At 54.2% G+C, this 61,713-nt stretch overlaps 3 protein-coding genes across 3 annotated transcripts; 1 reads left to right on the top strand and 2 right to left on the bottom strand.

Moving 5' to 3' along the window:
- The first annotated feature begins 14,178 nt into the window (after positions 1-14,178).
- On the top strand, positions 14,179-35,986 carry TCOF1 (treacle ribosome biogenesis factor 1). The gene is made up of 17 exons (XM_059825277.1): positions 14,179-14,289; positions 14,817-14,872; positions 17,981-18,123; positions 18,851-18,957; positions 19,237-19,585; positions 20,425-20,519; positions 20,981-21,205; positions 21,839-22,108; positions 26,299-26,473; positions 26,633-26,769; positions 29,355-29,604; positions 29,847-29,929; positions 30,669-30,897; positions 32,005-32,571; positions 34,259-34,359; positions 34,917-34,953; positions 35,415-35,986. Exons 1-16 carry the CDS (start codon positions 14,179-14,181, stop codon positions 34,947-34,949), a joined length of 2,931 nt encoding a protein of 976 aa, XP_059681260.1. The 3' UTR covers positions 34,950-34,953; positions 35,415-35,986.
- A 1,104-nt stretch (positions 35,987-37,090) lies between these two features.
- CD74 (CD74 molecule) lies at positions 37,091-41,446 on the bottom strand. The gene is made up of 9 exons (XM_059825150.1): positions 41,352-41,446; positions 39,711-39,886; positions 39,493-39,584; positions 39,336-39,389; positions 39,006-39,101; positions 38,681-38,771; positions 38,127-38,315; positions 37,691-37,780; positions 37,091-37,512 (listed from the first exon to the last, which is right to left on the bottom strand). Exons 1-9 carry the CDS (start codon positions 41,420-41,422, stop codon positions 37,502-37,504), a joined length of 870 nt encoding a protein of 289 aa, XP_059681133.1. The 5' UTR covers positions 41,423-41,446; the 3' UTR covers positions 37,091-37,501.
- A 5,104-nt stretch (positions 41,447-46,550) lies between these two features.
- On the bottom strand, positions 46,551-50,137 carry RPS14 (ribosomal protein S14). The gene is made up of 5 exons (XM_059825432.1): positions 50,089-50,137; positions 48,526-48,676; positions 48,047-48,208; positions 47,471-47,547; positions 46,551-46,663 (listed from the first exon to the last, which is right to left on the bottom strand). The coding sequence occupies exons 2-5, from the start codon at positions 48,672-48,674 to the stop codon at positions 46,596-46,598; spliced, it is 456 nt and encodes a 151-aa protein (XP_059681415.1). The 5' UTR covers positions 48,675-48,676; positions 50,089-50,137; the 3' UTR covers positions 46,551-46,595.
- Between the last annotated feature and the right edge of the window lie 11,576 nt (positions 50,138-61,713).

Here is a 61,713-nt window from a genome sequence, read left to right on the forward strand (position 1 = left end):
GGGGAAGCAACTTGAGTCTGGCTTTGCAGGCAGGATGGGCTGGAGGCAGGGAACCTGCCTGAGTGCAGCGGCGTTTGATGGAAAGCTAGAGAGCATGGGGGGGCAGGTGGGTTTGTGCCCAGTCCCATCAGGCTCTCACGGTTCAAGCTCCTGGGGTGAACGCTGCTCTGCCCCTAACACACACACACCCCATCCAGAAGGACTGATCTTTGCTAAAAAAAAATATATAAAAAAACGAGTCAGCGGTTCCCTGGCCTCCAAGGGCTCTCTTTGAAGCAGAGAAGGTCCCAAGGCGGCGGAAGGAAGGATTTAAGCATTTAGCATACCTGGTTTCTGGCAGCGCTGTCGTGTGACCCTGACATTGGTTTCCCCAGCCTATTGATTTTGGACTCCCCCACCTTCATTCCTAACACGATTTATCATGGGATACACAGAAACTCCTCAATCCTCAAAGTATGCAAGATGCTGGCATCACTTCCAGCCTCACCCGGGCTGGGGAAGAAAGAGCAATTCTTCCCAGCACCCGCCTGGCAAACGTTCCTCCATCCCATAGCCAGACCGTGCTGCACCCCAGTGCCTTCGGTAGAGCCCCCGGACAGGTGAGGGCTGCTCCCCCCTCGCCACGGGACACGCGCCATGGCTGCCCCCAGGAAGGTTGCTCTCCTCCTGGAAGCAGCCGTGGCAGGCAGGTACCCGGGGACTCGGCACCCCCCTGGGTCCATGGGAGCAGCCCCAGCCCCTCCAGCTCCTCCTAACACCCTGCCAGGGTCCCATCTCCCCTCCCAACCCACAGCACAGTGGGGGGACCGTCTATCCGCTCCCCAGGGCTGGGCAGCCTCCTGGCTCCTGTCTGCCCTTAGCTTCCATCTCCCCTTTCAGGTGCAACCTCTTCAAAGGCAGCTGGTGGGTTTTGGCTGGCAGGAGATGCGACGGCCGGTGGGCAGGTTGCCTGCCCGGAGCTCTGCCCGCCGCCCCGAGCCAAGGCATGGAGGAGGAGGAGGAGGATGAAGCCCGGCACTCCCCGGCTTGGCTCAGGTGCCTGCCCCAGACAAGGAGCCCTTTCTCGCCGGGGGAGCTCACAGCAGGGCAGGGCAGGATGGCCTGAGCGCCCTGCTTGTTTATAACCCCGCTTCAGCACAAGGAAAACACACCTGCCCACGCCAGCCGGGCTCACACCTGTAACCCATTAGGGCAAACTGTTTACCCAGGACGTGTTTCCTTAGCACCCCGGGGGACTGGCGCGGAGGGGCTGCTTCTCCCCCAGCACCAAGGGTTGTTTTCCATCCTGGCAGGAGAGGAGGGTGGAAAGCTCAGGAGGGGCATTTCAAAGGGTTTTGCAGGAAGGTTGGCCACAACCAAGCTGCTGGAGCAGGAAGAGGGCAGGGAGTGCGGCCGGTCAGACCCCGGGTGCCCACGGCTCTCCCCTGCCCACCCCGTCTCCACAGGCAGCGGTGAGCCTTGGGCACGGGTGCTGGCAGCACCCACGCCCGCCGTCTCAAAAGGTCTCTGTTCTGCTGAGCGCTGGCTGGGGAGCAGTTCAGAACAGGCAAAGAGCCCAATTAGACATTGCATTACCTAATACAAAAGGTATCAATAATCCAGCAGGAGAGATGAGAGAGCTCTTTCTCGCCGAGGATGCCAAGAGCACAAATTGCCTTCTTGTAAGAGAAAGGCTTAATTTCCATAGAACATGACAGATTAAAGCACGAGTGGGTTGGTCCACTCTATTATTCATCAGCCTTCACTGCTAACAGGAGAGGGTGTGCTGCCGCCTTTGAAGTTTCTTCGAAGGCCCAGGGTGCCCACAGCTATTTTACCAGGGTGGAAAGCAAGAAACGAAGGGATGGAGCTTCGAACACGCAGCGCTTGCGTTCCCCTCTGCCCTGGGTCTGTAACACACCAGCCTTGTTGCTGCTATTGCTCCTCAAGATGAGTCAAACCAGAAAGTCCTTGTTTAAACCCAGAGACCTGTCTGACTTCTGGACCTAAACCAGAAGAGGAGATGTCCAGGATGACCATGCTGCTGCATCAGTTGTGCCCAAAGCCTGCCAGAGCTTCCATTCCTAGCTGTGCAATGAGCTCAATCTGCAGAGAAATCTAGGATTAAACTTTGGAACTTGGATTCTTCCCTCCTGATGGGAAACAGAGTGAAATAATAAAAAGAAAAATAGTTTCCATCAGCTGAATTTACTGGGGAGCACACCAAAGTATTTCACTCAAATGGAAAACTCCAGGAGTAATTCTTCAGGGGCAGCACATTGCATTTGCAGCTAAATTCTGCAGGATGAGATTGATACGTGGAAATAACTTCATTTCAAAGCAGAGGGGCCTGGAGCAGCCTGCTCCTGGAACCGTGGGTCAGGGCGAGGTGTATTTACTCCAGCGCAGGCAGCTGCTCACCAGGCACCAGTAAAACCACCAGATCAAGGAAAGAAACACGGTTACCCAAACAGAAGGCACCAAACCCAGCACTGGGGGACCCTGCAAGAAAACGTGGGCACCAAGCGGGAAAAATGTGGGGAAGGGGTTGGAAGGGGCTGGAAGCAAAATCCAGCGATGGTGTTGGGAGTTGAAGCTGAGCCACGGCATGTGCACCAGGACTCCTGTCGCATGCAAGGACAGTAGATAAATGTGCTCCGCAGACACCAGATCTGGAGCGCCGTCCCGGTATTTCAAGCCCACCCGTTACCATCGAGGGTTTTCTGCTCTCAGTCGCAGGCATAACTTACAGGGTGGTTGTTGGGAGGCTTAAAGTACCTATATCAATACTGCAGAGGGTGATTCATGATTATCTGCAGTAATCCAGAAGCTATACAAAATTGCTAATAATAGGTCTTCAAAACCGACATTTTAGTCAAGATAAAAAATGACTGGAACAAAATCCAATCATGCTTTGCTAAAACTATAAATGGAAAGGTATAACCCATATTTGGGTCCCCTAAACACCAAGCTAAACGAAAGCAGGGGATGTAGATCAGCCCCAAGATCCAAGTCAAAGCGGGGTTGGGATCCCGCCCCAGGAGAAGCTGATTCTGAAACAGGCTGAAAGCGGCTCCCAATGCACCGGGTGCCACGGGACTGGCGTAAATCCAGGATGACGGGGGGGATTTGGGAAGGGGGAAGTATGTACATGGATTACGTAGCTGCCCTGGTGGCACATGACGGGCTGCAGGCTGGCAACCACGGAGCTGCCAGAGCCGAGCCTCCAGCTGCAGGGATGCGGATGAGGGGCCCAGCAGGGTTCACGGTCCTGCCGAACACCATTTATTTAATACTGCCGTGCGATCCGATGCACAGTTGCTAGGTGACCGGAGCCCAGAGCTGCAAGGATAACGTGGGAACGGCTGCGCAGGTCAGCCCTGGTCCAGCTCCTCAGCATCACGTCTCTGGGATGCATCAGGACGTGGCTCCATGCCCAGGGAGCAGCATGAGGAACGGGGCAAATATGGAGCTTGTCCAGGGGGATGTCGGGCACAGCTGGAGACCCCAGCCAGGTCCACATGCTCCTGCCCTGCAGCCCGGGATCTCTGTGGGCAGGGAGAGTGCAGAGCCTTCCCCATCCCCAGGTCCCAAAACTTCTTCTTCCTTGCAGTTCCCACACTCCTCCTGCCTCCAAATGCCTGCTTACCCTGTTGGGAAATCTCTTCTCACCCCGCCTGACTTGCACTGTTTCATCTGCCTACGGATCGGATAAGCTGATAAAATGTGCTGAACGCACCAAACGGAGCCTGTTGCCTCCATCCGCTCTGTGCCGCCGGCTCATCCAAACCAGCACCACCTCGTCCAAGGCCTCGAAAATCTCTTTTGCCATTAACACTGCAACACAGCGCAGCGTTCACACGGCCAAAGTCAACAGGAAATTTGCAAAGATTTTTGTGGTATTGAGGGCAACTTAATGACTGAAGCCCGAAGCAGATTTACTGTCACAATTTTCACCGAGGACTGTAAAATTCAGGGTGTTGCAAGCCAGTCGTTAACATTGGGTTTAGGCTTTCACAGTTCTGGCTTGGGAAACAGCAGCAAACGTTTCTGTGTGTTGCTGTGGGACTTCAGGTAAGCGTGGGATCTGCTGTTCCCCACCGAACCCCATGGCTCCCTTGGTTTTGGCATAACCAGCCCCTCTTCCACCTTCACCGCCTTTCCTGAGGGAGGTGATGTTTTCTGTCCCCTCCCTCGGGGAGGTCTTCACAACAAGCCCCAGGTGGGTGAGGAAAGGTGGGGTTTAACCCCATGGCAACTCCTGGGAGCCTGAGAGAGAAGGATTCTTTCTTCCTTTTTTCCTACCAAATCATGAGGCATTTCATACTGACCACTTAAATGAAACCAGACTGTTTAGTCCAAGTGATTGCTCATAAGCAGCATCTAATTACTTCTAATACTTAAAGAGAAAATAGAAGAATCTCCTTGGAGTATAAACTCAGTGAAGAAGCTGCAGCTGCAAGAAGAGAGCCCGTGTTACCCGGACTCACACCCTCCTTCACATCATGCTGCACGGCCGCACCCCAGCGCCCCATGTCCCTGGCCCACGGGCACCCCCCGAAGCACCCAGGGATGCAATTGCCCCTTTTTTCCCTCGTCCATCTATCAATAACAGCATAAGAAACAAATGGGTGTGAGGGGATTTGCAAATATACATCCCAATATACCACATCCATACATGCACTGGTGAATGCACACGGTCCTGCAACAGAACGAGGGGGAAAATGAAGCCACGCTCCGTGGGAAAACAGCGCCCGGCTCTCCGGCCAGGCATCCTGTCCTTCCCAGGGAGGCTCGGCCAGCTCCCAGCCCGACAGCCATTCTCACCAGCAGATAAGATCAGAGGTTGGCAAAGCCACCCTCCTGTCTGGTGCGCTGCAGGCTCTTCCCATCCCAGCAACAGATGAAGTTACAAGGGAGCTGGCTGGAGCTCGTGGCCAGAGATGCTGTCAAGCCCACACCCGCTGCACCAGCCTCCTGGGATGGGGGGAGGATGAGACTCTGGCTTGGAAACCTCCCAGAGCACTTTAATCTTCTGCCTTGGACAGTGCCTCGGGCGGCTGTTCAGAAACACAGGTTGTCCCTCTAGAAGCAGAATTGCAGAGATCGTTTTGCAAGAAGCCCCGTGCTCCCTGCCCACGTAGTGCCGTGGAGGGGATCCTGCAGCCTGGGAGGCAGGCAGGAGAGGGAAGAGGCAGCGGGGACCACTGCTTTTCCCCAGGGAAGGCCACAGGGGTTGGAATCTGCAACAGATACCCTGTGGAGCTGAAAGACAACCAGCAGCCCAAGCGCATGGACATGGAGGAGGCTGCAGCCTGCGTGGTGGGACATGCCCAGGGTCACCACCCGCCGGCACCCTGGGGACGCCCCAGGCAGCTGAAGCATGGCTCAAGCAGGAGCAGGAGCATCTTCCCTGCTCAGTACCACTCCTGGGAGGCACGGATGCTTCTGGAGCATCCTTGGCAGTGGCCCTTCAGCCTTCTCTGAGTTTGGGGGGCTCCTTCACCAACCTGTGTCCCCAAGCCCCGGCACCTTTGGAGCACCAGGAGGTGCAGGGCCAGCTTGCTGTGCAGCTCCCTGGTGAGCACAAAGGACAGTTATGGAGCAGCTCTCCATTTTTCCAAAATTACTGTAAAACGTGGGTTTCGCATTAGACCACCAACGGGGAGCAACAGCGAGGTTTCTTTCCCTGCCTGCTACAGCAATTTTGGGGAGTTCCTCCCTCTTTTGGCAACAGAAACAGTTTGTTGATGCCAGCACTGATGCTAACTAAAGCTGGGCAGAAAAAAAAGTCTCCAGCTACTCAATACCAGGATCCCATTTCCAGCAAGTGCTCTCTCCCATCTAGGACTTCAGCAAGGGCTTTCCAAGAGCCTCTGGCTGCCCAGCCCAGCTTAACCTCCAAGGGGGACTGCTGTCCTCTGCTAGTGGTGGACATCTCTGGGTTTGTCCAGGGCCACCGCAGCACAGGATGGGACTTTGTCACCCTCTTGTGGCTTACAAGGGCTGGCAGGCTTGCTGTGGCTTTGAGGTGGCCACGTCCAGGACCCCTGCTCCAGGGAAGGCCAGGGAGTGCCCTCAGCCTGCTCCTTGCTCCAGCATCCCTGCTTTGGCCTTTTACTCCCAGGGGCTTGGGGAGGCTCTTCACCCCCGGAGGATCAGCTCTCCTGGCTCTCCTGCCCTATGAGTGACGCATCTCAATAGCAACTTCTTGCCCATCTCGTTCAACCCCAGCCAAGGAAGAGCTTTCCTCGATTGGGACGCCCCTGCTCGCCCCACGCTCCCGGCAATCCATGGAAAGCATCTGCAAGTCATTCAGATTGGGTTGCTTTAAGGCACTCCCTCCTTCCCAGTTTAGGTTGCTGGAAATCTCCTACCCAACTCCCAACCCACCCAAATCTCAGCTCGGAAATCAGGCCACAGCAGCCTCTAAGACAGGGAGATTCATTCAGCTTTATCTGAAAGCCATTTCAAGTATGTCCAGATTCCTAATGAAACTTGGATAAAACCCCAGAGATTAATAACAGTGCAGGGCTTTTTTGGATGCTGGGGTTTCTTCTGTTTCCAAGAGAAACACATATATGTGCTTTGGTGGAATCTCTGTGTACATTTTTTGGCAGAAAAGCCAAAATAAATCCCTTTACTGCAATAACCCTCAAGCAAGATAAGGCAAGAATCTGTTTGCAATTCCCGTATATTGTTGTCATACGCAGATAAACGGGCATCACTGGCCATGATGTCCCCTTGGCAAGGCAGGGAGGACAAGGACTAACATTGCTGCAGGAGCCCATCTCTGCTGTCAGCATCGGCACGGGTCCAAGCCTGGTCCTCTCCCATGTTACTTCTATGCCAGTACGTGTGCATGTGTTGCTCCTCCATGAAATCTGAGCTTTTCTGGTATGTCAAAGTCACATCAATCTGGAGAATATGGCTGGAGCCAGCGTGGGGCTGTGTCCCACCCAAGCAGAGAAAGAGCGCTCCACAGCCCACCCGGGAAGCCCAGGAGGTGACAGGTTTGGGTACCAGGAGCACAAGCTCTCCATCCTGCCCACTCCTATGTCTGGCAGGGAGTCGGCAGAGTGGTCAGATAATGGTGCAAGGGTGGTTCAACAGATGTCCACGCAGAGAAGGACCTCCTTGTGCTGGGAGGAGTGGAACATCACCCACTGCTCTGCTTGAGCGGGCTCCCACAAGGCACCTGGAAAATCAACGCACGTGTTGTATCACCTCACAGCAAAATCCCCCATCACGAGAGGGAAAGTCACCTCGAAACGCACCCAGAGGGAGGGATGTCACTGCAGGCACGAGCAGGCATCTGCCTGCACTGGGTGAATCACCTCCCGCTGTGGCTGCCTGTCCCGGGCAGGGCCAGGGCGTTCGGTCTGCAGCCAGCCAGGCTGGCTCAGCACTCACATCACCATAAACCGAGGATGAAGATGCTGTAAGCAGGACCATTGCCCCGGCCTCGTCTGCTCATGCTGTGAGGATCAGGAAGGGCTGGCACCGACATGGCACGAGGCAAGGCTCACACTGGATGTGCTCGTGCAAGTTTCCCCCGCCTTCAGACTGAGCCTTGCCAAAAGACGGTAGATCCTTGAGGGGTCTCATATCCCTTGTGGGGTCTGCCCTCAACCCACAGCCACTTGGTCAAGGGGTGCAGGTCACGGGGAAGCCGTGCTCTTCAGAACCCTCCTCCTTCTGAGGCAAAGCACCCAACCAACGGGCCCTCCGTGACTGCCCAGAGCACTAATGCATCTGGCATCTGTCCACTCCTTTCCCTTAACCACTGCGGCTTTTTCCATCTTCATAAGCAGGGAAAGCAATCACTGTAACGAACGTCTCTAAAGCTCTCACCACGGCACTCAGAATTTGCTAAATGAAATAAACACACATCAAGAGCCCATTAATGGCACTCTCCTCGTGCCCAGCAGCCATGGTCAGGTACGAGGGGGACCAGGAAGGGACACTAATGTACAAAGCAGAAACCCTCGGAAAGGGAGGGCTGAGTTCTTACCTTTTTTTTCCCCTCTTTTTTTCCCCTGTTTTCACATCACTGCGTCTCCACCACCGGCACACAGCTGTGCCCATGACAGGACAGTGCTGGCAGGGGAGGGCAGTGAGACACGCTGCCGCACAGTGATGATCCTCGCGGTGTACCCTCCTCTGGGTGACCCATTCTGCCCAGCCATCCCACCCCAGCAAGGTTTCCTCTCTTTCCCACCCTCCCAGACACAATGCATGGGGGGATTTTGGAGCGAACCAGCTGGCCATGGGTGGTGGTTATGCTCAGGGACTGTGGGGCAGAGACCCCAGGGCTGGGGGGCAAATGCTCCTGGTTTGCATGGGAGCATGAGCATGAGCTGACTGTCCTAGGGCAAAGTTATAGGATACAGCCATGCTAGCGGGGCAGCTCACCGCTGAAAAACAAGGGGCTGTTCCTCCTCTTTCAGGCTCATATTGGGCCACTTAACCAGGAGTAAGAGTTTTGCTCCGGTCAGAATTGAGCTGAGAAAGCTCAGGATGCTGGAAAGGTGCAAGCCATGGTCGTCTGCAGCACGACCCTGGCACGAGCACCCTCTGCCTCTTCCTGCTCCCTCCATCCCCTCCTTTTCCTGCCACACAGCTTTTGACTTAAGTTAAAGCAGCAAAGGACACCCAACGGGGAAAAAATAATACCCCAGACCTCTGGCTTCAGGAATGCAAGCAGACCCCCCTTCCCCTCTCTTCCCAGGTAGAGCTGCTGAAATCTAGATAAACACAGTGGAGCTGTTGTGGCTGTTGGTGTTGGCCGTGCTGCGCCGCGAGGCTGCCAGGCCTTTTAATGGGGATACGCTTACAAACAAGAGCAAGAGCCTGGGGGAAAGCAGGGCTGGGATGGGGGTTGATTAATAATAACAGCCCTTCTGCTCGCTGCATCGACGTTTATTAGATCTACTACCAAAAAAAATGAGAAATTAAATGGCTTAATGCTACTAGCTCTTCAGTGCCAGCGCTGAATAACTGCCACGCCAGAAGACACACAGGCAGTTAGACATAGCAAGAGATACATCTCCAACCTAGATTGTTAAAATTAAGCATATTGCAACCAAATTTTAATGTCACGTCTTCTACTCGTTGGAGTTCTCAAATCTGTTCTTTCAGCTACTGAAATTAAAAGACTGCTTTATATCCTGCAGGCTTAGAGGTGACTTTTTTCCCCACAATTAATTAGTTTGAAACTAACAGGGCTGGGTCGCTACGAGTTTCAGTGATGGAGCTGTTGGGATATGTGTGTATATATATGTTTTGGGATTTTTTCACTTCTGAGCTGCTCCTTCTCATCTGGCAGCAGGCTGCCAGCAACTGAGTCAATATTATTTGATGCCTGCCTGATAGCTTACATGAAATGATCCGATCACCCCAAACAAAACCCCAGCAGCAAGTGGCCACATCACAAAAACCCCCCTCAGCCTTGGCTCTGTGGATTTGTCCCAGCCGTGGGGCCGTGGGGCCAAGGAAGAGGGAGGTGTGGGGACACAGCCTGCCTTTCCAGAGGGGCCAAGGGCTAAGCTGGAGGTGGCAGGGAGGGCTGTGCTGCGCCTGGTCAGGTTCTCTCGATTCCGTTCTTGCACCTTGTGCGGAAATCCTATAAATGTAACATGGGAATTGAGTGTAATTTATAACCCCCATGTCCCCAAAGGCATGCAGACCAGATGTTTCAAAGGTAGCTGCTGGTTTCGCCACTGGTAAAGCACTGCGGGCTCCGTTTTGCCTCAACAAATGCGGCTGATTAATTAATTAATGTGACTTGAACACCCAGGTCCCGGAGGGCACCTGCCACTGAGCTGGCGTGGATGCCTAAACGACCTTAAGTGTATTTGCAAAATTGTAGGCAGAAAGCTGCCCAAGCGAGGCCAAGCCGAGCCGCAGCGGGCCCTGTTCACAAAACAATGCCATGATTCATCCGAGATTGCCATAACCCATCTCGTTTCATCAGGATGCTGTGGCATTTAAAATGGCATTTCCTCCCATCTGCTGTGCATTAGCAGACAAAGAAAAAGGAGGAGGGGGAAAAGAACAGCAAAACAAAGCAGGGAGAAAAAATCGGGATTCCTGAGTCAGACTGTTCCCAAAGCAGCTCCCTGTCCTTGCAAAGCCTGAGCCCACCCCGCCGGGCAGAGGGCAATGAAACTGGTTGTGGACAATTTTGCCTCCAGCGCCGCCCAGGGCCTGGCTGCAGCCCAGGACACGCTCCCCAGGCGTGTGGTGAGAGATGCTGGTATCGGCGGTGACTCAAAGCCCCACAGAGCAGCACCTGGCAACCATCCCTCCACACACCCAGAGCTAAGGACTGCCAAACCAGGGGCACGAGCGAACAGATCCCCCTACCTAACCACTGTTGTGGCTTTATTTTTCCTTGGCCTTTGCCTTGGCCGTTTCCTCCTCTTCTCCATCTCTCCTTTGATCTTCTATTGCCCCCTCCCTTCCCTGCCTTATCTTCCCTTGGAAATGAGAACCCCTACCTACATCCCTACTTATCCCTTCACCACTCCCCCCCTCCTCTCTCTGCTTGTGCTCCCACCTCCTCCTCTCACTGTCCCTTAATGCTTCACCATCCTCCTTCTTTCACCTCCATCTATCTCTTGCACCCCCCCTACCCTGACCCATCCCTACTTCCTCCATACTCTCTCCTCCTCTCAGCCCAGGTGGCACCCCCAGGGTTCTTTCCAGGAGGGAAAGAGCTCGAAGCCCTCTTGGCAGGGCACTCAGAGCAGGGAAATTCAGCTCAGCTTCTGAACTGGGCCATGAGGATTATCCTCCTAAACCTGACTTGCACTTTCAGCCAACAGTCTGACTCATGAAACACATCAGAGTAACCTGCTGGGGGTAACAAGGGTCCTGTCCCTGGCCCCCATCCCGCCCCTTGGCTGCGGGAGCCTGCTCTGAAGCTGAGACAGAAGGAGCAATGTGCCTGCAACTCACATTCTGGCTGGTACCAGCAGCCATGAAATGGGTCAGGTGAGGAGCTGCACCAGCTGGGAAACAGGCAGAGCACCTCTTCTGCTGTCTCTGCGCCACCACCATGGTGTAAAGACCAGCAGCTGGAGGCAGAAACTTCCTTCGGCAAACAGCCTGGGATCATCCCATACCTATACCCCACAGGTGCTATGTACCACCCTGGCATCCCTATGGATCACAAAGTCCCTTCATTCTGCAAACCCACCACAGCCATAAGTGACCCCACATGCACCAAGCAAAAAGGTTGGACCATGATGGGAGATGTGTCCCCCGCTGCTACAACAGACTATATGCCAGAAACTGGACAAATAGATTAAATTGAAGCTTGCAGAGCAGCAAAGTGTCCCTGCCAGCCTAAGGGTCCAGCAGACATGCCTAGAGGCTGTCAGCTCCCAATGGGCACAACGGAGGAAGGACAGCACTCTCCAGCCTGCAAGCACGCTCCCTGAACCCGGCTTTGGCCCGGACACAAGCAGTCATTCAGAACGGAATAGGTGTGGACAAGTTTGACCCCAAGCAATAACCAAAGAGCATGTGAAAGTGGCAGTGAGCAAAGCTCTCGGCTTGTACAGCTGAGGGCGGGGACGGGGCTCTGCGGTTATTAGCAGACTGAGCTGAGCTGGCTACTCAATTACAGCTGTTTTATCCCCTGTCTGGATTTGAAACAGCTTCCTCCAATCTCTTCGTGACTCAGTGTCTTGGCATGGAGATCGCATACCCGAGAGGTTAGCTTTTGAAATCCACCAGGGATATTTCACCTTCCTAAAATAAAGAGTGGGCAAAATATTTTCAACCTCCCTCCAAAAAATGCACACACAAAAAAAATCACTCCTTAATGAGTGTATGTTGTTGGGTCTCAGCTGACTTTGGGATGGGGTAGATTTTCCTATTTATAGTCATGCAGCTGTTTGCTGCCTGAATAGCTCTATTTATTATTTGGCATGTTTACTAACCACCTCAAATACCTTCACTACCTGTAATTGTGGTGCAGCATACATATTATTTTTTTTCAGATTTCTTCATTCAAGTGGGTTGTGTTATTCCCAGGCCCCACGCTGTGGTTTGCTGAGGGTATTGATGGTTTGAGGGTATGAAGGTTTGGACTCAAATGACCCCAAACTGTAGCGGACCTGCAAAGAGACACTTGGGGGGTAAAATGGAGTAAATTTTTCAAGTCATTTGTCCACGGGCACTCAGGGATTTAACATACTCTACTTCCCTTTCTTGAGAGCAGTCTCTCCTGAATGTGTTTCCTCCCATCTACGCTCATCTATCTTCTTCCCTTCCAAGCTCTACTGAAAGTGGTGAAAGCCAAACCCTTTATGCTTTCTAGAGTATGCGAGTCCTGAGTCTTGGGAGAGGAGAGAAGGCCTTAAAATGCAGCACAGTAGGTGCTTGTTGGACTCTCAGTACCCCAACACTAGGGGAAACTAATGCACCCGGTTTCCCCAGGCACCCTGTAAAGCACGGAGAGAATGGAAAGCTCTGGAAAAGCTGGCCAACCTCCAACCCAGACCCCTCCAACCCACTGCCACCATGCCCTGCAGGACTTTGCTGCCCTGTCCGGCCTGTAAAATGAGCTGATGCATCTGCCTGTATTGACCCACCCCTGAGAGTCGTCAGATGTATTCCCTCATTGTCTCTCTGCTGGCAATCTTGATGACTTGCTGATTTGGTCACCTGCCACCCTCCCAGCCCTCCTCCTGCCAGTGCTAAATGTCCCATCCACCCTGCATTCAGACCAATCTAAACCATGCTATTGCAATTCCCTGCACCACACAGGGCTCCTTTAACCATGTGCCATTTGTTTGGCGCCGTGCGCCTTCATTGCCCAGGAGGGACCCTCTGCTTCTTTTTGCCTGAGGCCTGGGAAGCACCTCCTGTAATCACCAGCCTCCTGGCAAAGCGGGAAGAGATAGGGTGGAAGAGGGTAGGTTTGGTGTTAAGATTTGGGGTTTTTTGACAAAGCAAACTGAGCAGTTCCTGGAAATACAAAACCATTCCAGACCATGTCAGAGTAGGTCCAAATCTGTTCATCAATATACCTGCAGCAGGCAGCGCCCTTTGTGGACCATGGGGGCTGAATCTCCACTCAACCTCATTTTCAGAGGCCCATGAAGTCAGCTTCCCCAGGCTCTGCCCCAGGCTGTCTCTGTCCACTCAGCCGTGGTCCACAGCCTACCCAGGAGACACCCTTCACTGCTCTCTGCCCCAGGATGCTTTTAACTGGCTCTTCCTCTCGGGTTAGGAGAACCAGGTCTCCAAACCAGGCCACTGGCTGATCAGACCTTGCGCCTCAGGTCATCTCAGAGCAGCGGCAGTCGCACTGGGACACTGTCCTGGGCCAGCCACCCCGGCACAGCCTGCGCTGTGGCCACATTTACGCCAAGCATCAATGACCATTTGTGCAGGGGGAGGTCAGCCCCAGAAAGGACTAGCCAGGTCTGTCTTTCATTTACAGGAGCTGTAAAACTGCCACCTGGCCAGTGGCTTTACGGCTTTGGATGATGCTGGTGTCAAAGACGTTTGGTGCAGGAGCCAGCTGGAGCCGAGCCAGTTTTATATTTAATCTTGCCTATAAATACAAATAAAGGGGCTGTATTTTGAGTGAACGACAGGCACACCATGGACATTATTAAACCTTCCAAAAATAAACTTCTGCCAAAGTGAAGGGAGCCAGATTTTTCCTGGAAAGTATCAGCGTGGGGCGGGGGGGCGGGGAGGGTGGTAACAGGGCAGTCCCTCTGCCGCACGGCCCCTCTCCAACAGCTGCTCTGCATCAGGAGCTCCTTCTTCCCTCTTGCCGTTTGCTTGTTTTAGCCCCAAAAATGCCTGAGCAGCTCCTCAGAGCAGCTTAATGTCCACCCAACTCTAAATCAGCTCTGAGGATTCAGCTCCGGAGCGCGGTAGGGGTGAGGCCTCCGTCTTCACAGCTGGAAAACTGAGGGGATGTTGCCGAAGTAATCACCGTCCTGTCCACCCCTCCTCGGTCAGCGGCCTATCCTCCTCGCTGCCTCCCTCTTCGCCCCCATCTCCCGCCGGGCGACGTGGAACGGATCCCAGGCCCAGGCGGGGCCCCGCCATGAGGGGCCCACCCCAACCCGGCACTACATTTCCCAGAAGGCTGCGTGGCGGAAGCGGATGTGACGTCGTGACCGCGCGGCACGCGGCGCCCCCAGGCTGCGCCGAGTGGGCCGCGCCATGGCGGCGGACGGCCGCGGGGGGCGGGAGCTGCTCGCCCTCATCCACCAGCACCTGCTCCGCGGCGGCTACGCCCGGGCGGCCCGCGAGCTCCAGGCGCAGACCGGGCAGGTAACGGGCAGCAAGGCCCGGGCGGGGGGGGGGGGGGAAGGCAGCGGGGCCTCGGGGGTCCGGCCCCGGAGCACGGGCCTTGGCGGGGCCGGAGGGCCTGGTCCCCCTTGCTCCCTCACCGCCCACCGGGCCAGCCCTGGGGGTGCCGGGCCTGCTGTGGGCCCGTGGCTCCACGCCGGCCCGCAGCTCCACCCCCGCCCGCGCTGGACACACGTGCTGGCCCGGCCCCGAGCGGGTCCCGCCGGATAAAGCCGTTCCGTACCCGGGGGGCAGTTGCTCCGCTAACACGTGTTGCTGCGGGTGAAGTGCCGTCGGTGCCGCCGAGGGGAGGACGCGGCCCTGGGTGCAGCGGTGCGGGCCGCCGGCGGGGAGGGGGGGGGGCTTTCCTGGCAGCGTGTGTGCGGGGAGGACACGTTCCCGTTGTCCTGGGGCTTCCTGGAGGAGCCTCCACGGGCTTTTAGTTCTGTCTGGTGGTCGTATCCTGAAACGGGGCCGATGCCTGACTTGTGTTCCCTCTGCTTTCACAGAAATTGCTCCCTTCCCTCTCGACCTCTCTCGAGGACATCTTTACCCACTGGGAAAAGTGAGTTGAAGGAGGAAATGACTATCAAATAGATTCCAGACTGTGTTAACATCTAGGCTGCATGGCACGTGTGATCTTTATTTGCTGGAATTTCCCGTTGTCAGAGTATTTCCGATGATAACTTTACGCAGCAGACTTTCCTCCTAGTGTCTGGTTTCAGACCGATTCATTTCAGATGTTAAAGATTACTTTGGTTTAAAATTTCCTGAGCTTGGAGATAAGTTGTTACTCTAGTTTTGAGCAGATGATGCTGTTCTTGCAGACTGGGGTTAATACTGGAGTATTGTGGGGCTCAGTCATGCTTTACTGGCAAAACTCTTTTCCCCAGTTGTATTTCACTTTCTTTTTAAAGCCATGTGCTTTGCAGAAATATTGACCCAAAGACAGAGAATTTGAGCAGATGCTGAAATGCCAAGGCTCTTATAGGGACTTAAACCTTGGCATAGATCATGGGTCTTCTGACTCAGAGGAAGTCTCTTGGTTTCAGCCTGTCCTTTCAAGTCCTTACATGTTCAGCCCAACGCCTTCCCACTTAGTACCCTACGTGAAGATCTGCAGCGTGGAGCCATCCCATCCCATCTGCGGGGTGAAACGATGTTAGCACCCACCCTGTGCACTGCTCACTTTGTTTTGATGCTGGTGGCAGCTGCAGAGCCGAATTATTGGGGAATCTGTGGAGCTGATCTTCTGTGCCTGTGTTGAGGAGCGCTGGAGTGAAGATGCTTCTCAGTGTGGCCGTGTCAGCAGCCTTGGGAAGTGGGTGCTTGCCTCTGCTAGAACACCTCGTGTCTTGGTGTTACCCCGGTTGTTGCTCTTGTGTCTCAGTGATTTTCTTACTTGAGCAGGAGAAAGACTGGCTCTAGGCGAGGATGCAGCAGTGTAAAAACAGGCTTGCAGCTCCTCCCTCTAACAATTTATTGCTCTCTTGTGTTGATGGTGACCTTTCTCTGTGCTAGTCTTCCTGGGTGCTACAGCAAACCCTTTCAGATGCTATTACTTTTAAAGCTTGGGGGACAACAGCGCACTCACATCATGTTTAATTCCTTTTTCTCTAGTGTCACCCTTCTGTAGTCGTCCCACCCCACAAATACGCCTTTTGTTCCTCATCCCCCTGAGTTATGCGTGGTTTGGAGTCACAATGAGGGATGTATTGACCAGTAGTTTTTGTTTATCCAGAAAGTGCCCTGCCTAGCTGGAGTGCTCTCCTGTGGGTGAGCTGTGATTCTAACGTCTTGTCGCTTCATAGGCTTTTGGCCTGAAAATGCCTTTCCTCTGACTGCACTGTGGCTCTTGGGGTTGTTCAGTCTGGAGAAGAGGAGGCTGAGGGGAGACCTCATCACTGGCTACAATTACCTGAAAGGGGGTTGCAGGGAGGTGGGTGTTGGTCTCTGCTCCCAAGAGACTAGTGACAGGACAAGAGGAAATGGCCTCAAGTTGCACCAGGGGGGGTTTAGACTGGATATTAGGAAAGATTTCTTTACTGAGAGAGTGTTGAAACACTGGAACAGGCTGCCCAGGGAGGTGGTGAAGTCACCATCACTGGAGGTGTTCAAAAAACGTGTAGACGTGGCACTTCAGGACAGAGTTTAGAGGGCATGGTGGTGTTGGGTTGATGGTTGGACTTGATGATCTTATAGGTCTTTTGCAACCTTAATGATTCTGTGATTCTGTAACTGAGGCCGTCCTTGGTGCTCTCCTTCAGAAGCTCTTTCAAAGTGAACTTAACAGTTGAGATTTCCGGTTACTTAAGAGTGGCCTCCCTCCAGGGTTGCGTTTAGTCTCGGAGGAGGCTGGGAGGGGGGCAGAAGGGTGCCTGGGTGCAGAGGGAAGCTGGACCAGCTCAGCCCCAGGAGCAGCTGGAGCCCCAGCAGCCTTCCGATGCTCTGGGCTGCTGTAGGACCAGCGCCTGCGGACACCACTGTTTTGTCGCACGCAGTATCCCTAAGCACCTGGTCACTCAGGACAAATTCTCACAGCAGTCTCTGTTGTGCTATCAGCTGCCACTGAATCAGGAAGGCATTGGAGTGTCCTAGCTGCCTGTGAGGCTTGCCCTATTATTTTATTAAAGGGATTATTAGAGTAGTTCACAGGAATTTGTAATAGCAAATGTGCCTGCTTGCAAAAAACTTGCTGTTACAGCTACACTACTGAAACACTCATAATAAGCATGATCTTTACTGGCCAAATCATTAAATTAACCTTATTTTTAAATTGGATGAACAAATTAAAAAAGCTAAACTGGCACAAAAGTGAGAGGATTTTTTCGCCTCTGGTAATTGGGTGTCTCAGGGCTTTTACCAACTTAGAAGTACTGCATGTGTGAATTGCATACAAATGTGTAGCCAGCCAATGTTGTCCTCGTAATAAAGCGAATGTATTACCTATGTTTTCACTTGAAAATTAATTGTGACTTCAGCCACATCTGTTCTGCTGGTACAGGTAGGGCTCAGAGCCTGGAAACATCTTTCTTCAGCTTAATTTTTTAACTCAGTTGAACAGCTTAAGTGTTTAATGCTTGTCTGTGGCCTCTTCCTCCCCTTCTTTCAACACATCTTCTGTAGGTCCAGCCACTTCCTTTCTTAAATCTCTCTGCAACCTGACTTTTCTGTCCTTTTGGCCTGTGAGCCCAAGTTCAGATGGCTTTTGCAGCCTTTAAATTTGCTTCTCATGGCCTTGTGGAATACCAAGACCTGTTTGGGGATCACTGCCCTAACCCTGGGACTGCATTTATTGACTAGCTATTGCTACCTCCTGGAGACAGAATTTGTTCTGTAGGACGCCTTTGCTGTGTGGTGCGCACCAGCCTGACCAAATACGTTTTTACTTATCTGCTGAAGTGAGAAGGACTCTGCCTAGGACACAAAAAATGTCTATGTTCAGTATCTCCTCTGAGTATTGCAGGGATATGTTGCTCTCAGGAGTTGCCTGGGGAGGACTGGACAAATCCCTTGCAGGTTAGAGAAGTATTTCTCCCGCCCCCTTAGAAGCTGTAGAGGAATGACTTGGCTTGAGCCTGACCTGAGAGTGGATGAATTGTTAAGTATTCTAATTTGTTCTTTTTAAAGATTCCCCCCCCACCTCATTTTGACACAAATTCTGTTCCCTCAGAACTCCCTCAAATTCCCGGAGAAGAAAGGTGAGTGATGAGGAAGCAGCCATCCCAGAAAAGATCAGAGTTCCCGATCCCGTGAGCAGCTCAGAGAGCTCAGAGAAAGAAGAGGATGAGAAAGAGAAGGTGAAAGCTGCAAATGGTAGGAGCCTTGCATGTCCCTGGAGTTGACAAAGTAGGGCTGGAGGGTTGTGTAGGAGCCGCCCAACTTGCTTGGCTAGAGAAAATGCTTGTAAAGTGATGGCTATTCTCTTGTGCTCTTAGGAAAATAGGACAACTAGTTTAGCACCCCCTTCTCATGTGGAGTTTCTGAGGAGCACAGATGTCTGCTGAAGCTAGAAAAAACCTGTTATGATTCATTGGGGGGATGGGTGTTGTCACTTGAATGAAGCGTTGGCAACCTAATGCTGCCCACTGTGGAGCACCTTCTAGTTGGTCCCAGGTGTCTTTTGGGCCAGCAAAGGCAGGCCTGTTTCATGGATGAAGGAAGGACTTGTTAGTTGGTCTGGAAAGCCAGTGCCCTTTGTCTGAGGTGGGGATAGATCCCTGGTGCAGCTGGTGTGGGAGGCGTTGGCTTGCGTAGTCTGACAAAACCCCACGTGTCTGATACGTTTTGGCTCAGTCTCATCTGCTGTAGACCAGCCCTTGGAAACATGCAGATCTTGGCAGGTTCCTTGTCTTGGTGGTGGGGAGAAGGATGGGGTGGAGGAGCAAAGCACTTGCCTGTTGCAAGGACAGCGGTGGTGGTGTTGGGGCAGGTGTGGAGATAGGACCCTGCCCTGTCTGCTGGGGCCTTCCTGCAAACCAGAGGCCATCTTGATGTGAGAGACAACGTTCTCACAATTTCTCTGTGGTGCTCTCCTGTGCAGCAGCCAGCCTTTCCCTGGCCACAAACTCAGGAGTGAATGTAGAAAGCAGTGAAGATGATGACTCCTCATCAGAAGAGGAGACACCAGCTGGAAAAGGTGCAATTACGGTAAGGCAATTCTTCTCTTGGCTTTGAAGGCTGATAGTACTCTGAGGCCAGGACTGTTCCACACTCATCGGCATGTTTAGAATTGTGGGCTGGGGTGGAATTTATATTTAAATGACCCTCCTATGCTGGTGTAAGCTGTCTCTTAGATATCTGTCCCCCAAGTGCTTCCCTAAAGAGCTCTATGGCTTGCCCAGCTGCCAGATTGCTGTTTAAGGCTTGTTGTGTCCAATTTAGCCCCTCATCTCTCTATAGGCTTCTAATTTCTTTTGTTTCCTGTAGGTGAAACCAGCTGTGGTGAGTGGCAAAGCTGCCAACTCCCTGCATTCTCCTAACAAACCCACTACCCCAGCAGGCAAAGCAGCGGTGCCCTCTGCTGCGAACAGAACTGTGGTCTCAAATAAGCAGCAGCCCAATGCGCCAGCTGCATCTGCAGCTCTAGCCAAGGCAGGGCAGAAGCTGCCCAGTCCTGGGAAGCCCGGACATGCCGCAACAGCCACGGCCAAAGTAGGTCAAAGCAAAGCACCAGTAACGACCAAAGCACCAGAAAGCTCCAGCAGCAGCAGCTCCTCATCAGAGAGTGAGGAGGAAAAGGAGACACCGACTGCGAAGGCCCCAGTCCCCAAAGTGGGTAAGGAGCCTGTGGGGTGCTGTAAATGCATGTGCGCTCCAGCTTTGCTGTGAATCGGGTCTGAGCCATGTCTTCAGCATGTTCCTTTCAGCTCCCTCACTGGAAAGCTCAGAGCGATGCTTGTTCCTTGGGGAGGCTGCGAGAGTACTGCAGAGCAGCCAGCTCTGGAGCTCTGTGGGATGAATCCAGTAGGCTTGCTCCCATTTCAAGCATCAGATTCTGTGCTAAGATGTCTGTCTGGCAGCACCCAGCACTACAAGGTTGGAGATGACAGTGTAGCATATCTGGAGGAGATGCAGTACTAATGCTGTAGATGCTTTCAGCTTTTTGGAAAGGCACTGCAGCATCTTCTCTTAGTCCCCAGCTGCAAAGGGATTGCTTTTGGGTTTTGAAGTCTTTAGGGAAATCTCTTCTACTGCTTTGAAGTGTGTGTGTTGGGGAGGGGGGGTGAGGAATAGATTGCAGAAGGTCTGAAAATTGTCCTTCTGTACTTTCTGTCTGAAAATTGGCTCTTTTCCAGACGAGGTCCAGCCAGGCTGGGTACCCCTGTGGGGAACTGTGTGTGGCTGGGCAGCTCTCTGTAGGGCGAGAGGGTGGCCAGGAAGGATTTCCCATCTCTGTCTGTGCTCGGGGGAGTGGTGTTTGCAGGCCAATGTCTGGAGCAGCTGTTCCCAGGAGGCCACTGATGCTTTCAGCACAGCTAGGCCCTCTTCCATGCAAATCCCCTTAGCCCTCTCTGCGGCTTGTTTTGTTTTCCTGACTTCAAAAGCCGCATTAGCATCATGCTATGGGAGCTCAGAGCAGGCAGCAGCTATGACATCTCCTTGCTTGTGTTTCAGAGCTGAAGCAGGCAGCTGGGGCCGCTAAGAGCAGCAGTGAGGAATCAAGTGATGAGACATCCTCTGAGGAGGAGCTTGCAACTCCAGCGGTCCAGGTAACCTCTCCAACTCAGGGTCCTTGTCTCTAGGAAATCACTTCCTTTCCCTTAAAGGAGTGAGGAAATGCTGCAGTGCTGTAGTCTGACAACAACCCCTTCCCTGGGTGTGTGGGGACCCCAAACCCAAGGCCAGAGAAACACGCTGTGTGGCTGAGAGCCCTGCTAATGCTAACCCCTGCCAGCATCAGCCATTCCATCCCAGTTCCTCCTAGTGTCTGAAGTTGAGGGAGATCCTTTGATATGTAGGAGGTGATTGGTGTGCAACTCCAGGGATGTAGTCAGGTAGTCTGTGGAGAAAGTGGCTTGCTTCAGATACTCCACAGCCCATGGGTCTGAACAAGCCTATCCTGGTCAAAGTTAGCAAGGTAGCCTTCTTTAAAACCAATTCTGTGTGGTTACAGCTCTCAGCTGGTTTCTTCTGGGATGTTACCTGATTCTTCTCTTCCCCCTGTGCCCAGGCAAAACCAGCTGTGAAAACAGTGCAGGTTAATGCAGCACCTGTGAAAAGTGCACCTGCTGCCCCAGTGACCCTCAAGAAGAATGCAGTGAGGCAAGTGGCACTGGCACCAAACCAGGCCAAACCCACATCCACAACGGTTCCTGGGGCTGCAAAGCCCGATGACACATCGGAGAGCAGCGACTCATCAGACAGCGAAGATGAGGAACCTCCATCAGTAACCCAAGTGCGTCTGTCCAAAACTCTGTCTCTCCTTGCACGCCTCTCCAGGGCTAGGAATTGCAGTGAAAAGAAAATTTTGTAAATGCAAGTAGTGTATAGCAAAGGCATGTTGGGGGTGGGAGGAAAGAAGCATGGGGTGTTTAAAGGCACCTCAGTGTCATTGCTCTGAGCTTTAATCAAGCCATTGTGCCTTTCTTTGGAAAAAAAAAAAAAATTCCATCAGTACTTCTCAATAAAAAAACCCCAGCAATTCTTTTCCCACCTGAAGAGGCAAATTGTCACGGTTGAATTTGCCTCTCAGCTATAAATTGCAATAAATAGTGTCTAATTTGTCAAACTGTAGTGCAGCTTAGCTTCCCTGCTGGGGAGAGTGCAAAGTGCTGCAGTGTACCTCACTGGAGGGGACTGGTAGTATCAGCAGGCTGATGAAGAATGTATGATTTATTTTCTCATCTTGGGAGACTGTCCCCACACAGCTAGATGAAAGAATGCCTTGTGTCCTGCCAGTTGCTAATCTTCCTTCAGCATTTGCCCTTTTTTGGGAGCTCTGAAGTCTCTTCCCTTGATTACAGTCTGAGCAAAAGATTTATGCTGCTGTGGGATTTGCCTTGTTTCACGCTGTTCTTGTCTTGTCCAGGCAAAGCCACCTCCAAAATCCTCCCAGGCCATCCCATCCCCAGTGAAACCCACACCAGCGACATCGCTCACTGGCAAAGCAGCTCCAGCAAAAACACTTCCACTGTCCCAAGGGAAGCCAGCACCAAAACCAGCAGTGCCAAAGCAGGCCAAAACCACACTAGGAAGGACTGCTACTCCCACAAAGCCTGCTGAAAGTACGAAGCCAGTGGAGAGCTCTGACTCCTCAGGCAGTGAAGAGGAGGATCTCCCTGTGCCTGTCAGCCAGAAGGTAGGTGATACCCCATTCAGCTCAGTGCCAAGGGATGGGTTATGCAAGACAATTGTTTAGCCCTTAGATGCTACGACTGATCTCCTTGAAACACCAGTAGCATATAGTATGTTGTATCTCAGTCCCTCAGAAAGGAAGATCGTTCTTTCTACTTGGAAACAAGTATAGACTAACTCTTCTCACCTAGCCATACCAGAAGAGGGTGGGAGGTAACCTGTTTGGTACCAGCTGTTTCACTCCACTCATGCCTTGTCCCTCTGGAGTGGGCCTTCGGTGCGGGGTCACAGATAGCTTGGTCTTGGCTCTCCTGTGAGGGTTTGTTTAGACCTCTCTGGAGAGAAGGACCATGAACTCAGACTGGACTCAGACTTAGGTGGCTGAAATCGTAGGGAGGCAAATCCTTTCCTGAGAGCATCCTTAGGCCCATTGTACAGAGACCTTCTGTATTGACTCTGAGCTGCAAGGATCTTTGGGAAGTGCCCTGAAAGCAGCATTTCAGAGATAGCAGCTATTATCTGCTAGGGAGGAAGGGAAGCCGGGGGCAGAGCCTCACGTGTCCTTGCAAGGAGGCTCTTTGTCAACACGTCCTTTCGCTGTTGACAGGCAGGAGCCAGAGAGGCTCTGCATTTTTGTCTTTATAGCCTTGGTCTGCAAAGGTGGGTGGAGGGGGACGCATCTCTAACAGTTGGCTCTGTGCTGCTCTCTTCCTGCGTGATTACATGTGAAGATTCAGCTCTGGGTGGCAGGAGCGGCTATTCTGATAGCTGTGTCATGGGGTCTCACTGTAAAACTATCAAGACTCGTCCATTCTAGCAGGGTTGTAGGTGAAGGACATGCTGGGGTAGGTTTGTTTTTCCCCCCAGTGTTGATTTGAAGCTGGCAGCAGCAGGCAGTCATCTTGCTGCCAGCTCTTTAACCACTTAAGCATCTTCCCTCTTGCAAACTGGCGATTACCCCTCAACAGCCACAGTCAGCACGGAATAGCTTGTCATCGAGGGAGCTCTATTTTTGCCAAACAGGCTGTTTCTTCCTGTGTTGGTAGCCTGCAGGCAGAGACCACGAGTGAAGCCTGAAGATAAACCATTAGGCTTAGCTGTGTCCACAGTCCTGTCCTCCTAGTCAAACTCTTCTTAGCTCATCCTCACCATCTGCTACTTGGGCATATGCTAACCACTGACTTACTGTATCCTGCAACTTCCTCTGGCTTCTGTGCAAGATCCAAACAGATACAGAGCGTTGGAAGCTGCTTCATCTTTCCCTGTGGGGGTGGATTAGCACAATTAAAATGAACATCATGCCTAAATTGAACTGCTTAATTGGTGTGTTTACCCCTGAAGACTCAGGAATATTTAGTCAAAGAAGTTGACAAGGTATTTGCTTATTTTTTGCAGGGGGAAAGGATGGAGGGGAGGGATGGGGGACAGTCTGGATTGACCTTACAGGTGCTGTGAGCCGCCTTTGTTTTTGAACTGTTAATTCTGCTCTGCTTCCTCTTTCTCGGACGTTGTGGGCCTAAGATGGTACTCAAGCCCTCTATGGATAGGCTTCTGTTTCTGCTTACCAGTACTGGGAATGAGATGCACATGCATGACTGTGTTGGGAAGCTGTGTCTTCCTTGAGCACCCCAGAAAAACCCATGCAGGCTGCACTGGTAGAAATTGTGCCTGCAAGTTTTTGTCTTGGACCGCAGGCTATGTGGAGAGAGGCCAAATCTTCCAAGAGAAGGAGGGTTTTGGTCTCACTTGCTCCCTGAACCATATCGTGGCTCCTTTGCAGGTGGCAGTCCTATCTTCACTGTGTTGTGACACAGTCGAGATACTGGTCCCAGTCCTGATACGCTGGCCATGCTTCCACGGTGCGCAGGCAGCAATGGAGTGTGATTGTTACAACGTGCTCAGCGCACGTGGCTCGGCGTTGTTTCCCCCTCCTGTCATGCAGCGCTGCATGATGCAAATGGACCCAGTGGAGTGGCAGATGGGTTGTGCGGGAGCTGAGTCATCACGCTCGTACTGAGCCACAGGCAGCTCCTGGTTTGGGGGCTGGAGAGGGAGCAGGAAAAATTATTTCCTCTTGAATTATTTTCCTCCTCTCTAAGTTACTTCAGTACCTGTGACTCTTAAGTTGTCAGAAGCCCTTTGCCTGTGTTACCCTGCTCCCTGGGTGTAACTCAGCCACACTGCTGGCCTGATCCCACCTGGAGCCATGCCATAGGACGTGGCGGCTGTCAGCCGTCTGGCAGTGACAGAGATGAAGTGGATGAAGGGACCTTGGCCTCCTCCCAGGAAGATCTGAGGAGTCCTGAGGCTGTGTAAAGCTTATGGTGGTTTCTCTGTGGATGCTGTTATGTTCTTCCTGTGTCAGGATGCCTCTGTACGGCAGCTCTTTCCTAATCTTTTGTTAAGTTAGGAAACGAAGCAGCCCTTGTGCTGTGCATCCAAGTAAGGGGAGAAGCCAGTCCCATTGCTATGAAGGTCTTAAAGTGAGCGAGTGGGGTCCAATCTCGGTAGACTCTTCCCTTGCACAGCAGTGCTTGGGACAAGAGGGAGAGGAGCTAGCACGTTCAAGTAGAGAGTGTGAATTCTTGTGTCTGCTTCAAGTAGTTCTCTCTCTTCAGCATCGCAAATCTGGCCTCTCTCCTGGAGATGGTGACTCACTAGTATCAAAACAAAACAGACAAGTGAGGTTTGTAATTCCCTCCCTCCCCAAGCGCTTGTGGAGGTTTCTGTTTCTCTAAGCAGAGTCAAAATGTGCTTGGCTTGTTCAGAGGGCTGTTCTGTAATGGGATAAACATGCAGATGCTGTTGTCTGTTTAGTGTTTGGCTTGGAGATGATAAACACTGCCCCAGTGGCAGCCCTCGGTGGGGTTGTGCCAGGAAGCACGGTAAGATCTGTCCTCTCGGGAGTCTGCTAGGCTGGTGCTCTTGGCTGCTGGCCAGGAGCAGCCCCCGGCTGGGCCAGTGCTGCTGAAGTCCTCCTGGTCCTCTGCTGTAGACTGAGAGGGTATCGCTGCATTAGCAGCATGGCAGGGTTGGGAGAGGGGGGTGGCAGGGGCTGTGCAGGTGGGCGGGAGTCTCTCTCACCTTCTTGCAGGAGGCCTGGAGACAGAGTGCTGAAGCAGGCTGCCGTCATGTGCTGGTTGGATGGGGTCTGCCTGCCCTGGCAAGTGTGATGTACTCTGGCAGAGCAGCCCGGAGATGAGCGATGAGTGGAGTAAACTGAGTGGGCGCAGAGCACTGCGAGCCTGGAGAATATCTGCGGGTGGTGAAGTTACCAGATCTCTTGGCAAGCGCTCCCTCTCCCTCTGCCACTGCTAGCCTTCAGCAGCATGCAGGAGGGGTGTCTGCAGCCCTTGGCCCAAGCCGGGAGAGGAGCAGGGAAGAGATCATCTCACCTGGCAGTTGTGTATCTAGTGCTGTGATAACTGTGGCTTCCTAGTGCTGCCATGCCAGCCATTTGAGACAGTGGCTCATGGCCTGTCCTGGGACATCAGAGTGTTGATGGGTGCTGTAGAAAGGCACAGCCCAAGGGAGTTGCAGGGTGGTTTTTTTGTTGTCTGGAGACTTCTAAATTCTCAGACCTGTTGACAGATAATTTCCAAGGTGCTCAATCATATCTTGGGTCCTGGTCTGCCTCTGCCTGCCCTCTGTGTTGCTAAATGTCTGTGTCAGCCCTGTGTCTACACAGAGCTGCTGGAGAGCTCAAGGATGTAGCTGCTCTGATACTGTCTCTGAATCTTGCAATGTTTTGGCACAAGGCTTCCCAGCTCCTACTGATTCCCCAAGCTGGGGGGAGGTCGTGCTTAAATGAGAGGCTTCCTTGGAAGGGGGGGTCTCGGGGTTGCAGTGCTTCTCCTGCCTTCAGGCTCCTGTCCAGACAGTGTCTCAGCCTCAATAAGGAATTGCTGTTGTGAGCTTATGAGCGCTGTTAGCCCTGCGTGCTTGTGCAGTAAAACACACTCAGGCTTACTGTCAAAAGCGTATTGCTAAATGCAGTGGTATGTCTCTTCAGCAGCTCAGTTCAGGCAGTAACTGAAGCCCCTTCAATCTTGACATGCCAAGGATAGAATGAGTGTTAGTAACAGCTGTGTTAGGGTAAAACAAAACCCAATTTGAGCTGAAACTGCACTTAAACTCCTAAACAACACCTGTACTAATACCACATTTCTGGGCCTGTGTTTCTTTTTTGTTAAGAGGTTAACAGAACAGCCTGGGCCTGTTCCCAACCTGAGCCAGGCTGCTAAAGCTGGGTTGCCTGAAAAAGCAGTGGGAAGCACCTTGAAAAGCCAGGCCTCAGAAAGTGAGAGCAGTGACTCGTCTGACAGTGAAGAGGAGTCCCCTGCAGCACAGACGCAGCCTCTGCAAGCTGGTAAGTCTCCTGGTAGTGGCCAGGATCTCTCACCTGCATCCTCATGGGTTTCCTTCTGTTCCCTGCACATGGAATGGCATGTTGTGATAGCTCCTGTTCCAGAGACCCACAGAGAGCACCTCTTTCTTATGGTGACAATCTCTTATGCTTTTCCTGTAGTGAAAACCAATGCTGTGCCCCAGCTGACGAACGTGAAGAAGGCACCTGCTCCAGCACCAGCCCCGCCACCTGTGGACAGCAGCGATGATTCCAGTGAGGAGTCAGATTCAGAGGAGGAAATAGTCCCCTCTTCTCAGGTAAGGAGCTGCTGACCTGCTGGGTGTGGACCCTGTTAGTCCTGCACGCTCAGGAGATCTCGGGACTTGCGAGGTGGTAGTTGGGTCGGTGATGAGCAGTGCAGAGAGGAGCCCTCCCATTGCCTGGGTCAGGTTTTCTTGGTGGTGTCTCTTGGTCTCGCTGACCCCGGCTCTGGATGCACGTCTTGGCAACAGCAAGCTTGCAGTGTGTGAGAGCAGTGGTGTGTGTGAATGTTTTGGCAGGAACATGAGTAGACACACAAGCCCTCCTTTGGGACTCTGTCCCCTTTGCCCTACTCTAGGGGGTTAGACTGGAAAAGCAGCCAAATCCTTGCAGGCAGAGTCTTTCCATGAGCTGGGTAGCTCTAGGGCAACCCGCTCCCTATTCCCTTCCAAACCCCTGGGTGTGGCATGTGGCTGGATCTCTGTGGTCTCCCCCTCCACAAGCCTCAGGAAGCTAGAAGGATCTGCCCTGAAGGGTAGCACAAAGGTCCTGCTGCCTTTCAGCTGGAGGAGCCAGACCCCTGCCTTGGAGAAGGGAGGTGACCCCCATATCTGTGCAGAGACACTGCTGAGTGTCTTGGAGCTGATCCCAGCTCTCTCACCTGAGTCTCTTTGTGTCATGTCTCCATGCCAGTCCCACAGGGCTGCGGCTGAGCTCCCTAGGGCCTGAATTGCCTCGGTGTGAAGCTGGCTTGGATGTCTCTGCACCGCTGCTGCAGTTTGAGCCTGAGAAAGAAACCACATGAAGAAGCCTTGACTGAGGAACATGGCTGCCCGTTCTACGTGGTGGTAGCTTGGCTGGTACTCTGAGCCCAGGGCTTAGTGGCCAGATGAGCTTCTTGTCCCACATATGAGTCCCCTGTCTGGCTAGTGCCCTTGCTGGGAGAGGAGGATTATGTGCACTCAAGGAAACCCTTCCCCGTGTTGGCCTGATGCTATGGCCAGTGGAACGGCTGTCTCCCCCCAGCTGGTGGGCAGGCAGCCAGCCTGAGCAGTCCTTGATTCAAGTGTGTTTATAGTACCAAGACTGTATAAAATAACGCAGTTGCTGTAACTTGAGCTTTGTGCAAGACGGCTGAGAGCTCACGTCGGATTGGCGGCTCTCTGCATGGTGGAGTGTTGCCTTCCTTTCTGAAGGCCAGATGTTTTGTGAGGGAAATGTCAGCCCACAAAGGCCCAGCTTGTCAGAGATCTGGAGAGGGAGGGCTGCTCACGTAGCCTCATTTGTAACACAAACCAGGAGACTGAGCACTCCTTCCTTGCTCCTGCTCCCTCCTCTGCTGGCATTTGTGTCTTGGACCTGATGTCAGTGTCTGATTCCTATGCCCCTGGCTCTTCTATTTTTAACCCCTCTTACGTTTAGTTTGATGGGAAGTTTCAAATGTGAGGCAACAAAATTGCTTCTTGTTAATTTGCTCTCTAATCTGTGGCTTGCTTGTGGACCTGAAGGCAGATTTGCCCTGTGGTTGGTCTTTGTTTTATCTCTGTTGCCAATTAACTCTTGATGTGTGATTTTTAGAATGTAGGAGACATCCTGGCGTCCAAGTGCCTGCTCTGCAAAATAGGGTTTGCAGCTTCACTCTTGCTGGTGCTGCAGTGGATAGGGATCTCGCAGCCTGCAAGTGCATCACGTTTTGCCTGGTTGCCCTCAGGATGGGTGCCTTTGGGGCACTGAGCTAATGCTTTAGGCACTCTGGTGGTAATGGCCCTCAATTCTCTGCTCCTGGCCCTGCCAGAGGCCCTGCTCAGAGGCTCATAGGAGACATAGCTGGCCTATAAAGGGGAAAAACAAAAACATGAGCCTTGGTGCTGTGCTGAAAATGATGGAAGGGCTCAGGAGTTAGTGGTGGATTGGTGTGTGCGTCTGTCCCTTTTCCCTCTGAGTTGTGCTCTGTCCTGATTTTCCTTCTCATCTATTTTAGAGTCTGTCCCAGCAGAACGTCAAAGAAACCAAGGTTTCGAGCACAGTGGCTGTCAAGGCTAATGCCACGCTGCCTTCGGGGAAGGGGATAAAAGCGCCTGCTGTCCCTCCAGTTAGCAGAGTGTCTGAGAGCTCGAGTAGTGATTCCTCGGAGCACGACGTGCTGGCAGGAGAGGTAATGACGGAGGAGACTAAAGTGGGGAGCTTCCCTGGGGAGAGTGGGCAGATGGGTGTGCTGGAGTCTGAGGCTGGTGCTGTGTCCCCAGCTGAGGGAGCGTGTTCGTGGAGCGGGGGAGAGGGGGGCTGCTCTATTTTAACCATTGTTATCACACCGTAAGGTGAGGTGATGAGCAGAGGGTAGCCCTGGTACCTTTGCTGTTCCTGCCTCCCAGCTGGCTGGCAGGTTTCTTCTTTCGTGATAGCAGTGCCCTGTAGAGTCAGGAGTTGTCTGCTTGGCCATAGCTTCCTGCTTCATCTATGGGCCAGGGGCAGATGGGGGTCTCTGCACTTGGTTCTTGGGCTAACCTTGACAAGAACTGGAGCAGTATGGCTGAAGAGGGGCCATGGCGGTGCAAGCCCATCTGCTCTGGCTGCTTCTTATAGTTCATGGGGATGAGCAATTATTCCTCATTCCAGATGCATTTTATCTTCCTCTCCCTAGGCCCCCACTCCTCCTTGCTTAAAGCAAACGGTTCCTGTGGGAAAAACTCCTCCAGCCAACACTGCTGCCCCGCAGGCTGCTTCACTCCTGGGAAGTCCCACTGTCAAGTCGAGGAAGCCAGGTCTGCAGCCAGTGCAGGATGCCCAGCTGAGCCAGGCCGTGCCACCCACCCAGGCAGAGGACACCTCGGACAGCAGCAGTTCCTCAGACAGTGATGAGGAGGAGATGCCCAAGCAGCCCCCCAAACCCGGTTAGTTCTCCCAAGAAGATGCTGTCGGTGCTGCTGGCCAGGCCAGGGTGGGAACAGCGTTTTGTTACCCCATGTCACCTTCATAGTGGTTAGAGAGGGGTTCTTCCTCTCCAGCTTGGCAGAGCACTCCCCTTTCTTTGGAGGCAGAAGGCCTTTTCATGGCAGTAACTGTGCTGGGTAGGTGAGCTCAGCCCCAGGTAGCAGTGGTGGGTTTAATGGGATGAACTCTGCTCCTCCAGCAGGCTCGCTGCAGCAACCAGGAGGGACCCAGCCAGCCCGCAGCTCCTCCTCGGAGTCCAGTGAGGAGGAGGAGGCAGCATCACAGGTATGGTACCTGAGCAGGCTGGGATCCTCTCGGGTCTTGCAACTGGCTCCTAAGTAGGACAGAGAGGGAGCTGAATTCTCAGTCATAGCAAACGAGGTGCTGCATGGGTTTGCCAGCACAGAAGTGGGGGCTCCCCAGTGCACTGCTGTGAGCAGGGCCTTTTGGTGGGGGCAGAGAGAGGCTTTTGAACGTGGAGTGCTTCCCCAGGCAGCCAGGCCTTGAGTCCAGGGCTCATGGTGCCTTCCCCAGGGGAAGGGATGGGAGGTGGTGCCTTGCAAGGGTTAAACCAGGAGAACTGGTGCACAGTGCCAATAGCAGCAGGATTTTTTCACCCACTTTTATTTGTAACTTAACCTGTGTGCAAGCCATTAAATTCCCTTTGTAAGTAATGTGCAGGGCGTGCAGCACATCTGCAGTGCATTAGCTGTGCGTGGGTGCATGCTAATGGCCAGGAGCCTCCCCGAAGCCCACTTTACTGAGCGAGAACAAAGAGGAGACCCTCTCACCATCAGCTCTTGCTGCTGTAAGCTCAGCCAGCATCTGTCAGTGCTGGCCCCCTCTCCTGGCAGCCCTGGCCTCTCTACAGGGCTGGCTGATCGGCGCAGGATCACTCTGCGGGTGGCCAAAGGTGGGCCCTTCACTTGGAGTATGAGGGCAATAGCAGCAGAGGCAGATCTGCGTGTCTGGTGTGTGGGAGGCTGCCTTGCTGTGACTCCTCAGTGTGTCTGTGCTGTTTCAGTCCCTCCTCACAGGCTATCTGGGCCTCTCCAAGACCCCAGCAGCACCCCAGGCACCAAAGACTGTTCCCCCCCAGCCTGTAGGCAAAGTGGGGCAAGGGAAAGCAGCTGTGACTGCTGGTAACTCCCTTGCCAAGGCCTCTGTGAAAGCAGCCCCAGCTGACGGCTCCAGCAGTGACAGCAGTGACTCTGACACGGATGTCGACCAGGTGGCTGCAAACCACAATGCAGGTGAGTCTCCTTTGGCAAGTTCAGGAATCTAGCCCAGGAGCAAAGCTGTGGTGGCATGGGAGGGTGACACTGGGACAGAGCTCTGTTCCCAGTGTATCTCCACTGCAGAGCCCACTAGTGTGGAGTGCTGCTGCCGTCTGCTGGCTTCCCCTGGCCACGACACGGCCCTCTTGAACACTCCTCCTGCGCTGGTTGGCTTGTCAGGCTCTGTGCCTTTGCATCTTCCAAGTTCTGCTTCAATTGGAATAATTAATGCAATTAATGGGAGTACGTAGGGCTCTCCCTAAAACCTGTGTGCACTGCATTGGTGTGCTGCAGTAGTGATGGCTCCTAGGGAATATTTAAACACTGGCTGAAGAACATCTGCTATATAGTGCTGGTATTCAAGCCTGCCCTTGGTCTTTCTGGGCTCTGTAATGTGTCTGGAGGGCAGAGCAGGGGAAGCAAGTGGGAAGACCTATGGGGAAACAAAATCTCCTGCCGTTTTCCTATCGCCCTGGTTTGTTGGCAAATTGTAAAACTTGGCGCTGGAAGCTGCTTCTGCTCTGGTGTGACCCTGGCACCTTCAGATGAGCTCTGGTCTGGCTGTGAGCTCTGTCCTGCTCTAGAGGCTTAAATGGGTCTGTTGGCCTCTTGGGCACATCATTAAGTTGTGCAAAGGGCTGTTGAGGAGGTCAGAACTATATACAGGTTCAGGAAGGCCCAGGTGCTGGGGGATAGGCCATTGGTGATGGTTAAATGTGGTGTGGATACCCCCTCCACCTTGGTAAGACCATGGCTTACTGGGGGTGGTGTCCTGGGGAAGGACTGCTCTATCTATGCTTGTGCGTCTTGGGCTACAGTTTCCTCTAGTCTAGTCCCTATTCTCCATAGATGTGGCCAAAGCTGTTGTGGCTGTTGTCATCCACTTCTGTTACCAGATACTTAATCTCAGGCTGAGGCATCTTTCTCTGGCTCTCTCTAGTTGGGATGGCCAGCAGGTTTTGCTTTCTGGAGGAGAACTGGAGGCTCCTCTTCAATTGCTTATTTCCATCCTCCAGTAACTCTGTGGTCTATGTAATGAGTGCTCCCTGAGTTGTCTTCTCTCTCTTGTCACTGTTTCTACAGAAAGCAACCCCCCTCCAGGGCAGGAAGTCACAGGAGCCTCCAGCAAAGAGAAGGTGGCAGGAAAAATGGAGCCAGGTCATGCTAGCCTCAAACCTTTGCCAGTCAAGAAAGCCTTGACCATGAAAGAGAATGATGTTGGGGCAAAAGGGGCGCAAATAACCCCAGCATCACATGCACCGTTCTCTATCCCACAATCAGAGGAGTCAAGCTCGGGGAGCGAAACCGAGGTCACCACTGCTGCCAAAGTTCCTGCAGTGCAAACACTGGAAGGGTTGGAAGAGAAGAAGAAGAAGAAAAAGGAGAAAAAAGAAAAGAAGGAAAAGAAGAAATTGTCCTCCACAGCAGACAAGGCTGTGAAAACATCTAAGAGCAAAGACAAAGAGAATAAGAAGCAGAAAATGTCTCATAAGCGGAAACTGCCAGGAGAGGATGGGGCTGTTGGGCAGCCCAAGGAGAAGAAGCGGAAAGGGCAAGCTGACGAAGGAGTACCCAAAAAGAAAAAGAAGAAAGCAGCTGGTGAGCTGGAGAAGTTGCCAGGCAGCAAGGAAAAGAAAAAATCAACTAAAAGTAAGCATCCCTCACTTGGGGCTGCATTTGCAATAGGTTCTTGGTAGCTGATGCACTCTGGTTCAGCCTCTGGTACGGGGCCTTGTAAGTGGCACCCACTTTCCTGTTAGCTTCCTGCTTGGCTACTTCCCTCTTGGCCCACCCAAAGCCAATGCCAGGTTTTTAACACCCCACTTCAGTGCTTTTTCTGCAGTCTCAACACCGGGTCGTGTTGCAGACAGCAAACTGGGCTCTCCTACCCCTCTGTCCTGCGTCCGGCAGGACTGGGAACTGTGTTAATACTCGCGTCGATCCTTGCTGCTTGCAGAGCAAGCTCATGTCCCCGTGCATCTTCTGTGGCATGACCTGTCCCCCCAGGGCTTTCTCCTTTCCTGGCCTTTATCCTGGCTGGAAGCAGCTGTCTAGCTGAGGGCTGGCAGAGGGTTGAGGTGAGTCTGCCTTGACCTCTTGAGGCCTCTTTGCCACCCTTGCGTGGCCTGCCCTCCTGCACTGGGCTTTGGAGAGTTCTCGCTTTTTGTAAGCCATGAGGCCTGTGTTCTGCCTGCTGTGCTCTGCGTGGTGCCCTGCTCTCTGTCTGCAGTGCAGAACAGCTCTGCTAACCCAGCTGGCAAATGCAGTGTGCGCTGGCAAAGAGCGAAGGTGAAATGTGGCTGGGGATGGCAGGCAGAAGGTCCCTGATGTGCTGTGGGCATGGCAGAGGAAGCCCAGCGTTCACATGTGCAGGGCTTTGTTAGTCAGAGCTTCGAACATGGCCCCTTGCTGTCAGCCTCTTCAAAAGAGATCAGCCTTGAAATCTGCGCTGTCATCTGCCATGTCAGCCGCTGCTGTTCCCCATGGGGCGACAGTGCCCCTTCCTGACCCTGCCTGATCAGTGTCTGTGCTGCAACATGGTGAGCAGCTCATTCAAGAGATTTGACTCGGGGCTATTACTGCTGCTTTCAAACCCCTGGAGAAAGAGGAGGATGGTACCAGCCTCCTGCTTGTTGCTCCCAATTAAGAGAGTTTCCTGCCCCTCTTGTCTGCAATGCTCTGTTTGCTGCCTTAATGCAAAGGCAATTTTTTTTTTCTTTGCAGGGCAGACAGCATTTGCAAATCAGAGCTGGTTCTGTGCTGAATCTTGCAGGCTTTTTTTTTTTTTTTTTTTTGAAAAAAAGGGAGATGGAATGGGTGGGCCAGATCTGCTGGGGTTTCTGTTCCGCAGAGATGCAGCCCTTCATTTTGGAGGAGACAGACTTGTCCGTCAGCCCTTGTGTGGGCTGTACACAGGGGTGAGCTGGAGCCTCTTGGAGCAGTTGTGCTGAGCTGAACCTTGTGTCTGTCCTATGTTAGTAGCTCCCCTTGCTCTGATTTCTGGCATATGCCCAGCTACTCCAGTGCTGAAGCGGTTCCTTGGAGTGGGTGGGCGGCATGAGGTGGAAAGAAGGGGTTCCTATGTAATTCTGCCCCACACATGTGCATGCATGGTGGGATCAAACCGCTGTGGCTCAGAGGTACTGGAGAAACGGCGCTGGGCACAGCTGCCTTGTAGCAGGGCTCTGCTCTCACCCACTTACTGCTCTGGAAAGCTTGCTCAGGTTCGGATATGATCAAAAACTTACTGGAGATGCTCCTACCGCTCTATGTTCCATCTCAGAGGCTACCAATAGTAGAGTCCCTCTCTTAGTTGACTTTTCTTTCCCTCTCCCAGAAAAAAAGACTGGAAAAGAAAAGAAGAAGAGCAAAAAGGTGTCTTCGGAAGGGGACCCTATAGCAGATGGCTCTGCGGAGGTTCACAAGAAGAAGAAGAAGGTATGTACAAGACCCTGGGATGGTGTACCATGAGGAGAGCTGTTCTGAACTGCGGTTATGACGCTTGTGTCTGCAGTATGCCAGGCTGGAGAGGAAGAGAGCTGTGTGCTGGCCTTGCTGGCAGTACAGAGGAGGCTGCAGTTAACTGTGGCTAGTCTTGAGACACCCTGACCTTTGGTTGTTTGGAATTGGGGTGGCTTGAAGAAGGGCTTGTTCCTGTATCACTCCCCCAGGAGAGATCCCTTTCCCTGGAAGGATCAAACCCAGGGGCCCTTTTGGTGGCAGAGAACCTGCCCAAGGAGTATGTGCTTTTCTTCAGCTGCCTGTTCATCTAGTTGTTTTCAGCAGAAACTGGAGCTCCCTGAGGGTTTGTCAGGCTACTGCATCCCATCCCAAGGGCTAGGAAGCAGGGCAGAGGGAACATAGGATGTTCCTTGTAATGGATATGTCCCTGTAGAGATGGTAGCCGAGAAGCCTCTGTGGCTTGTGGCTCTGCTAGGTCCTTCATGTCTGTGGTGCAGATGATACTGATTGATTTTTCACCCTTTTCTTTTTAGAAGAAGAAAACAGCTGAGCCTGAAGGATTGTGAGAAGGTACACGGCCTGTGGGGACTATCAGTTGGTACCTCTGAACGGCGGTAACCTTGGCCAAATTCGGTACTCCTGGGCCAGTCTTGGGAAGATGGTGTGCCCTCTAAATGCCCACTGAATCAGCCTGCCCTTAGAGTAGAGGGCCAGGGAGTGGAGCGGTGTAAGGAAAGTCATGCAGCAGTGTGCTGGCTTCTCTGGATGTGTTTGACCTCAACTCTTTAGCTGCTGAGAACTGGATGTCCAGCCTGGACGTTGCTGTCCTTTGTCATCAGCAGAGATAAGTGGCCTCTGGCAGTGTCTGTCTGTCCCTGCTGACCACAGGGAGCTTGGAAAAGTAATGTGGATTAGATGGTGATGTTGTAGCCACCTGGAAGTGGACCAGATGACTCTGCCCCTGCTCTGCTCAGCTGTAAGGCTGTTCTCCTCCTCCCCATCCCTAACTCTTTTAACTCCTCTCCCTAAAGGTACCGCATTCCTGTGATAAAGGATTTATGGGTGAAGATGAAACAGAAGAGAGGAAAAGGAAGCTCATCAGGACAATTCCAACTTTTTTTTTAAATAATAATTTATAACTTCTTTTAACTGTGACTTTTAGAGCAGAGCAGTGTAACTTTCTGCCTCCTCCTGCCCCACTGGGGCCCAGAGATGTGTTTATTGCCCTTCCTGATGGCTTGCCTATTGCACAAGAACTGAACTGAAGGAGGCAGTTTGACCAGAGAAGAGCCAGCTTGCATAAACTGCTTTCCTAGTTGACACCCAGTCATCTCTTTCTCTTTCTCACCACAGAGCTATATTTTTAAGAGAAACTTTTACCTTTTTGGTTTTTTTCTTCCCCCTTCTGTGATTTGTGGTGTCAGTCCTTTTGCTACTATGGAAGAGAGCTCTTGGGTTTACTTTCTATTCTAACACTGACGGCAGTGATTATCGTGTCCCTGGAGTTGCACTGAACAGCTGTGTCCAGCAGCTGTTCTTGGCTAAGGCAGTGTAATTTTTTGTGGGGTTTTTTTATGGAATAAAAAATAAAAAACTGCTGCCATTTTGCTTCTGCTGCTTTCAAGGGAAGGGAGGTGACCAAACCCAGGCCAGGGAGGCAGGGCAGGCGCTGGGCCTGAGCTGTCTCTGGAGGATGTTGCAGGTAGGAGGGCAGAGACCAGCTTCCATCCAGGTTCATAGGCACTGCTTCAGCCCCTGGGGAAAAATTAATTTCTTTCTGCCTGCTCCCCAAAGAAGAACAGATGCTGTTGCTCCTCAGCTTTGAACTGTGTGTTCTTCTAGCATTGGTTTGTATTTTTTTAATTACTAAAATGCTGTGTAGGGGTAGGTGCTGAGATCAAGTTTGTGCATCACCCTGTTGCCTTACTGGCAGCTGCTACCCTGTGCCTTGTGTGAGGCTTGTTCCTTGTTTCCTCACTTCACCCCCAGCCCTGGGGTTCAGCAGGTGAGGAAAAAGGAACCGGATCCCCTTGTGCTCCTTTCTCCCATGCAGTGCAGCTGCTGTGCAGCCTGGCTCCAGGCTCTGCGGGTGAGGGCAGAGCTCTCCAGCTGCCACCCTAGCACCTGTGCAGCCTGGGTGCAGGAGGGAGATGGCTCCAGTGCAGAGGGCTGATCTCCTCTCCCCTGATGCTGTGACTCGCTTAAAGATGATTTTGGCCTCCTGGGCTGTGCTAGGGGGCAGAGGAGATTGAACAAGTGATGGGCCAGGAATGTGGCAAGGAATATGTATGATCCTGGGTGGGGGCACAGATGTCCAAGTGTCTCTGCAGAGATTTCTTTTTCCCTTTTTTCTTAAGATTAATTTATTTTTAACCTAGGACAGCTGCAAACTGTTTGCAAGCACTGCCCTGCTAGAGTTGCTTACAAGGCTTTCTTATTCAAAAGTTTATTTGAAATAATTAGCTTGTGAGGTCATTTTATAAAGGAACTATCAGATATATTCAGAAAAATTAGAAGCCCCTCTGACTCCAGCGTCAACTCCTCAGCCTGCTGTTACCCATTGCCACAGCTGTTCTCCAGCCTGAAGGCAAAAGCTGAAGGTGAGCATCTATCCCTACAAAACCGAGCACTCCACAAGAAAAACACTCTACTCTAGTAATCTAACAGAGCTTCAACCTATGGGGGTCAGTTAAGAAGCTGGTGGAGGTTGTTTTGCTGCTTTTAATGTTTGTTCAGTGTAAGAAAGCATTAGTGGCTCGTTCTTCAGCAGGGGTGAGCTCTGAACTTGCCGTGGCCTGGGTGCTGCGGGATTCCGATGAGCAAAAGGGAACAGGATTTATGGGTCTGACATCGTTGAAATGACTTTCCAGCCTGCTTTACCCACCCTTTGAGGGAACACTTTGTCTCTAGCACTGATCCTGATGGCAGCTGCAGCCCTCTCTGGTGCCCTGCAGCAGGGGAAGGGCCACAACCGATGCCTTGAGGGGCAGGAGCACACAGGGGTTCCCGCTGTTAATTGTCTCAGAAAGCAATGTAAAAGCAGAAATGAAATAGAGAAACAAAAAACCATGGGAGCTGGGATGCTGAAGAGGAAACAGGCATCCACTGATGTCCTCTTCTATGGAGCTGCTGTGGGAGAAAGAGAGGAGGGAGTCAGTAAGATGGCTCCAGGACCTCCCAAAACCCAGGCTGCTTTTGCCTGTGTCTCCATCATAACCTCCACTGCCCCAGCAGTGCTTTTGGGCTGCTGTGGCTCTTGGGGTGGACCTGTGCTTGCCCCAACCCCATGACCACACCTGGCCCTCACCTTTCTCAGCACCCAGCTTGAGCATGTCCACCCCAGAGAAGATCATCTCCTCTGGCTCCATGGTGGCGGCGGTGGCGGCAGCAGCGGCATCTGCAGAGAGAGAGCAGGACATGGGTGCTGGACCCCTGGGGCTGCTCCATCGCCCCCACCCCTTTGAGGGCAGCCTGTGCCCACCTGCTGAGCCATGGGTTTGGGGGCAAGGGGGGCTCTTGGAAAACTTTGACTGCAGCTAGCCAAGAAGGGCTGTGGGTTTTAGGGTCCCCTCCAGCCTTAACATGCTGGCACCAAAGAGGGGTGAGGGATGCTCTCTACAGCTTGGGCACCCTCCTTTGCTCTCCCTGGCAGCTCTCCTTCTCCCTAATTGCAAGCAAAACTGGGGGGTAGCATCCATGCACACTGCTCATTCCTCTCCTTCATCCCCTCCCTGGCAACCTACCGGGGCAGTCCAGCTTTTCCCGAGTGGCAGTGCCCTCAATCTTGGTGCCATTTTTGTAGGAGCACCAGCAGTAGCCCGTGGCGGCATTGCACTGCTTGGGCAGGTAGTCGCCGTTCTCATCGCACTGCGGGTGGAAGTGACCTGGCCGGACACCCCCAGAATTGGCCTCCGCCTGGCACTTAGTTTGCACTAGGGCAATAAAAACAAAGGGGAGACACCGTGAGCCCCCCAGGCCCTTCTGCTGCCCGGCAGCCTTGGTGGGAGCTTTTTATCCAGAAGCAGTTAAATTAGATTTAAAAGGCAAACAAGCCCCAGCCCGGTGACCCTTCTAAAGCTCTTGGGCTAGCCAAGGACTGAGGGGTTGGTGTGGTGCTGCAGCTTTTCATCTGTTCATCCCAAATGTTCCCCGTGGAATGAAGAGGTCCGTGACCGGTCAGGGGATGGAGGGTTTGGTTGCCTTTGGGAAGCCCCATGCTGGTACCTCCTGGGAGGTGGTTGTTCCTGAAGGGCCAGTCCCAACCCTCCCCCAGCTCAGCAGCCCCCATCCCTGATACCTTTCTCAGCTGGGATCGCCTTATGCTCCTCTGGCTTGGCGTTCTTGGCCATTTCAAACAGCAGCCACTTGTGCATCCAGGATTCAAAGGACTGCAACAAGGGGAACAGGCACGTTAACCGGGAAAGGGAGGGGGCACCATGGGGGAGCCGTGCTGCAAACTCCAGCTTGGGCCAAGCAAGGTTGTGAGCACCACCACCTTCCTTGGGGTGGGAGTAACCCAAACCTGGCTCTAGCAGGACTTTTTCCAGGTGGGGACACCCCAGTCTGTCCCCAAAGCAGGGTGCTCCTGGAGGGGGAAGAGTAGGACGGCAGCAAGCACTGACCTTCCAGTCCCCACCAGTCATGGTGTTCTTCAGGGTCTTCAGGTTGTCCATCAGGTTTTCCTTCAGCTCCGGGAACATCTTCCTGGGGTCTGCTTGCTACAGAGTGACCACCACAGTGAGACAGGGCCATGAAAAATGAGGAGGGGGGGTGAAGCTCTGCTTATATCAGCTAGACGGACACTGCAGAAGGCCAGGAGCTCCCACCAGCTCTGAGCACCCCAAGACACCCCAGATGCAGCCAAGAGACAGCGAGCTGGCAGCAGAGGGTCCCATTGCCTCCTGCAGCTCAGGGGGCAGCTACAGCGTCGGTGGGGGAGCAGGGGACCTTACCAGCAGCAGGTGCCTCACTTGGTCCTCGGTTTTGTTGCTGGCAGGGGCCATGCCCTCAAGAAAAAAGGCAAAGGGGCAGCGTGAGCATGAGGGCTGGCAGCAAGCCCCGCGGGCAGCGGGCAGCAGCCAGTGCCAAGCAGCGGTGGGCATCTCTTACCATGTTGCCTGCAGAGGGGGCAAGAGGCAGGACCCTCATGGCCAGGGGCGTGTTCACCATGGCCATCCTCATCTTGCTCACCGGCTTGGCACCTGTTGAGGAAGGAGCGGCATGAAGGGCACCGGGGTGGGTAGTCTGGGGGGGGGGGGGGGGGACGGGGACTTGTCCCCTCTCCGTGGCCACCCCACCACCACGTTGGTGCCCGTAGGGCTACTGACTGGCGGGCAGCTTCCTCTGCAGTGCCTCCAGCTGCAGGGTCTGCGAGGTCTTGGTCAGCTTGCTGATCTGCCCGCTCTGCTGGTAGACGAAGTAGATGGTGACAGCCTGGCCGGCGATCAGCAGGGCCACCAGGATGGAGAGCGAGGAGAGGGCGGCTCTGCGGCCCAACGCAGAACTACAGGATATGGAGAGGGAGCTCAGCCCCAGCCACCAGCTGGTATGTCCTCATAACCTGCCATCACCACCCCCCAAAAATCCCCCCCACATCACGCCCCTGCGCCGCCCCAAACACCCCCCCCTCCCGGGGGGTTTGCAGCCAGACAAATGCAAATTCCCCCCGTCCTGGTGTGCAGAAGTGAAATCTCAGCGTGAAGGTCACTCGTCCGCACGGGGGGAACTGAAACCCACTGCGGGGGCGGGGGGGGGAGGCATGGGAGGGGTACCCAAGGAGCATGTGGGCACAGGGGGGCTGCAGGCAGGGTGCTGCCAGGGAATTTTGGGGCACAGCATTGCTCTGGGCATTGCCTTTTGCAGGATGATGAAGCCACCTGAAGCCTCGCTGGTCATGGGGGGCAGAGGACATACCCCATAGGATGCCAGACTCACTTAATTTTTAAAATTTTGTGCAAAAAGCAAAGGTGCGGGGCACCCCGAGCTCACAGGCAGCACGCAGGCAGGCCGGGCAGTTGGGTGTCACAGTGCTGCCATCGCACTCGGATGCCAGGAGAAGGCAAAGCCAAGCACCATGCGGCCGCCTGCCGTGCTGCCAAAGCCTCCCCCGGCCAGATCCTGCCCCACCAGGGTGAACGGGGCAGTGGCGGGGTGCAGCAGCGCCCCAGGGACCCACCACCTGCCTCCACTGCCCGATGAGGTGGGGGCACCCATGGGTGCTGCTCGGCTGCCACTGCTGCTACAGGCAATGTCCAGAGCTGGACTTGCTGCCCGGACATCTGCCTGGTGACTGATGATGTCAGAGCTCCCGAGCTTCTGATTGGCTGGAAGTGTTAGGGGGTTGGGAGATGGGGGGCTGGTTGGGACATGGGGGGGTGGCCCCACAAAGCCGGCTGGGCTCTAGGTCCGCTCTGTGTCCCTGCCTGCCCCATAGCCACGTCATCAGCCTGCCTGCCCCATAGCCATGCTGTGCTTCCATCCACCCTAGAGCCACACCTTGAGCCTGCCTGCCCCATAGCCATGCTGTTCTCCCGTCCACCCCACAGCCATGACTTGAACCTGTCTGCCCCATAGACGTGCTGTGCCCTCATCTGCCCCATAACCATGCCACATCCCCATCTGCCCCAGAGATACAGTGACCTCCCCCCCAACCCCACAGCCACCCCATGCCCCTACCCGTCCCACAGCCACACCGTGTCCCTGCCTGCCCCATAGCCATGCTCCAGCCCCTTCTGCCCCATAGCCACGCCATGTCCCTCTTAGCTCCACAGTGCCCCATAGCCACAGTGTGACCCCGACCTTCTGCCCCATAGTCACTCTGTACCCCCTTGGCCCAACTGTATCCCCTTCCACCCCACAGCCACGCAATGCCCCCTCTGCCCCACGTCCCCATCGTGCCCACCTTGCCCTCCCCACGCCCCCTTGACCCCACACCCCCATGCCCCCCATCCCCACGCCCCCAGCAGCACCTCTGGGTGTCCCTGACGTTGAGCACGCCGCTGCCACGGTCAGAGATGAGGTCCCGCTGCTCCTCGGCCATGGCTCCGCTGTCGGCACCCTGATGGGCAATGAGCGCCCCGAGTGCTGCTGCTGGAAATACCCCCAGGCCCCCACCCTGCCCCACCACCCTCGGGGGGGCCCAAAAAAAAAGCCCCATTGGCTGCCAGCACCTGCATCACCTGTTGCCAGGCAGACCTCTTCTCGGCAGGTCTCCAGTCCAGAAATGATGCTGGATCTAGCCCTGAGCACCGCAACCACTTCGTGGGACATCGCCTCCCACCCCACTGCCATGGGCAGGTCACAGCACCCAGCCTGGTGACACCCAGCGCCATAGCCCTGGGGGGGCAGGAGGTGGGATATGGGGTAGAGGAGGTGATTAAAGGACCACCACGTGTTTTCAAGCCCCCCTCCCTCTTGCAGCACCCCCCTCACCCCGCCTGCAGCAGCTTCGGGGGGCTGAAACCCTAAACCCAAGAGAGAATAAGCAGCCCCTCAAGCTGGGTGACCCCAAAAGCACCAGTGGGAGTGGGGCAGCGTAGGTCCCCAGCCCACAGCCCCACTATGCTACGTGGGTGAGAGCAGCCATCCACCCCCATAATGCTGATTTTGGGTGATTTTATACAACGAGCAGAGCAGCCCAGGGGTAACACGTCCCCAAGGCCAACGCAGCGCCGTGGGGCTTGGCCTTGCAGGGCAGGCTGTGCTCAGCACCGAGCTGGTTCCAGGGTCAGGACCCAGCACAACCATGGCCAGGGTTCACCCAAAAGTGAAACCCCGCGTGTGAAATTAAAAGCAATCCGCCCAGGCATCACTGGTTACCAGGCAAACCTCCCCACGCACGGCCCAAGGGCCAGAAAGTGGTAAGGCTGAGGCGAGCACAGGCACCTTGCTTCAGCGACTCCATCCCTTCTCCTGGGTCAGCCCTGGAGCCATCCCGGCAGCAGCATGCTGGGAGAGTAGGGTTAAGGAATAACCTAACAGCATTTCCAAGGAGCGGGACAGGGTATCTCAGCAGATGCCATTCCTGGAGGAGAAGCAGGCACTGGTGGGACAATGCTCCCTCCAGCTTCCCAGGTGAGAAATCGCAGCCCCCATGCAAGGGAAGGGCTTTGGTGCTCAGAGCCCAGTCCCATCCACAGGTAGGTGTGATCCAGCTGGGAAAGTCCCAGGGCACCCAAGTGTGTCCATCAGCCTAGCCCCAGCCCACCTGCATTCCCAGCTCCTGCCCTCACCTGCACTCCTCCCCACAGGCTATTTTGAAGACAAATAACTAATCTACTGCTTTTTAGGTGACGCTGCATTTAGAAAAGCAGAGGAAAATAAAAGAAAAAAAAAGTACATAAAACTCTTCAACAAATTTTTCAGCTCTCCCCTTGCTCTCAGCCCATGGTGGGTGCTGGGGGGTTTGGGGCGACACAGGTTTTTCTCAGAGCCCCAGCCCTCGCTTGGCTCCTCACTGGGGCCACAAGCCCCTCCGCCCCGGGGCCATGCTCAGGGTGCATTCCGTGACAAGCCTCAGCCCTAAAGGGAATTAAGGAAGTCTGAACAGGAACTCAGCAAGCGAAACCCCCAGCAGTTTCATGGAGCTGGACCCGAATCTGCAAACCACAAACACAGGCGATAAACTGGGGGGTAGGGGAGAGCTCCGGTCCACCCCCCAGGCAGGCTGAGCCCCATGAGCCCCCAGCCCAGCTGGGGACCGTCAGCACCAAATCAGCCCTCACTCTGCACACAGACATTTCTGTTAACTTCTTCAGGGCTTTTTCCCCACAACACACCTTTCTGCACAGCGCTGTGGCATCCAAACTGTTTTAAGTCTGTAAATTGATTTTCCTGGAAGCTGGGGAACCAGCTGTCTTTTGGGGGGGTGGAAAAGAAGCTATCTGGAGCAAGAAGCAGTTTCAGGACTCAGCTCAGACCTGCCCACTCTCCAGGGGCCTTGACCCAAGCCAGGAGAGCAATTATTTCAGGCAGGGAGGCGGAAATAACCCTGTGGGCATTCTCGTAAAGCCTTTCATTACCAACCGAGTCTCCATCTGGCAGCCCACAGCCTGCAGACCCTGCACAGACTGACACTTGGTGAACAAACCCACATTTCTCATTGCTCGCGAAATGACACCCTCAGCAGCACAGGATTGGCCCCAGGCAAACCCGAGGGGAACGGCAGAGCCACAGGGCTCACCAGCAAACACGCAGACCCGTCTCCGGGGTCTCTGTGGGCTGGGGATGCCCTGCAGCCCCCAAGCAGCCCCATGCCCTCGACAGGACGAGCATCCCTGCTGGGGAGACACAGGGTGGCAGCCACCTGTGTCCCCCACCCACAGAGCCAGGGAGCCATCATCCAGCTGCAGGTGGCTGCCAGGTGATGCGTTTCCTCACCAAATCACACAAGACAAGCCAGCTGGGTAGGGGCAGGAACAGACAAGAGCCATGAAACCCATCCATGCCACTCAGCCAGGAGAATCTTTCCCTCCAGACAGCCCTGGACACATGCTGGGCAGCCTGCTCTACACAGGGACCCGCCTGACTCTCTGGTTTCTCTTCCTCATTCACCATTTCTCCCTGGGGGGGTTTCATACCGATGCAGGAAGTTGTTTCAAAGATGTCAGATCTGCTAAGAAATCAAAGCAATTTTTGCCATTAATTGTGCAGCGAGCTCAGGGAACACACTGCCCATGGCACAGCATGGCGAGGGCAGCAAGCAGCACGGGCTGGGATTACAGCAGCTCAGCCTGGACAGCCCTGCACACCCAGCAGAGCTCCTGCTTCCAAAGATTAAGGGCTAATAAAGTAAATCCACCTTCCTGCACTGGGCAAAGCTCCTGCCACCTGTGCAAACCCCATAAAAACCTCCCTGGGGGAGGATACACCAAGCAGGGCAGTGGGTCTGGGTTCCTCCTGCCTTGAGTTAGACACAAAGGTCCCGGCTGGTGCTTCAGCAACCTCCCCTCCAGAGCCGAGAAAGGCCAATGCCACCTCAAGGCTCACCACCACTGGGTGCCAGCCAGGTCCATGCTGCCCAGATGTCGGCCTGACCCTGCTACGTCAGGGGAACCCACTAGGCAGATGAAAAGCCGCTTCCCTTCTTGTACCCTCAGAGCGGTGCTGAGCAGACACCTTCCCATTTCCACATCTGCCCTTAAAAACAGCAGGGCTAAACTTGCCTGCACCAGGGTGGCTGTGCTCTGCCTCACTGGGCAGCAGAAGCGAGATGGAACAGAGCAGAAAACATCACAAACTGTACCCAAAGAGATGAGCAGGGTCTGTTAAATTTGTACCACTGCAAAGGTCCTGCCTTGGATTTTATATTCCTGTAGAGCTTTCCCCAAACATACCCTGTGAAGTAGCTGCATTAATGTCACCTGGGTCAAAGTAACACCTACCAGAACAGCAGCAGATTTCACTGTATGTAAGAGCATATAAAAGAAATTATTGACTAGAGCTGTTAGTAACACACCACACCTTTGCCTCCCGCGCCCCTGCACTCCTCTGCCCTGTTCCCCTCTCAGTTCAGCTCCACATTGGCTGAGCCACTACTGGTTTCACGTTTTCAGCACCTTCTCCACACAGTTCAAAGAACACTTCAAGTACAGGAAAATAGCAATTTGAACTGCAAATAGTGCACTTTTAAGACAGTAAGGGAAGTCTATTCTAAAGTTTTCCATGGCCACATATAAAATTACAAATAAAACACTATGGCTGCGCCAAGGGATACGCTGGCTTAGGAACATTTGTCCAAGCAGAGATTTTTTCCACAGAAAGGGGAAGTCATGTATTAAGCAACAGTTTGCAGAAAACCCAGCAGTAGTTAGCTTGATCACAAGCCCAGCTTTCTTCTCCACAGCAGGGGCACCTCCAAGGGATCATGACTCACTTTGAAACCGCAAGCATCCAAGTAGTTTTCACTATGAAGACCGAGACGCACCACAGCTTCAGATCAGACAGCCTGGTCTCCTCCGCCGTGAAACTCATCCCCTTTTTACCATGCAAGAGCTAGGGCTCAACAACTGAAGACCAAGCTTAGCAGGAGCAACATGCCCTGGATCCAATCCAGGCTGAGTAACTTGACCAGAACAGAGACTGCTTTGAGAGCGGACCGCCTCCAACACCATCAGTCAAAGCATCCTTTCCCGTGAGGGGAGGGAGGCTCAGGAGGAGTGGGCAGGTGGGAGAGTCCACACGAAAGTGGTGAGGTCCTCAAGCCTCAGGATCTGGAGGCAGACCTTGTCCAAGAGCCCAGGACATCAGAACACTGCCTTCCAGCTTCATTTTATAGGTCACACATCATCATGTGGAAGACTTCGTATTTGCCATATAACTGTGCTAAGAATCCTAAGGTTTTTCAACCAATTCTGATAAATAACCATCACTAAACCTGACCACCAGTACTCCTGGACAAGCCAGATGAGCTCACTCGCTCACTGCCAAAAGTCCCACTGAACAGTACATGCCTGCAACTGAAGAGGCAAAGCATGACAAGTTGTAGCTGCCTCTACAACGAGCTCCTCCCGACCGCACACCGCACTGCTGGGGAGATCGCCGGACAGCACAACACAGACCCACGTCGAAACAGACACTGCACTGTACAAGGGCTGACATCACCATTGCACAGGACGAATTTTGACAATTTCCTCTCTCTCTCAAGCTGTAGAAGGCACAGCTATTTTAACCACCACCATGACACCACGAGCATGAAGAACCCACCTATCTTAAACTGTACTTCTCAAGTATTGTATGCCCATGGATCTTCCCTTGGTCTAAAATCCTGCTGCAGCTGAGGAAGTGACAGGCAATTTCAAAGCCTAGAGAGCTAGGAAGAGAATATTGGCAAAGGTGGAAATGGGCATTTATTCCAGGTAATGGCAGCACATTCATTCCATGGAGGGCAAACATCAGTGCAGGAAGCAGGGCCTGACTAAGAAGTGAGGAGTAATTTTTCTTCAATACCTCTGGAAGGATAAATATATAAACAGAGCAGCTGAGGGAGCTGTAATTCCAGTGCTTTTAAAAGCTTTTCCTGTGTATATTCAAAAGCACCTCTGGTGCAGCCATATTAACAACAACCCGAACCAGAAGCCCAGCTTCAGAGGATAAGCCATTTGTGGATGTAATTAAGCTGAAGCCACTCAACTGCTGAGCATACCTCAGTAAGAAAACACACAGTTGAGAAGAGGTTTAAAAGAGAGCTTTAATGACAAAAGGTGCAGCATTGTTTACAGACGACGTCCACGGCGACCACCCTTTCTGCGAGTGCTGTCAGAGGGGATGGGAGTGACATCCTCTGCAGGGACAAGAAAACCCAAAACACACTGTTACCTTCCAGAAGTACCCCAAGAAACCAACCGGGTACAGCCACCCAACCGCAGCAGTCACCCTGACATCCCACAGCTGCACCTCGGCAGGCAGCCACTGCAGGAGCCACACACAGGCAGAACAAACGCTCCATGGGAGTCAAGATATTTGAAAACTCACCAAGGGCTGGGTACCCAGGGCTTTTAATGCTTGGGAAGCAAAAATCCCCATCTCCCTTCCCACTTAAACCAACCAGCCACAGCGTTTCCAAAGAAACAGAGGATACATGGTGTAATTTGCAGCGCAGCCAACACCACTGCTTCTTGTGACTCCCCTACAAAGTTTGGGACTCTCCCTCAAACCACTGGAGGAAATCCATTATTACTGAGTCACAGCCTTAAACCAAGACCAACACAGTATTTCTAGGCAACTGAACAGGTCCAGCACAAATGCTGTTACATCAGAGGAGTGTCAGCACCCTGCTGTGCAGCTGGGGTTTATCGTGCAGACAGAAACTTGGTTTCCGAAGTCAGCTCACGCCACCTCCTGGTGAATTGTCAATTTAAGAATGTGTTTTAATTAAATCATAACTACAATGCCATCTGACAGAGGCCAAGAAGAACATCCCAAAGTTAAACCATCATACCAAGTGGCACATATGCCTACAAAGTGCCTTTTACTAAATAATCCCTCAAAACTGGGTTTTTTTGGTGTGGTGGTTTTTTTTAAAGTAGCAAGGCTCTGCACTGATATACCATGACATACGCATCTAGCTATGGCTTTCTCCATCACTCACCAATGCGGCCGATCTTCATTCCGGATCGGGCCAGAGCTCTCAGGGCTGACTGAGCACCAGGTCCAGGAGTCTTGGTCCTATAGGAGAGAGTCAGAACCCATAATCCCTCAAGTGATTCAGAAGTTGAACGCAGTTCACAAACAACTGACAACGTTAAAATCACAGCTTCCCCACTCCAAAACATCCAGATACCAGAACTCAGCCTCCTCCTGTCCCTAGACCCAAACCATTCACAATCAGCCACCAGACAGGCACTTCAGTGTCATTCCATGGTAACATGTCTCCAAGTTTGACAACACCTCTCCATCCACTAGCGGATAAATAAGAGCACACCCCAGCTCCAGGCAACTGAAGATGCCTGTTCAGAATGAGTTCCAGATGCTCAATGAGAGATGACATCAGCCAGTCACCGTACAAAGTGACAGAAACTCTTTGGGTCAAGTTTAAAGTAAAATTCCAGGGGTGCATCTACCTTCCCAACTGAGGCAGTGCAAAGAAGGGATGTGGTGCAATCTGGCACAGTTCTAAGACCATACACGTCCTCTGGGAATGCTGGGCCCAGCCCCTTCAACATACCTATTGCCACCAGTAGCACGCAGCTTGATGTGCAGGGCAGTGATACCCAGTTCCTTGCACCTCTGGGCAACATCCTGAGCTGCCAGCATAGCCGCATAGGGAGAAGACTCATCTCTGTCCGCCTTCACCTTCATGCCACCAGTCACACGGCAGATGGTTTCCCTATGAAAGGGAAAGAGGACATTCAGAAAAAAGCCCTTCCTCTTTCCTCCCCACAAACCAGCTTCTGCGTACAGACAGAACTAGGTATTTTGAATGTTACGGGATGAATAAGCTGTCATCCAGCACCTTGAGCACAATATTCACCACAGAGGAACACAGCAAGCCATCTGGCCTATATTCACATACGCACACCATCTTATCTTACAGCTCAGCAGAAGCTCAAGGACTTTGGTGGAACCTCTAGCCAAATCTAATTTCTGTTTTCAAAACGGAAGGAGCCAGGTACTGCGGAGAGGTGACTGGTGTTCAATACTCACTTGCCAGAGAGATCAGTCACGTGGACAAAAGTGTCATTGAAGGAAGCAAAGATATGGCAGACGCCGAACACGTTTTCTCCTTCAGCAACCTGAGGTCCCAAGCTGATGACCTGTTCTTCCTTCTTCTCCTTGCCCTTACGAGGCGCCATTTCTGAACAACAGCAAAAAAAGAAGTATGAGTGATGGTGCATTTCTCAGCGTTCTCTTACAGGATTTTGTGAAATTCCCTGCTACTGTAACCTTTTATCAAGCAAGATAAATAAGTTACCGTTGGCAAAATGCAGATAGTAATTTGGGGTACAAGTGGACTTCTTATAAAACCCAAGATTCCCAGCTCTGCTGTATGCTGGCAGACAGGTCACCACCCACAACTGTTTAGTGGGACCTCTCTGGCAGCAGGAGCTACCTAAGCTGTGCTTCATGGCAGCTGATGTCCCCAGGCACCACCGCAGCAGAGCGTGAAGGAGCCCCCTTCCTTGATAACCAGCAATGCTTCCCACTGCTTATTTATATGGCTTTATGGAAGAAAAAAACCCTAACGAAACAATTATTAAAGACACAGGTAGTGTCACGAAGCCTTGACTCTACAGACCTTTCAAATACTAGCTTGGATTCCTCCATGTTACTAGTCTCCTAACCACATCCTTGGCACTAGCCCAGGTAAGTCTTCTGCCTCTGGCCTCTACACCCAGCTATAGAAGGTGGCAGATGCAGCACTTGGCAGTGCTTGGTTAAGTGGCTGGGGATCCCGTGCATCTGCTCCTGAGCACAGGAAGACAGTTCCTTATTACCCTCTCCTGCCAAGTACCAGCTACAACCGGCACCTTGCACAAGACAAAAGTCTAACAACTTCATTAAGCAAATCAGCCCAAGCATCACCTACTTTCACCCAGAGGCCTTAGCCCAATGGTCCCCTCTTCACAGAGGGCAGCACTGAGCACCGACTGCTAAATCAAGGCCTACACGGCCACTCTGACAAAGCCGCATCCCCTTCCTGACACAGTCAGCCAAAGGCTCCATAGCAGCTACCGTCCCCCGCCAGTTCTGAAGCTTATGGTTCCGTAAAGCCCAGCGAAACCGACACGACAGACAGAGCAAACGCCGAGCCTCGGGCGCTGTAACGCGGTATTAATCTCAAAACAACGAACCTGCTGCTCTTCGACGCTCGCCTGAAACCGCACAGGACACAGCCCCGGCCGCTCAGGGTGCAGCGGGCGGGAAGAGGCTCGCACCGCTGGGCTCAGGGTCGGGCCAGCCCGCACTCTCGGCCGTGCACAGAGCCGCGGCCTTGCCCCGCAGCTCGGCCTCCCCGCTCCTTCACCCCGCCAGGCCCAGCCGCTCTACACCCCCAGCCGGGAACGCCGGCCCTCCCCCAGGCGCCCAGCTACGCCAGCCCCCGGCTCGTCCGCGGCCTAGCGCCCCGCTCCGCCGGGCGCGCCTCCCCCACGCCGGGCGCGCTGCCCCGTGGAGCCCCGGGCCCGAGGAGGCGGGCAACGGACGGGGATGCCACGGCAAGACGCGGGCGGGCAGATGGCAACGGATACGCCGCAACCCCACACTCACCCGCACGTCTCCTCCGGCAGCCGCCGCTGGAAAGGAAGCGGCAGGGGTCAGGGGGCGGAGGTCACCACCGCTCACCCGGAAGTGATGACGGGAGGCGACTGAGTGCAGCGGGGGAAGCGTCGTTTCCCCGATCGCAGGCGCAGGACTCTGCCTCGCTCCCGGTCCCGCTTCCGCCGCGCCGGCCGCTGCCGTGAAACCGTGAACGGCGAGCCCGAGGGCAAGCCGGGCCGACCGCCCCAAGATGGCGCGGCCGCCTCCTTCCCCCTCCCGCCCCCCCCCAGTCCCTTCCCAAGATGGCGGCGCCCTCCTGCCCCGGGTCTTTCCCCAAGATGGAGGCGTCCTCCTGCCGCGGGTCCCTCCCCAAGATGGCAGCGGGCACGGGGGTGCTGTTGGGCATCTGTGCTCCTGGCAGAGCCGTGCCAGGAGAGCTTTGGAAACGCAGGCCTGAGTCGGTTTGAAAAAGAACTGGAGGAGAATCTGTGTAATGCCAGGACGCAGCCAGCTTCCTCCCAACCACACAGCCACGGCTGGCGCTGCCCGGGCTTGGCTAGAGCCGGGCCGGGGCACAGGCTGTTCCCCCTTGCTCTGCTTGTCGAGCGGCTGAGCACGGCGAGGTGTCGTGGGGGTCCAGACAGCTGGATGTCCCTGCCCCGAGCTCAGCCAGGAGCCCTGACTGCGAGGAGGTGTTTAGGAATTTACCCATATGGGGATGTACATAGAGGTGTTACTATGTGGAAGTCTGGAATATTTTTCTTAAGGAGCTAATAGGAGAGATTTTAATGCACATAATTCTCTCTTGGGAGGTCGGGTGGCTGATGTGAGTGGCGTAGACTTTGCAGCTGTGAGCAATGATGCAGCGACTACCTTCCGGAGCAATTACGGGGGAGATTTATTCCTCTACAGCAAACAGAATGTAAATCTGCAAAGTTTTACATTAAGGTGGTCCAGCAAGCGAATAGTTTCTGGTTCCAAGTGATTTAAAAAGGGCTCAGGAGAGTAAAGATGGGACACATCAAAGACCTTTGAAAAAAATGCAGATTGAACCTGATTTTATAGCGCTTCCTGGGCCTGATCCTGCCCTGCTTCCAAATGCCTCCCCCGCGGCGCTGGGCTGCTTCCAAGTGCTTAGCCCTCCGGGAAGCAGTGAGATCAGACCCACGTGGGACTGGGTTGTGGGTGGCAGAGCAGGAGCCCACCCGTGGGTGCCTAGGTGGAGAAGGCTGATGGGTGTTCAGATCCCCACCCAGGAGCTGCATTCAGAGCTGATCTGACCGGAGGAGAAGCAGATGGCTGCAGATGTAGGTGGGAGGCTTCTTATAATTGCCCTGCTAGCAGGGTTACACAGTTGGAAGGTCTGAAAACACATTGTCAGGGAGGGTCCAGCACCTCTGCTCGACTGACAGCGTTTGCTGCTGGCCCGTGGGAAACTTCTGACCCCCCTCTCACACCCATCAGCTCCACAGCTCTGGGGTGCTGTGTGTTTTTAGGGGAGTGTCCACGTCCCCGGCAAGGCTGATGACTTTCAGGGTGCCTTTTCGCTGGCCAAGCATCCCAGGTCCCTCCAGGATGCAAACCTCTCAGCTGCCACCAGGGAGACGAGGTCTGGTCTGTAAGTGCTCACGAGTGCCACCGTAAACACCCACCTTGGCCCCGTGGGCCACCCTCGCCTACTCCTCTGTTCGTTAGCAGTTTGCTGCTGCGTCAGGGATCTTCCTGTTTAAATATTGAAGGAGAGGCTTTTAAAATATACATTAGCGGGACTGCTGTAATTCCAGCCAGGGGCTCTAGTGACACCAGCCATGGCCTGATTTGAAGGAAGAGGCTAGCAGCAGGCGAGTGCTGCAGAGGTCAGCCTGTGTCAGGCCACGTGTGCTGTGGTGGTTGTGGGTGACCCATCTGAGAAAGAGTCGTGGGGATGGCGAAGGGTGCACGGGCAGCCTGAGCCAGGCAGGGTGCGTTTCTCCCCAAGGAGCCACGTGTGCAGGGCAGGCTGTGATGACCCTCCATGAGGCTTGCACCAGATCTGTTCCCCTGGAACAGATGCAAGCCAGAGGCAAGGAAATGGGCAAGCCTCCACTTACGGGGTAACAGGCTGAAATAACCAGATGAGCTTCTAAAAAAAACCAACCCAGCAGTTCAAACTCAACGCTGTCCTCAGCCCCAGAGCAGCTGGGAGGCAGGCTGCTCCCAGTCCCTCCAGGCTCTGTGCTGGATGAGGCTTTCTCCACTCCCCAGGATGAATTCTTTCCTTTCGCTTTGCCTTGCACTGGTCCTGGAGTGTCTGCAAGGGAACTGCCTGCCTTGCAAAATGCTCCTGGGGCGCGAATCCCAGCCGCAACCTGTCCTAACTGCCGAGGACAGCGCTGAGGACCTTCCCAGGCTGGGATGTGCGAGAAGGGAGGCACCCGGCAGGGGCTGCGAGGATTGCGTCCTCTAGCCTGGCCAGGAAGGATGCTCAGGCCACAGGGGGGTCAGTGCCAGAGACGATGTGTATTCTCTTTGAGAAATCCCCCAGATTTAGTTCCTTAACGGGTAATTAACATTCCAGCTGCTCCTTGGTTAATAGCCTCTCCAGCCCATGGGAAACCCACAGACACAGTGACGCTGCAGGCGGATTTCATAACTCAGCCAGTGACTAAACAAAAAGGGAGCCCGAGAGCCAAGGCAAATGGAAATGCTGCTCTTGAGCTTTCCTCCTGCCCAGGCTTTGGCCCTGGTGTAAACCAGTCCTGCCTGAGAGGGGTCAGTGGGAAGCGACTGGCCTGACCTGCGAAAGCCCCAGCTCCAGGCTTCCTGCAAGCAGGAATTTTTGGCGCTTGGATGTCACTCTTTCTGTGGCTGCATCTTGTTCCCATCAGCCGCCAGTCCGGTGACCTTGAAACAGAGACTGGAGCTGGAAGAGGCCAGAACTCTCACCAGAGGCTGAACCCTTGTTGTCTGCCTGGTACGGAGCAGGGTCTGCGGTTGGGCTTCTCAAGGGGCTGGTGGACGGCAGCTCCCAGCCTTTCAAAATGGCATCTTTCCTTTAATAACACTGGCAAAGAGAAATTCAGGACCCCAAATGCAGCCATTCACAGGTAAAAAAAAAAAAAGGAAAAAAAAGCAAGCTTTTCCATTCGCTTTTAAGGCTGATTTTAGTTTCAGAAAGGCAGTTTGTGCATGCACACATGTAAAATAATGTGTCAGAAACAGGCGTGAGAAGATTAAAAAAGAAATCTCCAATGCTGAAGTTAAAGCACTTAAGGAATTGGCAGAGACTTCAAGAGGCGGTTTCTGGTCCTAATGAAGTCGGTGGAAGTGCTGCCATGGACTTCAAGGGGACCATAATTTGGCTGTAACTCAGTAGGGAGCTGATGGTGTTGATTAATAAATTAGAGACAATGCGGAGGAAAGCCGCTGAACTTCTTTCCGACAGATGTGCTGAAGAAGAGTCTCTAAGTTAAAGCGTGCAGGAAAGGAACTGGTTTCCTTTGTGTTTGCAAACAGAAGATGGGGGGAAAAAAAGCTACCTGATACTCCTGTAAAATGGTAGAGCCGGTATTAATAAATACCAATGCTTTTCTGAGCAGCCTTCTGTTTCTAGTGAGTAGGTCGTTCTTTTAAAAAAAAAAAAGTATTAGCAAATGCCAGACCAAGCATTCAACAAATTCCTTTTTCTCAGAAGTAATTATTCAGTGGAAAACTTTACCGCTGGAGATTGCGGATTCTGCAGATTGTCCTCGGACTTTTGTTCGTGCCTTTGATTACTCATTGCTGGCTTTTTGCTCAATGATTTGTGCATGAATCTCCTCTGCTAAAACTCTGACGGAGGTTAGCATGGCCTCAGAAAGCTGTTCCCAGTGGAGATACATTTTCAGGCTGAGTTTGCAAATCATTTAAGGCTGAAAAAAAAAATCCCTTTAATACCCTTTACAGCAGTTTGTAGTTGAAAAACTTCCTGTTTGTCCCTTTTTGTTTTCTGAGCTTTCAAGTAACTTCGGCACAGGCAAGATATTCAGAGATCTTCAGAGAAAAGCCTTGTAAGGGAAGTGAAATGTTTAAGGATAAGAAGTCTTTTACTTCAATGAATGCTTCAGAGCGTGTTAGAAAATTTGCAGCCATAATTGTCTGCAATTCTTTGTGTCTCCTTCCCTGCGATTTCCTTTCTTCTTTTCTTTTTGTTTGTTTATCTGCCTGTTTCATTTGATTGAAATTGCTTCCTCGCCTCCCGTTAAGTCAGAAGCTCTCCCAGAGCATGCTGCCGAAGCCAAGCCCAACAGACTGTCTGCCACATCTCGTCCCCATGGGCTGGACACGAAACTTGTCCCCATGGGCTGGACATGAAACCTGGCAGGGTCTTCTTCACGCACGGCATCCCTTCTCACGCAGGCGGTGAGACGGACCGGGGCGTCTCTTGCCGCTGATTGATGTGGGCTCCCTTCCCCGGGACTGGAGCGTGTCTCTGCATGCCGGCAGAGCCCCTGGCAGCCTCCGCGGGGAGGGCAAGGGCAGGAGGGGAGCGGCTGAGCTGTGTCAGGCTCGTTTTTCCCCTCTCCGAGGAATGAAGAGAATTTTGTGTGTGTGTGCGCTTGCAGGTCCAGGGGCAGCCAGCCCGTGACTCAGATGTACCTTGAGCTTGGAGTCAGGGCGGAAAAGCTGAAATGATGTGATGAGCCGGCGCTCCAAAATCGCACCTGGGTTCTGTGGCTGGGGAGGAGAATGGGGACGACCTCAGGCTTACCTGGCTTCAAAAATCTGACACGAAGCTTGCACACATACTGGGAGAAAGATAAAAGGACTCTTTGTAGGAGACATCAGCCTGACACCCCATTGCACCAAAGGCGCTGCCTGGGCCTTACCCATTGGGGTACCCCGTCATGCTCGCCCCAGGGAACAGCGGTGGGAGCAGGGATGGGAACGTTGCTGGGCGGATCATCAGCCGTGCCCCAGGCCCGGGGCACTGAGGGACCCCTCCATCGGGAGATTATCGCCCGGCTCACGGTCATGCCCCGTGCCCTGACGCGACAGGGACAGGAGGTGGCTCCCATGGCAGGGCTGAGGAGCCGGGAGCTGGGCTAGGCAGGGGATAAACGGAGCGGTGGAGGGGCAGCCCCGGGGGTCCACCCCCGCCGGGGGCGGGGATGCCGCTGCCCTCCGACGCCCACCCCAGCGCCGCCACGCCGCGCTCCTCGGGCCCCGCCGCCGGCCGGGCAGGGAGCCCAGCGCCCCCGGGGCGGCGCTCCTGAGCCGAGGCCTGGCGGGGGGCGGCGGGGGGCCGGGCCGGGCCGGGCGGCGGGGCGGTGCCTGGCCGGGGCGGCGGGCGGGACGCGCCGAGCGGGGCCGGGCCCAGCGGAGCCGAGCGGAGCGGAGCGGAGCGGGCGGCGGTGGCGGCCTGGCGGAGCGGCGCGGGCCCGGCCGGGCAGGCAGGTACGGGCCGACCGGGGCGGGAGGCGGCGGCGCAGACAAAGGGCGGCCCCGCCGGGCGGCAGCGCGGGCCGGGACCCGCCGGACCTTGCGCTGGCGCCGCCGGGCCGGGCCGGGCCGGGCCGGGCTGGGTGGGGGGAGCCGGGCCCCGCCGCCCTTCTCGCCCCCGGGCACGCCGGCTCCCCCCCGCCCCGCCCCTCCCCTTCCCCTCGGCAGGTCGCCCGGTGCCCCTCGGGAGGAGCCGGCCGGGGCCGGGGGTCCGGCGGGGCCTGCCCGGGGCCGAGCGGGGGTCCGGCGCGGAGCCCATCTCGCCCCGAGCAGCCCCGCGGGCCCTCGGCTCCATCGAGCCTGGCGTGCCCCCGTGGCTTCCCACCCACCCCTCCTCCGGTGAGCTGCACGGGGGGCTCTGGAGCAGAAGGCGAAGCCGTGCGGGGTGGCCCCGCCGCTGCCCGGGCATCCCACCCGGGCGTCGGGCACCGCCGGGCAGCGGGCAGGGCTGCTGGCAGCCGCCGGAGAGTCGGGGCCGAGCTGCAGCACGGGTGCCCAGGGCGTGGGGTGCAAGGCCTAAAGCGTCTCTGCTCTGGAGGGGCGTAAGTGGCGTTAGTTAAAAATAATAAAGGATTGAAGCAGATCAGGACGGTGCGGCCAAGAGCCGGTTTGATGGTGCATGCCATTTGCACGGCACGGCTTGTCCAGCCTGGCCGGAGTCCCTGTAACGCACCTTATCGCTCCCTCTGGAAGAGGTCCTAGCATTCACCCAGCCACCAGTGAACTCCTAGGCCTTTCATGCATAGCGGTACGTATTTTTTCCCCCAAGTCTTTTGGTTTTTGCCTTCACCACTGCACAGGCGGGCTGTCCCCCGCTGATGGTGGCAGCCCGTGGTGCCCAGTGGTGCAGAAGCTGTGCCAGCTTAGCCACCTTTCGGCATCACCTGGAAGGCTCTGCTTCTCTTGGAGGCCGGTGCTCCCTCCCAGCGCTGCTATTGCATCCCAACTCCCGGGCTCTCCCTTCCCACAGTCCCGGTGGGCTGCCACCACAGCACACCGTGGGGCTGGTCTTCTTCCCACTACCGGTGCTCGCAGGGTTAGGAAGCCAGCACCTTGCAATGCCGCTTTGTCACCGACAGCCTTGAAACAGCAGCTCTTCCTGCAGCAAAGCAGCATCTTTGTTACTTGAATCTCGAGAGTGTTTTTTACCGGGGCTGGGCTGGCACAGACGGGGAGGTGAGCGGCCCCGTGCCGGCTCCTCTCGGCTGCGCACGGGGACCACGGCCGAGGAAGTCGTCCTTTTCCAAATAAAACAACCAGGATGAATTCAATAGGAAATAAGTTCCTTGCTTCTGAGTGAACTTGCTGTGGGTGGAGAAGAAGGAAATTAAACAATAGAAAAAACGTGCGGGGCTTTATATGGCAGGAAAAAAAAAAAAACCAACCTCACTGGCCTCTGGTGGGATGGCCGAGCATCTTCCCTTCACCCATATCAGTGCTCCTTTTCGGCAAGGATGGCAAAGGTGATGGCGATCCTCATGTTTCCCAACACCCTTCCGTGCCTGGGGCATCCGTGCATGGGTGTGGGGAAGCCAGAACCTCCTCTGCTACCGTCCTGCTGGTCCCTAAGCCACCCCGCAGGGTCACCTTGCTTGGCCCTGGTGCGTGCCGTGCCACCTTGCCTGCTGCAGCCCCCAAATTCCTCCCTTCCTGCCTGGAGCCACCAGCACAGGGCACGGATGCTGATGGCAAAGCTCACGCACATGAAGCCTTTCCCGCTTCCTGTGCCTTTGGGAAGCTGATGAGTCTGGTCTGGTTGTGTTTGGGTGAGGATGGAAAACCCATCCCAGCCAAACAGACTTTTTACTACAGGTTGTTTTGGGTTTTTTCCCTCTTTTCTTCCTGTGTGGCACTGTCAGTACTCTAGAACAGGACGTATTTAATACACTGTTGGTGGTAATTTAAACAGAAGAAAAAAGATGCCTCACAAGTCAAAAAGTAGGCTGGAACAAAGAGAGAACGATTAATATTTTTTTCAGTAGCTTGTCATGGTGAAGTATTGCACAGCTGAGCGTGTCCCTGCTGCAGAGTGTCACTGGCACCGCCTGCCCCTCTCTGCCTGTAGGCTCTGGCTTTTATAACCAGGTTTGATTTTGGGGACATCCCTGGGTGCCTGAGCTGGGGACAGAGGGCCGTGGTCCCACTGAGCATCCCATCTCGGGCGCTTCTGGCCAGGCACTGGAGATGGAGCTGCTCTCTTGGCTGTTCGTGCTCTGGGGCAGGGTCATGGAGGGCTTTGCTTAAAAGGGTTTTTGTGGAATTTTACCTCCTAGATGTACCTTATTGAGTTGTCTTTTTATTTTTGGCTGTTGAGGTAGAGCCTGCTAGAATGAGGTTAGGATTCAAGGCAGAGAGAGAAGGAAAATATTAAGCTCCTATATCTTGCAATTGCTTCATGGCCACGGAGGTCTGGGGTTCCCAATCCATCTTGCTCATGTTTCCAGCCCTGCTCTTGAAGGCACTTTAGGACTTCAGGAATGCCCTTGGCTTCCTTGTGTGTTTTTGGCTGAGGTGGTGGCATTTCTTTGTGCATTTTTACTATGTGCCATCGTCACGTGTGTGCCGGTGGCTTTGGAGCCTGAGACGGGGGAAGGAGGACCCGGGTGGAGGGAAAGCGTGATGCTGCTTTCTTGGAGACCACCTCACAAACCTCGGGGGCTGTGATGACTCAGTCCCCAAGTGCCTACGGGAGATGGTGCCTCCTGCACCCCCCCTCTGCGCCCGTCCCCAGGTGCGGAGGAGCAGGGCAGCCCTCGTGCCGGGACCCCTGGAAGGGCTCAGTGAGTCACGCAGAGCGGACGCGGGGAGAGGGCGGCCTGTAGCTTATGATTCATGTTGTTTTCCTGCAAAAGGCACCGGCTGTGATGGCAGAGCTTGCAGAAGACAAATCAATATCGAGCCGTAAATCCCACACGTGACTGCCGGCCAGGCGGTGAGGGCGCTGGCTTGGGAGCGCCTTGGTTGCCGTGTCCTCCCCAAAAGCAGCAGGACCTTGCTGCAGCCCTTTGCCCGGGGAAGGGGCTGAGATCCTCAGTGCTACCTTCAGGTGGTCTGAGCCTTCCTGGAGGGGTTTAGGAAGGTCAAGAGATTCCTGAATGTGGGGTATCCCGGGAGGAGCTCCCCTGGTATTTGAGGGGGGCATGGCTGGAGTTCAGTCCTGCTGCTGGTCTGGTCCAAAGCCTTGGACATGCAGGTTGTCTTGGAGAGACTGAGACTCTCTCCCAGGGGCTCTGCCCTGTTGTTGACAGGGAACCCAAAATGTCCTGCAGATCTCATCACTGATGCAAAACGGGCAAGAAGAAGTGTTTTCTGTCTCTCTTGACTTGGGCAAAGTGAGGGTTGGATGTACAGCGAGGGGTGTCCTCTCAGCTCCCTCTGCCACGTGGGGAGATGTGTGTCTCACCCAACAGCTCTGCGGGTGGTCTGGGAGGATGACAGCCCCTGGGGTGTCCCCGCTCCTCGGGGCAGTGTCCTGGCTCCACACACTTGCTGCTCTCTTGGCTCTGCCTCCTGTGCCTTGGCCTTGGCAAAACCCAAATGCCTTCCAGCTACTTGTCAGCATCTCACTGAGTATCCCCCTTCCTTCCTGACCACCATCTACTTCTTCACAGCCTTATACAGCCCTGCAACCCCAGGGCTTGGAGCCTGAAGTGGTGGTACTGGCTGTCCTGAAATACGGCCGCAAAATGCTATCGATGCCTCAAGTCTAAACGTATGGCTCAGACCATTTTATATCTCCTCCGGCAGCCTCGATTCATTCCTTGGCTGCGCTGGTGCACCGCTGGCCTCGTGGATTTATGTCGGAGAAGGGGATCGAGGCTGGGAGGGAGGGAGGCCATGCGTCGTACCCTGCACGGGATGGGGATGCTTTGCCTGATGGCTGGTTGAAGACACGGGAGCCCACCTGAGTAGGGAATGTCCCCAGGTAGAGAGGCCAGGAGTAGTGTGGTCCCCTGGCCCAGCTGGCCTCGGGGGTGTGAAGCAGCACACATTACCCATGGTTTTTTAGCTCTCGCTGGTTGAAACCATGAGCTGGTGTGCGTGGGGCAGGCAGTGCAGCGCCGGGATGGAGGGGCCGGTGGGGCATCGGAGGTTGGTTCCTCGAGTGTCCGCTTTGCCTTGAGCCCTTGCCGAGGAGAAGGAGAGGACAGGGCTGATGCTGTAGCAGGGAGCAGGTAAACTAAAGCAACAGGCTTCCCGGGGAAATGCTGCTCAGTTTGTGCAACCTCAGGCACGGATCTGGAAATCAGGGAGGCAAGAGGCAGGTTGGGTGCCAGCAGCCCCGATGCTGCACTTGTGGGGGGCAAACATGGGCCTTACCGGCGGTGTCTTAGAAAGTGAAAACAAAAGGGATCTTGCAAGTGTCTCCTGTTCTCTGCGCCTGTTCCTGCTTTCTGTGTTTACCCTGGGCTGTTGAGCGTTGCAGCCTCTGGTACTTTTTAAGGGTGGCAAAGTTTGTGTGCAGAGGTAATGTCTTTTATTAGCCTAACTAATACCTTTAGGAAAGAACAGATGTGCTCTTGGGCCTGAGGAATGTCTGCGCGCCCAAAACATGTCGGTTTTTCCAACTGTGTCTGTTGGTCTAATAAAAGATCTGACCTCCGCCTGGCCTGGCCGCGACCTTGGAGTGTGCTGGCCCCGGGAGCATCCCGCCCATGCGTCAGTGTGCGCTGCCCGGCCCTTTCCCAAAGGGCCGGCCAGCTCGGGAGCCGTTGCCAGAGCACGCCTGTACTCATGGCAGGCGCTTACCTGCCTTCTAATTCAATGCTGGCTGCAAGCACCCAGCCCCATGGGTGCTTCGGGCTCCTGGCGGGGTCTTTCCTGGCTGACCGTGGGGGAAGCAGAGGTCGGCTGCGGCTCAGCAAAGCGTTGGGGCATCAGGCAGGGTGGTTGCAGTCCAGGAGAAGCATCCTTGGGAGCCCCTGGGAGAAGGGAGCAGCTCATGCGATGCTCCATCCTCGCAGGGATTTCTTCTGCATGTGGTCGCCGGAGGGTCGTTTGCTCTCTGTGAGCTGGTTCATGTTGTGGTTTTATGGATGCTGCTTTGCAAAAGTGCCGTTTTGGGGCCGGGTTAGCGCTCGGCAGGGCAGCCTGCACTCCCCAGAACAGCTGGCGGTTCTTCTGCGATGGGATGGAGCTGCTCTCCTACCGACTTCAAATTCCCTGTAATGGGAAGGTGTCAAGAAAACGAAGCAGCTGGCCCGTCCCGTGGGGCTCGCAGTGCTGCCGTGGCCGAGGAGCGGGAATCGCTGCTGCCCCACAGCTCTCTGTGATCGCGCATCACCTTTGCGCTCGTGGCAGGACCAGCATCTCTGCAGGGAAGATGTGGCCAAGCAAAGAGTAGGAGGCAGCAAAAGGTGGCGTTGAGGGGATTTCAGTTGTTTTTTTGGGTAGGAGTCCTCATCCGACCTGCCAGTGAGAGTGTAGGCTGCTGCTCCATCGAAGTAGAAAAATTAATGTGAGATTATTTTCCTCTGGTCCTTTTTCCTTTTTAAAATAGTTGGGATTCAGGCCTTGCTTATCCAGAAAGGCTTTTGGGTGCTTGGAGAGCCACAGGAACCAACACAGCACATTTCAAAGCAGGAAAACCAGATTCATTGAGTGGATTTCCCCCCTCCCTGTGAAGCCACTTAAAATTCATGGAGAGTTTTGTCAGTAAGAACCTGTTTCAATTAACAGACAAAAGAAACTCTCCTCGTTAAGCGCCTCTTTCAATTAAGGTTTGGGAGAATTCCCCCAGCTCCGCTTCCTCTGGAGCGAGGCTGTTCCCGAGGATTCAAGGGCAAAAAAATACCCATGAGGAGGAGCAACCTGCGAAGGGCTCCAGCTTTTTTTTTTGGGAGGCAGCGGCACAGCCTGAACCGTAACCTGGCCATGGGGTGTCATCAGGGTGTTTGGTCGGGATGGTGTCGGGGAGCATCGCTGCCAGGGGGTTGATTGCCCAGCCCGGCATCCCTGGGGCGTAGGAAAGCTAATGACTGCTGCTAATTGCTGGCCTAGTTTATGGAGGAGGCTGATTTCATTCGGGTGTTGGGAGATGGGGAGGTGCTCTTCCAGATCAGGGTGCTGGGGACAAGGGGGGTGGCAGCCAGCGGTGCCTAAGGCACAGAAGCGGGGTGACCTCCCCGGGGGGTTCCTCTGTATAGCCTCGCTGGTGGGGGGGCTGCGGCACCT

Source organism: Gavia stellata, chromosome 16 (genome assembly GCF_030936135.1).
Source record: "Gavia stellata isolate bGavSte3 chromosome 16, bGavSte3.hap2, whole genome shotgun sequence".
Classification (NCBI taxonomy): Eukaryota; Metazoa; Chordata; class Aves; order Gaviiformes; family Gaviidae; genus Gavia; species Gavia stellata.

Coding starts and splice junctions, on each gene's coding strand:
- TCOF1 (XM_059825277.1), top strand. CDS start 14,179: ATGGCGGCGGACGGCCGCGGGGGGCGGGAGCTGCTCGCCCTCATCCAC. Junction 21,206..21,838: donor AACCTCCATCAGTAACCCAA/GTGCGTCTGTCC, acceptor TGTCTTGTCCAG/GCAAAGCCACCTCCAAAATC. Junction 30,898..32,004: donor GGCTGCAAACCACAATGCAG/GTGAGTCTCCTT, acceptor CTGTTTCTACAG/AAAGCAACCCCCCTCCAGGG.
- CD74 (XM_059825150.1), bottom strand. CDS start 41,422: ATGGCCGAGGAGCAGCGGGACCTCATCTCTGACCGTGGCAGCGGCGTG. Junction 39,585..39,710: donor GCAGAGGAAGCTGCCCGCCA/GTCAGTAGCCCT, acceptor CTTCCTCAACAG/GTGCCAAGCCGGTGAGCAAG. Junction 39,390..39,492: donor CCCCCTCTGCAGGCAACATG/GTAAGAGATGCC, acceptor TTTTTTCTTGAG/GGCATGGCCCCTGCCAGCAA.
- RPS14 (XM_059825432.1), bottom strand. CDS start 48,674: ATGGCGCCTCGTAAGGGCAAGGAGAAGAAGGAAGAACAGGTCATCAGC. Junction 48,209..48,525: donor GTGACTGATCTCTCTGGCAA/GTGAGTATTGAA, acceptor TCCCTTTCATAG/GGAAACCATCTGCCGTGTGA. Junction 46,664..47,470: donor AATGAAGATCGGCCGCATTG/GTGAGTGATGGA, acceptor TTGTCCCTGCAG/AGGATGTCACTCCCATCCCC.